The sequence below is a fragment of the Arachis hypogaea genome, chromosome 3 (assembly GCF_003086295.3).
Source record: "Arachis hypogaea cultivar Tifrunner chromosome 3, arahy.Tifrunner.gnm2.J5K5, whole genome shotgun sequence".
NCBI lineage: Eukaryota > Viridiplantae > Streptophyta > Magnoliopsida > Fabales > Fabaceae > Arachis > Arachis hypogaea.
Genome location: NC_092038.1, coordinates 136,907,337 through 136,972,559, shown reverse-complemented (window position 1 = coordinate 136,972,559; position 65,223 = coordinate 136,907,337). Strand labels below are relative to the sequence as shown.

Sequence of the window (65,223 nt, the reverse complement as noted above, 5' to 3'; positions counted from 1 at the left end):
TCAACCTAAATCCATTAAATAGGAATCAATTTTCACAAATTTTTAGCAATAAAGTTAATCATAAGTATTGATACTTAAAAACAATAACCAGCATTCAAACCTAAATCAATTAAACTAGAAACAATTCAGGCACTTTCAACGATAACCATAAACAAGAAATACATGAGCATTGAACGTAATACTTATCCCGTGCCACCATCAGGCCAAATGCGCAACCATACGATGGGAGGTGGTGGAGGGGAATTAGCTACTACCTCACTTCAGTTGCTGGAAGCGGCGTCTCCGTGGATGCGAGCTGCTGAGCGGTAGGAGGTAGCGGCGTCAGCATATACGGAGGCACGTAGTTGGGGTTAGGGACCATGATGAAGGGCTGGTCTGCTAAACCCGCAACTTATGGCGTGATTGGGGTGGTTGGGGTAGAGGGAGAGGATCAAGATGTCCTAGGAGTACTAGAAGAAACCCTCCCTCTACATCGACTATTACGACCACGACCAGCAACCTGATCCGCAGCACCTGTTTCTGTCATCATGTCTGCATATATCAAATTATCAAATAATTTCAACAACAATTTCTCAGCAAAATAGTCATCAACGCAGCAATTAACACAATTAGACAGTTTCAAACACTTCAACAATTCAAAATATAATATATTGAATCAAACATAACTTAATCAACCCAAATCCACTAAGATTAGAAAACCAAACTAAACTAACTTTGAAACTGATTCAAAATTAAAATTCTAATTATACTCAAACCTAAACTAAATTAAACAATTATCAAACAATCTCATCAAAATAGTCATCAACGCGCAAATTAACACAATTAGATAATTTCAAACTCTTCAACAATTCAAAACCTAATAATATATTGAATCTGACCTAACTTAATTAACCTAAGTCCACTAAGATTAGAAAACTAAACTGAACTAACTTTGACATTGATTCAAAATTAAAATTGAAATTCTACTCAAACCTAAACTATATTAAACTAAAATTAAACAATTATCAAACAATTTTAGCAACAATTTCACAGCAAAACAATCATCAACGCAGCAACTAATATAATTAGACAATTCCAAACACTTCAACAATTCAAAATCTAATGTATTGAATCAAACATAAATTAATCAATCTAAATTCACTAAGATTAGAAAACTAAACTGAACTAACTTTGAAAGTGATTCAAAATTAAAATTCTAATTCTACTTAAATCTAAACTAAATTGAACCAAAATTAAACAATTATCAAACAATCTCAGCAAAATAGTCATCAACGCAGCAATTAACACAATTAGATAATTCCAAACCCTTCAACAATTCAAAACCTAATGTATTGAATCTAACCTAACTTAATCAACCTAAATCCACTAAGATTAGAAAACTAAACTGAACAAACTTTGAAACTGATTCAAAATTAAAATTGAAATTCTACTAAAACCTAAACTAAATTAAACTAAAATGAAAGGAATTGGAAAAAAGTTGTTCAAGAACCTGTAATGAAAAACAGAGCAAGAAATAAGAGAAGACGTGGATGTTGCAGTGGTGGTCGCCAAAGTTGTTGTGATAGCAGATGGTAGTGACAGTGAAGGAGAGAGACAGAGGGAGGGAAAGAATGAGAAGAAAGAGGGGTCGCCGTAAAGGGTTGACGGGACGGAGAAGGGGTGGCGACGGCGGTGCTCTTGGCAACGACGGGAGGGGCAGAGAACAGAGGTGGAGGCGGTGATGAGAGAGAGAGGGTGGTGATGAAGATAGAGAAGGAGAAATTCGAAATAGGAGAGACGACGTTCTCGCTTTCATTTAGGGCACTATTACCGTCGGATTAATCCGATGGTAACGTTTTTCATATGCCCAAAACGCAGCGTTTTATTAAACAAGGTTACCGTCGGATCTACCCGCTGATACATCTGAGCGGTAGTGGGCGTGCAAAAATTTCTTTTTTCCCTCCAAATATTACGGTTGACGTTACCATTGGAAATGGAGTTCTGATGGTAATACTTTAGGGTTACGAATTTATTGTCTAATCTGACAGTAAATTCGACAGAAATCTCGCTGCTAATGTTCAATGCTAAAATTGACAGTAAATCTAACGGTACTCTACGTTTTCTTGTAGTGAAAGATAATATTTATAACCAATTAATTTTATTTATAATTAAAATTCAGAAAAATAATTTTTGTACCATTTTTTTATATATTTTTTTATGATATCAAAAATTTTTAATGCCGAAAATAAAAAATATACGTATAATATTTTTTAAATAATAAACTAGTTGTTGTTTAATTATACGTACAAATATAGCTAATAGGTTTTATTTCATCTATGGGTATGCTCGCGATCGGTGTAATAAGACATTTATTTAGAATGGAGTTTCTTATGCTATTCGGTTTACATACAAAATTGTTTTAAATGTTACATTCAGTGAAATTGTGTCTTTACTCTTATCTTGCGACAGAATAACTTATTTTAGGTTTTCAATATCCATCGCAATTACTGATGAATTAACTTGCAACATCAAGCATAATAGTTTGAAGGCTAAACTGGTCATCCAAAATACCTTAATAATTTGGGATGAAAATCGCTTAACAAAATGTGCTTTGAAGCACTTGATCCAACGCTCAAAGATCTTATGTTAATTATCGTTCAACATAAGACACATTAGCCATTTGGTGATAAGTAAGACCGTCAAAACAGACCAAATTTGTTGGGCCAACTCGTTTAAATAGGTGGACTTTTACCTCTAAAAATTAGACCCATTTAAATTTATGAGTAAACAGACCCAACCCGAGTAACCAGAAAAAATGGCGAGTTGAATGGGCCAGTTTGCGAACAAAATAGGTGACATGTTTAAAATTCTATTGTATTCTATAAAAAAAAAGTACCTTTTTGCCAATATTTTCAATCCAAAAATCCGACTCATCATTTATTTAAGTGTTTTTAATCCAAAAGTAGGATTCTTTTGACAAAAATATTTTTCAAAAAATCAAAAATAAAAAATAAACAGGTTGGCCCCGTTTAACTCGTCAGGATGACCATAAATAGTTATGGCTAAAAAATTATGGCATGTGAAAAAAATAGGCTTAAATGGGCTAACCATTATAATTCGGGAATTTAGGCAGACCGAACCTAAATGGATCAAAACTGACTTGTTTGACATCCCTAGTGGCATCTTTGTGGTTCTTAAAGGTGATTTCTGATAGATACCGCCAGTGATTCCGAAAGCTGAGTACACATGATATATTATCGTTAGTTATTAACCGATTCCATCTCTGGTCATGCTGTAAGGTTCTGAAGGTGAATATGAACATAAGACTTCTAAATCTTCAAATCAACATGTTGGTAATAAGAAGAAATTTGCTATTGGATACTTGATATTCGAAACGGATATTAGTTTAACTGTTGGTGACGAGTTAAAAGTTAAAATTCTAGATAAACTATTGATTATAATTATTGATGACTCTCTCTTTCTCATTTGGTAGACTTTGTATATCTAAAATAGTTGCAAAACATGTCACTTGTATCCACACTTCAGTGTCAAGAAGTTAAATGATTTTGTATTGACAATCTTTTTAAGTATGGAAGTAGTATCTAAGTTCTGACACATGTCAAATCGATGAGAATGAAGATGTACAATAAGAGTGATTCACATCCGAGTTTCTAAATGACATCAAATATTTGAGATTACCAAATCACAAGTTAGCTTTGAAGTCAAAAGTCACTGTAATGCTATTGTAAAACATAAACCAAACTTGATTTATACAGTGGGACAAGGTTAATAGTCAATAAACTTGACAAAAACATAATTGGAGCAACAATAGTGACTAGTAGAAATATTGGTAACCAAATATACATTCCAAGAATCGACTTGATACCTTCAGATTTAGGATTCTCATTTAAGTTCCAACAGGGACAATTTTCACTAGCAATATGCTTTGCAAATGACCATCAACAAAAGTTAGGGTCAATCACTATCGCATGTAGGACTTTACTTATAAAAATCACTGTTCACCCGTAGACAACTTTACACTGCTTTGTCAAGAATTAAGAATCACAACGGCTTGAAGGTTCTAATTTTAGACAAAGACGACAATCCAAAATCATCAATAATAATGTCATGTTCAAAGAAGATTTTGAAAATAGAATTAATTACCGATTTGGTACTTGAAAGACTCAAACACTAACAAAATAGTGTTTTGAAGATGTTATTAACAAAATAATCCTTAAAAAATTATTAAGTTTGACAAAAGTGACTAAGCGTCAACTAAATTGGATGACATTTACGCTAAACATTGAGATGGTAGTCAACAATTATTATAATTATAAAAATTATTCCTACAATTATTTATTAAAAAGTACAATTAAATATAATTTTTACAAAATAAAAAATATCTTCTTCTTCCTCTTTGCTTAATACATAGTAGCACAACAACAACAAATCCAAATTCAAAGCACAACAACAAATTCAAATAAAAATCATGGCAACAACAAATCTAAATTTAAATCTCAACATTAAATCACTATATCCATTTAAAAAATCAAAGAAAAAAAGAGAGAGGGAAGTAAGATGAACAAGGAGGGCGATAGCAAAAAAGGATCGTGTCGTCACCGCTACTACTAGGTTTTATCCTTTGTCTCAGATCTGCGTCTCAAATGTACTGTTGCTTCTGCTGTCGACTCCTGCCCAATCTATAGATATGCCATTGTCGCCACTTTTGCTGTCAGAGAGAGAGAGAGAGAGAGAGAGAGAGAGAGATGACAAGACATAATAGAAAGAGATGACGAGAAAGAGAAATAGAGAACGGAAAAGAAAAGAAAGAAGGTGACAGTGCCACTAACGATGGAAGAAGCAATTGCTAATGTAACCGGGTACAAGATGAATGGAGAAGGATGCCACGTTGAGAGGTTGAGAAAGAATCAGAGAAGAGGAGGTGACGGAGCTGATGAGGAATTGTTGTCCATGCAACCGTTTTTGCCTTTGTCCTGTCTTTTTTCGTTGTAGCTTCTTCGAATGAGTGATTAAGTTGGAAGAAGAGATGAGAGTTATGACTAAGGGGATTGGTAGTGAGGAAATTGAGGAAGAAGAATAAGAGACTAGGGGTGACGAAGAAGAAGTAGAGATGAGAGTTTTGGTAAGGAAAAAAAGAAAGTTGGATGACAAAGAAGAAGGAGATATTGGAATTTTTTTTAAAATTATAAAAATAAAAAAATATGGTTAATTTTTGTAATTATAGTAATTATTGACTATCAATTCAAAATTTTAACGTTACGGTCCCGCTACGTTACCAACAACATATCTGCCAACTTCTGCCAACTCTTATTTATAATTGTGTTTTATGGAAGTGTCTTCGTGGATGTGTCTAATAAAAATATCTTTTTTATGGTTGTGTTTAATAGAAGTGTCTTTATAGATATATTTTCTGGATGTGTCTCTTTATATATGTATTTAAAATATAATAATTAATTATTGTTGGCAATAAGTTGGCAGATAATATGTTGGTACCCTATACTTTTCCTTAACGTTAACGTCATCCAACATAGTTAAAGGTTGCCTAGGTTGGTCACTTTTGTCAAACTTAATAATTTTGTAGAGACCAATTTGTCAATAACATTGGTCAGATACCATTTTATTAATGCATGCATCTTTTGGGTGCCGAATTGATAATTAACTATGGATAATCTTAACCAAGTTGGGTTGGTCTAGTGGTTAGCTCACTAGTCCGCTTAAGCAAGTGTCGGGGGTTCGAATTCCGCCTTGTGCATGCAGCAACTCATTGGCCAGCGGCAAACCCTTAAATGGAGCTCAGTACCGCGACGGATTAGTCCTTGGCCTGTCGGGCTGTCGGGCTGGAGGATACCGTGGGAAAAAAAAAAAAACTATGGATAATCTTTAAGTATGAGAAATAATTTTTTCATTTTAATAACATGTTACCATTATTAATTGTAGATATAATTATTTATTATCTATAACTCTAATTTCATACTTGAAATAAAATGTGTAACAAAAAACACAACAACATATGGTAATTGCTTCTCTATTGAAGTTAGTAAAATACTAAGTGTGTGTTTGGATTACAGTTTGCAAACGTCAGTTTGCATAAAATTGATTTCGCAAAATTGATTTTGATGAAAAGTAAGTTTGAATTAACGTGATTTATGTTTGACAATCTTTATATCAAAATTGATTATAGTAAAATAAATGTTGTTTGGATTGTACTACTTAAAATTACTTTTAGATGAAAAATTATTAAAAGAGACATCAATGATAATAATTTTTTTATATACATGCAAAATCAGAACACTAAAAAACATAATATAAAAAATATTTATCATATAAATAAAAGAAATACAATAAAAAATAAAAATATAGAAAAGATTACTATAAGTTTTATAATGTCAAACAAAAAGAAAATAAAGTACAAAATAAAAAATAAATGTAGTATATAATAATCACAATTACAAATTTTACAAAGTCAAAATAAAAAATAAAAAATAAATAAAAATAAAAATAGAGTACATCAAAGAATAGAACAAAATCATACAGATAAAAAATAATAAAAATTTTATAAAACCAACAACATATATTATATGAACAAAAAAATACAATAAAAAAATAAAAAAACTTCATATACAACATAAATACAATGCAGTAAAGGATAGAAAAAAATTTATATGAACAAAAAATAATAAAAATATCATAAAAATTATTAAAATACATGAAAAATCAGAGCATCATACAAAATAAAAAAATCAACAATATTTGTCATGTAAATAAAAAATACAATAAAATAAATAAAAAATCATATGAACAAAGCCAAACAAAAATAAAAATATTTCATACAAAAATATACATATAAAAAATAGTATAGTAAATGATAAAAAAACTCATTCAAAGACATAACATGAGAATACAATACAAATAATATAAAAATATTTATATTATAAATAAAAAAATACAATAAAAAACATAAAAATTAAAATATGAAAATGAGTACTGAAAATAATAAAAAAATAAAATATTCAATTTGCTGGTGATTGAAACAAATACGGATGATTTTGATGAAAAAAATTGGAACAAAGAACTGTGAAGAGGTAATAAGAACTACAAAGAATTATGAAAGTAATAGTTACTAGTATTCTTTTTATGGGAGAAATAAAGGGTAGAATTGGTAAAAAAGAAATAAAATTTTCATCTAATTTTTCAAAGAAAATCAACCATCATGAACGTGAAACGCAGAAGCTACAAATTTTAGCTTCTCCTAAACGTGCATTTTCAGAAAAATGAAATTTGCCAAATATAAAAGTGAAATTTTCAAGAAGCTCAAACGTGCTTCTCTCTTTCCTAAGGCGTTTGCCAAACACACCTTAAATTGTTAATACACTTTCATTAACTTTTGATATAAAAATTTAGTGTAAAATTAATATGCTAATAATACATTTATATATGTTATTTTTTTTTAGATTTTTTCAATTATGATACAACGATATTATAAATGTCAATCTATTCAATTTATATTTTATATTGAATAAATGTAAAATAACACATTCACTACATTTATTACCGAATGATAATAATAATGTTATTTTAAATTTAGGGATAAGTACGATTTTGGTCCCTCACGTTGAGGGTCAGAATCGAAATCGTCCCTCGTGTATATTTTGATTTAAAATCATCCTTAACGTGTTTTTTTGTATTAAAATCGTCCTTTTTAAAAAAAATTTTAATTTTATTCCTAAAATATCCCTACTTTAATAATAAAAAAATTAAAAATTTTATTAAAAAAAGAGAGAAAAGAACACGTTTTGGGGGAGGGGGAGAGGAAACGCATTTTTGGGGGTAGGGGGCCGAAAGAAAATGCGAAGGGGAAGGGGGGAGGGGACGGCGCCGGCGAAACTTGGAACTGCCGTCACCGTCACCGGAAGAAAGAAGAAAGGAGAGGGCTTGTGATGGGGAGCAGAGAAGAGGGGAAAGAGAGAGGGAGTGCCGGTGGAAGGGAGGACCGTTCATGCATGCTTCTGCCGCCGTGGAGTGCGTCGCCAGGAAGAGGAGCACGACGCGAGGAGGGCGGCGCGCGAAGGAGATAGAGAGGGATCCGAGGCTGAGCTGGTCCGCGCATGCTCCGTCGCAGGTCCGCGGGTGATGGGTGGCCGAGGAGAGAGAGGGATCCGACGGTGGAGTGCGTCACTGGTGGTCGGACGCTCCGTCGCCGCCGCTGGGATGGGTGGCCAAGCGCCGGTGGTTTTGCATCTGCTTTTTCTATTTTTTCTTCTGCTGCTTCTGCTTCTTTTTCTGTTGCATCTGCTTCTGCAACTTTGACTTCTGCATTAACATCTTCTTCTTCTGCATCTGCTTCTGCTTGAGTTTCTGTTTCTGATTCTATGACTGCCTCTACTTCTGCATTTGTGACTGTTTCAGCTTCTGATTTTGATTTGTTGTTTTTTGATTTGGTTGTTGAATTTGTTGAATTTGGGGAATTTGTGTTAATTTGTTGAATTTCTGATTTTTAGATTTTTGGATTTGTTGAATTTGTGTTGATTTTATTGATGTTATTTTTCTTGGTGGTGGAGGTAAAGGTGGTGGTGGGAGTAAAGGTGCTGGTGGTGATGGAGGTAAAGGTGCTGATGGTAGTGGAGGACATTTTTGTCCAAAAAAATTTAAAAGAATGATTTTAATACAAAAAAATACGTTAAGTATGATTTTAAATCAAAATATATACGAGGGACGATTTCGATTCTGACCCTCAACGTGAGGGACCAAAATCGTACTTATCCCTTAAATTTAAAAAAACTTATTTTCACAAAATATTATGCCTAATTTATTATATCAAATTAGTACAAATTGATACATTACGAGTTTAACATAAGTGATTATACATACATGTCTTTCCATAATCGTCCATGAGAACCAACTCCTAAGGATTTAAACATTTTAAAATGTTTTACTAGGTGGACCTTTATTATTTTTATTATTATTATAGAATTAAGTGAAAATAAAAATTAGGTGGTCTTTTATTATTTTTAGAAGTAAATATCAAATCAGTGTTCGAAAAATTGTGGTATTGACAAAATAATATTCGATATTTGTTGTTGACAAAATAACCCAAACATAAAAGCATGACATTACATTAAACAAAAAACGTTGATATGACAATTGGAAGAACTTCAGTAATGACAGCAGAGAGCTCTGATGGCATTTACGACAAGAAAGGGATCTTGCAACTGCCACAATGGCGTTTCCGCATCTTGTTCTCTCTCAATCTCGCATCCCACCTCTCGTTCGTCTTTCTCGCTTCCTCTCTAGCTTAAAGAAGAAAAGAAGACCGAGAGAGAAACAGATGGGAGAAGAAGAGAACATCGAGCTCACTCTCTCTCCTCATGTTCTATTTGTTGCGTTGAAGGCGGCATCTCCAATTGACTCCAGGGGCGGTGACAGTGCACAACGACAACGACGGGATAGCTCCCTCCTTCCTCTTCTCCGTCGTGCCCGTGCCCTTTCAGCATCTCTCTCTTAAGTTGTGTCTCTCTCTACTCTTTGGGCTTTCTCCCCTTGCAACCGCGACAACGACGGTGACGGTAAGCAGTAGTCCTCCTTCTGCCGGCGCCCTCGTCTTCTGCTTTTCTCTTTTTTCTTCTTTTTTCCTCTGTTTCTCTCTCGATTTTTCTCTTCTTCAAACTAGAGAGAAAGACAAACGAGAGGTGGGCTGCGATACTAAGAGAGAATGAGATGTGAAAATGCCATTGTCGCAGCTGCAAGCTCCCCTTCTTGCTGGAAACACCATTGGAGTTTTCTGTCGCTATCACTAAAGCTCTTCTTATTGTTAGATCAACGTTTTTCATTTAATGTGATGTCATGCTTTTATATTTAGGTAATTTTGTCAACTTTTAAATTTTTTCGAGAGTCATTTTGTTAATAATAAAGGTCAAATACCATTTTGTCAACCAGAATTTTTTGGATATAGATTTAATATTGAGAGCCACTCAGATAAAGAAGTCTAAAATATTTTTTTGTAAAGATGTTTTTTAGTAATTAAAATTTAACACATATAATCGATTAGATAGTGTTTTTTTTTTTTTATCAAAATTAGGCCTGACAAATTAGTTTGATCAAAAGATGTTGAATCAAATCTTGAACTGGTCTAAATCAATATTATTTTTTATGAAAAATGACTACAATACCCTTATTATAGAAAATGACTAAAATACTCCTATTATATATATATATATATATATATATATATATATATATATATATATATATATAATTTTGAAAATTCTAAATTATAGTTCTTTACTTCTTTGCTGTCATAGGGTTAAGATTTAGAGTTTTCAAAAAAAGAAAAAATATATATATAATAAGAGTATTTTAGTTATTATAATTTTTATAATTTGAATATTGTAGTCATTTTTATAAAAAAAATTACTTTAGACCGATTCAAAATTTAATTTATTGATTTTTTGGCTAAACTAATTTATCCGGTCTAATTTTAATAAAAATAATACAATTTAATCAATTATATGTATTGAATTTTAATTATTAAAAGATATCTTAAAAAAATATTTTTGACATTTTTATGGGAATAGCTCTCTTTGACGAGGAATGCTAGGGGCCAACAATTTTGGTATTTTGTAACCATCAATTGGCCATCAATAATATTTTTAATAGTGTAAGATTACATCTAATTATGAAAAATTACTCACTTTTATTTTGATGATTAAGGGCTTGTTTGGGTGAGCTTTTAAAAAAAGATCTTTTTTCGAGTTATCTTTTTTTAAAAGATCTTATAGAGAAGTAAAAGTAATTTTATGTTTGGACATCTCATGTAAAAAGGTCTTTTTATCTATCAATTATGTTTGGGTATAACAGTATAAAAGTACTTTTTTGTTCATTTATTACATGAAAAACATCTTTTTTTAAAGAAAAAAAGATCTTTTAAAAAAAGATGTAAATTACAGCTTCTCAAAAAAGATCTTTTTTTTATTTTACTAATATTTTTACTTTTACTACTAGAAATTTGCCAAACACGTTAAAAAATAAAAAAAGATCTTTTTTTAATAAAATAATAACGCCCAAACATGCACTAAGTGCTGACTAAAAAACATGAAAATTTCTGACCCTAAACTTTTCCCTCATTCACATTTACTTCTTATTTATAGTAGGCAGAGCATGTTTGACGGGCTTTAATGATAACATGAAGATTTATTTTGCAGGTTTTAGGAGAGTGATTGAAAATGTAAGGTTCTGGATGTGGGCCTCCGTTTTTTAAAAAGAGAAAGAAGTGCTGTCAACCACTCACATGCGCATCTTTTTTTTAGTGCTTCTTTTCCCAAACCCAAATTAAATTAAGGGCAAAACACTACAATAAGCCAACATCAATCCAAATTTACCTATATGAGCCAAACTGAAAATCGATACAGCAATGAGCCAGATCATATTTTTATGTAATTCGAACCAAGGTAGTTCGAACTTCATCCTCAAATAATTCGAACCAGACCAGTTCGAATTTTGAAAAAAAAATTGAATGTAAATCGAACCAGACTGGTTCGAACTACCTATGCAAGTAATTCGAACCACTCCAGTTCGAATTAGGGGGAAATGTGTTCTTCATGTAATTCGAACCACCCTGGTTCGAATTACGCTTAAGCAACGTTGGTAGTAATTCGAACCACCCTGGTTCGAATTACTAGGGAATTGGCTATATAAGGAGTTCGAATCAGGCTCATTCGAACCATTCTCACCTTCCCCTGCCCCACCAAATCTCAGAGAAAACGACCCAGATTCTGTCCGCGAAAGACCTGAACGCAATATTCTGCTCATGGAAGACGATCCAGCGCGGTTATATCGCTTGGACGGAGTCGCCCATATAGCTGGGGTCATCAACGAAGAGGTTAGTACGAAAATAACTTTGTTTTACCGGTACATGTGAGTTTGTGGTTTGGCATGCGAGTAAGATATTGGTTTAGTTGGTGGTTTATTTTAGTGGTTTATGTTAGTGATTTCTGTAAATGGTTTATGTTAGTGGTTTTTGTAAGTGATTTATGTTGGTGGTTTATCTTAGTGGTTTATGTTAGTGGTTTATCTTAGTGGTTTAGGTATGTGGTTTATGTTAGCGGTTTACGTTAACGGTTTACGTTTGTGGTTTTTGTTAGCGGTTTATGTTGGTGGTTTATGTTAGCGGTTTATCTTAGTGGTTTATGTTAGTGGTTTATGTTAGTGGTTTATGTTAGTGGTTTATGTTAGTGGTTTATGTATGTGGTTTATGTAAGCGGTTTACGTTAACGGTTTACGTTAGTGGTTTTTGTTAGTGGTTTATGTTGGTGGTTTATCTTAGTGGTTTATGTTAGTGGTTTATGTTAGTGGATTATGTTACTGGTTTATGTATGTGGTTTATGTAAGCGGTTTACGTTAACGGTTTACGTTAGTGGTTTCTAGTAGTGGTTTATGTAGGCGGTTTAGTTGTGGTTTTATAATGTTAGATCTTTCATGTCAGTAGCCTATGGGGGTTTCTAATTTAAGTTTCTTATGCAAATTGTTCTCGTTCTTGGTATTTTTAAGCGTCTATACATAGTAAGATTTTTTGGTTTATCAATTATCGTGTTGGTTATGTTTGTCACCGGTAATTAAGCTGGTTCTAAGAATGCGGCTCATTTCTTCTGCAGCCTCAGCGATGCATCAGGAGCATGCGGCGGCAGCAGGGCATGGTCCTGGATGACAGATACGTTCCGTACCTGCAGATGGCTGGTCTTTACCATCTTGCAAGGTTGAACGATAGATGGTTCCGGTTGGACGAGGCCCTTGTGAGTGCGTTTGTTGAGCGATGGCGTCCGGAGACTCACACGTTTCACATGCCGTTCGGAGAGTGCACTATCACACTGCAGGACGTGGCATACCAGCTGGGTTTGCCAGTGGACGGGCATTACGTCAGCGGCTGCCTATCAGAGTTCCATATATACATCGAGGGTGGCCGTCCAGCCTGGGTTTGGTTCGAGGAGTTGTTTGGAGTGGTACATCCTCCTAGCCAGGTTCAGAAGTACGCGGTCAACTGCAGCTGGTTTCAGGAGACGTTTGGTGAGTGCCCGGAGGGAGCTGATGAGGATACTGTGCGTCGTTTTGCCCGTGCGTACATCATGATGTTGTTGGGCACGCAGCTTTTTGCGGACAAGTCGGGTAACCGCGTTCACATCAGATGGCTTCCGTTTGTAGCTAGGCTGGAGGAGATGGGGACCTACAGCTGGGGTTCTGCAGCACTGGCATGGTTGTACCGGTGCATGTGCCGTGTGGCGAACAGAAATGTTATCAAGCTAGCGGGCCCACTTCAGCTACTTCAGTCATGGATTTTCTGGCGATTTCCTCGGTTTAGGCCTGCAGGATTTGAGACGTTTAGCTGGCCACTGGCCTCGAGGTACTTCCCTAATCTTTGTCTATTTCAATTTACTATTGGATACCCTAAGCACACATATAAGTAGCGGTAACACATGTGCATGTTGCAGGTGGTCAGGTTACATCCCTTCCAGTAGCGAGAAGGGCCCTAGAGTTCAGACTTGGAGGCTATGGATAGACCGGTTACAGGATAGAGAGGTCAGTATGTAACTTAATAAGTTTTTTTATTTAACCACAATTTACGAGTTGGCATCACGAGTTGCCCTGACATTGTATCGTTCTGCGTGCAGTTTATCTGGATGCCGTATAGTAGCCCTGACGTACTTCAGGTCGTGCATCCCGAGGTTTTGGAGCCTCGACATATGGTGCTGTGGCGGTCTGTTACATCGCTTATCTACTTTGCCGTCATAGAGTGGCATCAGGTAGACAGAGTTCTTCCGCAGTTTGGAGGGGTGCAGCCCCGTCCACAGGCCGCCCTGAACATCGACTTTCTGATGTCGAAGGACGGCAGAGGCGGCGATCGATGGTTCCCGTCCCATTTGCAGAAGTGGCATCAGTATTGGGAGGACCGTACGGAGAGCGTGCTGAGATTCGATGTTGTCGCTGACCCTGGTCCGTCGCATCTGTTCTTGGATTGGTGGAGGCAGCACGGGAAGAGGTTTTTGTCTCCGGATCCGCAGTTGGGCGATCCGAGAGCCGCTGCTATTCCTGTTGAGGCCTCACAGCGGGGAGCTGGGCAAGTACCTGAGATGGATCGGCCTGACGACGTGCCGGATAGGAGGCGGGTTGATAGGAGAGCTCGCGTGGGCACACGTCGTAGCCAGCGTGACTGGGGTTGGCTTGAGCGTGCTATGGAGGCTGGCGAGGAGGCCGGCCCCGCTAGGGGTCGACGACGACATCATCCTGGCAGAGGTAGAGGGCGTGCTGCGGTTCATGCCGCTGCACCTGACCCTCAGGACGATGACGATGATCAGCATGGGCCTGAGGGCCGGGATGGTGCAGGGGCGGCCTCAGTTGCTGGTGGTAGTACCCAGGATGGGGTTCACGGAGGTGAGTGGTATGGCTCCGGGATGGGTGACGGGGCTGAGCCTAGTGACGCTGGACTTGGGTCCGGTCCTTTTGGACATTACTTTGTTGGAGTACCCACCGACGACCAGCCTCAGCAGGACGGTACTCCATGGGTTATTCCCGGATCACAGTGGCAGGACTTCCTTGGGGCAGATACGCTCGATCCGGACTTCGGTAGTCCACGGTTTCTGGCGGAGATTTCGGCTATCATGCAGGAGGACGAGCCGGGCAGGAGGCGTCCTCAGACCCCTGCCACGCAGGCACCCTTAGATGTTGATCTGAACGAGCCTGCTACGACTCCTGTTGGTGACCAGTTTGCTTTGGGAGGTACCCCACATTCCGCTTACACCGCTGCATCACAGTCTGTCGCCGGGCCGTCTGTCGCACCACTCCATTTTACGCCACCTGCACAGCCTACCCCTCATGAGGATGCAGATGAGATAGAGGATGAGGAGCCGTTCATCCGCAGAGGTCAGAGGCCACGGGTTCCCCGTCGTTGTGGGACAGGCTCCCACTTGTTTAGATGATTTACATTTCATGTATTTTGGACGTTAGGATTCACTCATGTATTTTAGATGATTTACTTTAGTTATATTTTTCCTTGTTGTATGCTCATTTTATTGTACTTAAAAATCTGTTATTTACCTAGTGGATTAGTGACTATGTATTATCATTGAATCATATGACACTGTAGTTATCAACTTTTGCAATCATGGGATTTCTAACCAAATTCAAATTCAGATGCAACTTTTTCATTACTAGAAGGTAAAAGGATAAACAGATAACACAAATCATCTTAAATAACAAGTAACATGAAAAATAAAATCAATAAACACTAACAATAACAAGATCGCTGCTTCAGTGGTGGCATTCCGGTTCGAACTCCCTGAGCTGGATACCACATTAACCAACTTTGCCAACAACTCTGGTGTCCTAACCTCGGGAAACTGCCTCCGACATAGAAACATGACTTGCAGGTCCTCATCACTACCAATCGTGAAGCAATCATACTTCACCGTATCCTGCAAGACAGTGATTGGAATGCGATAGAAAAACTTCTTCACTCGCTTCGCACCTTCCAGACCGAGTTTCATCAGCACGGATCTAACAAGATCATCATAGCTCGTCGTTGGTTTCACCACGATACAGAGAGGATCCTTATCTGTGAACTTCACACCGGAGCGAGTTTTTCTCTTAATGGATCCTCTATGGTGAACCAAAACCCCAAAACTCTCCTCACTAGCCATATTACACCCTCTATGAGAGCAACTCACGTTTAGAACCATATATATACTGCACTGTCTACCACTAATTCGAACCGGACTGGTTCGAATTCAAATTGTGTAATTCGAACCAGCCTGGTTCGAATTACTTGATGCAGCTTCTCCCTATATAATTCGAACCAGTGTGGTTCGAATTATGTGATATGTTTTCTTCCCAAGTAATTCGAACCACCCTGGTTCGATTTACTTGAACAAATTTCCCTCTTCATAATTCGAACCACTCTGGTTCGAATTACTAATGAATTGAGTTCGAATCACACTGGTTCGAATTATATAAATATAGGGTTTGGCTCATTGCAGAAACGAATTTCAGTTTGGCTTATTTAAATAATTTTCAACTTCCCATGGTTTATTCTGGTTTTTTGCCCTTAAATTAATGAACATTTTATTTTTCTTCATTGTTCATTTGCATTTGGTCAGCCCCAACTCAGCTTTAACTTGATCAATAATAATTGAAATTCCGCCAAATAAATTAATTGAATCTTAATATCATGGCTTTGGTTTCATTTCATACTATCACCAAAAAAAAAAAATCAAGGAACAAGATTAGTAACTAATTGTTGGAGTAAATCAGAGAAATGACATCAGGCAAAATGAAGGCAATTCATCACTTTTGTTTTTGGTATTAGGGCAATTGATCATTATGTTATTGTCATTGTCATTGACAAACACACACTTGTAGAGATAGGAGTGTGGGCAAACAAATAAAAGAAGGCCTTTGTTTCTTTAGGGCTTTAAGAAACTTTTGTCACACCCTTCCAAGGATAGTTTTTCAATAATACTTAAAAAAAATACAGTAAACTTTCCAGTAGAGAGGAGGGAGGGAGGGGGGAAGAAAGAAAGAAAGAAAGAAAGAAAGAAAGAAAGAAAGAAAGAAAGAAAGAAGGCTTCAACCTTAAATCAGCCTACAACTCGCTTCGGGAGGATCAAAGCACGCCGGATCGAGTCTTCAAACTGATTTGGAAGTGGAGAAGTCCGGAGCGAATTCGCTCCTTCCTTTGGTTAGTTGCCAATGATGCTATTTTAACAAATGTCAATCAGTATGTAGAACAGTAGAAGAAGACATTTATGATTTATCTGCCTCTGCTAGCTGCCCACGCTGCAACTACCTCATAGAGGACGTCCTTCATGTGTTACGTGATTGTCCTTATGCCAAAATAGTATGGAATCTACTTCATCCGCATCAGTTTGTTCAAAACTTTTACAACCTCAATGCTAGAGATTGGCTCATTAGTAATCTCTCAGCGAAGAGTGATTGGAATTGCCGGTTTGGTGTTGCAGCTTTTTCTTTGTGGTACTATAGAAATCTCCTCATCTTTGAAGAAAAGAGTTTTCTCCCTGCTGCAACTGTTAGTACTATTCAAGCTCGGTTTGAAGACATTCAAACTGCATTGAAGAATAACTTCAAACAAAATTTTGCTACAAGAAGCTCCGGGAAGCTCATATGTTAGGTCTCTCCACCAGGATTTTGTGTGAAGCTTAATGTGGATGGTTCTTTCCTCTCCTCCAATAATAGTGCGGCCTGTGGGGGGTGTTCTGAAATCACTCGGGCAGATATATTATTGGATTTTTGTGTAATTTGGGAAGTTGTTCCATCACTCATGCCGAGCTTTGGGAGATTGTTAAAGGCCTTCAGATTGCTAATACACATAATTTCCAACACCTTATTGTTGAATCTGATTCTTGGTCTTCTATTAAGTTCCAGCCTCTCATCCGTGCAAACCGCTGTTGGAAGAGATAGCAATCTTGGAGAGACGTCTTCAGAAGGTGGAGTGGATCCATATTCTTAGAGAAGCTAATGTTGTAGCCGACACCTTGGCTAAAAAAGGTCAGGAGCTCCCCATAGGTCTTCATTTGTTTGAGAGGCCACCTTCTGATGTTACACAATTACACATGCTCTACTTTCTGATTCTCGTGGAACGGCTTTTTTATTGAAATAAATAAACAAAAAACATTATTTCCCTAAATATGCACTCCTGAAAATGGTTACTTAAATACGCAGCACCATATCTTGGCCACCACCCACGAAATGGATCTAAAGCTGACAGTAGAAGCGTTGACTACCATTTCAATCTTGCCACCCGCGAAATGGCCACATCAAGGACGGCGCATGCGAATTGGAAGTGAGATCTTATTCCTTTGGTGTGAGATCGTAGATCTTTGGTGTCGGCGACCAATCGGCGAAGATGTCGCCATCGAACAGGTTGCAGAACGGCGGCGGTGGAAGTGGGTTGAATTATATTGAGCACCAAGTCTCTAAGCTCCACACACTCGCTGGTGTGGCTATTAAGTATGGCGTTGAGGTATATAGCTACTTCAATTTTTCTTTTTTCATGTTCTTATTGTGTATTATTTTCTTATGATTCTTAACTTGGGGTGCCTTAAATGTGGTAAAGACGTAAAGTTTTACCCTTTTCTTCTGGGTTTTATTCTGAGGTCTTATTTTCATTTTGTTTACACCCTTTTCTTCAATATTTTTTGGTGTCCTGTGTTGTGCTTTTTTAAACTTATTTAACTATTTAAGTCTCTTTTATTTTGGGAATGATGGAAGGTTGTGTATGTTTGATTTGTTTTTGTTTTGTTATTCCAACAAACCGATCTGAAGAAACCATTTCCATTTGAGTTAAGTGGCTCGATTTCTGATTACTTATTTAATCAAAGTTTTCTCCTATAAGTTAATATTCTCCACTTTTGGGATTTGGGATTAGTGGAATGGCTATGCAGATGAGAATAACGATAGGTAGAAATTGTTTTGAAGTTGGGGCAGAACTTGAATTCATTTGATTTTCAACTGATTTGACTTTTCATTTTCCAAATATTATTTATTTTTATTCATTTCCAGTAACATACAAATTACTATTAGAGATACTGCACTATCATGAAGATATGGTAATATACAAAGTAGATGATTGTATAATGTGCAGACATGCCTATAAGGCTATAACAATGAAAGCGTCAGAAATTTTTTACTTCTGGCCAGCAATGCATGGATGATTGCTTTTTGGGCTGTGATATCATGATACTGAACTCTCCTTATTCAGGTAGCTGATATCAAAAGGATGAACGGGTTAGCCACGGATCTTCAAATCTTTGCACTGAAGACATTGAAGATTCCGTTACCGGGACGACATCCGCCATCCCCCTCTCCGACTACGAGTGTACCTAATGGACATGCAAAGTTGGGGTACTACCATATACTCATGTATTGTGTTTTCTAATTCTTCCCATGTATCCGCCATTTACAGTTTGATGAAAATTCTTGCTGCTACTCTACTTGGTTTTGCTTGTATCTTTTTTCTTTGGGGATGAGTTTTGTTTGATGTTCTAGGCTGTTGCTTCAATTCAAAATCTGTTGGTTTCACAAACTAATCTTTTTAGGATAAAATCATTGCAGGGATAATAGCTCGGAAAGAAGACCCCCACGTGCAGGTCAATACGGCATGAAGGAACCTCTGCAATCCTTAAACCACCCAAGAGAAGGTTTCTCCAGCCATGACCATTTTGCAGAAATACTATGGATTGAGTTCTTCTATAGCTAGAGATACATCTGAGACAGAATTGGCACTTTATGCATCTGATAATTCAGATCATTCTGGAGATGATTGGTTTCCCAAAACTTCACCAATTTCTGACCTTCGATCAAACCATTACCCCAAGTCAACAAAGTATGATTTATTGACTGGGAATGATGAAATGCACGAGTATGTGCCTCTTGCGGACATTGGAGATGTGGCCCAACTCGTGGATGCCAGAAGCTGGATGTTCCATTTGGCATGCGCTATTCTTGATGTGGCCATTTCGCTGCTGGCTCCAATGATGTGCAGTCCTCCATTTCGCAGGTGGCAGGATTGAAATGGTAGTCAACGCTTCTGCTGTCAGCTTTGGATCTATTTAGTGGGGGGCATCTATGACATGGTTTGTAAACCCATTTCGTGGGTGATGGCCAAGAAATGGTACTGCATATTTAAGTAACCATTTTTAGGGATGCGTATTTAGGTAAATAATGTTTGTTTATTTATTTCAATAAAAAGGCCCTTGTGGAACTCTTAGAATAAGGTTTGGTAGAGTTTTTATTTTTTAAGAGTAGCTTATAAAAGTTAATTTTTAAAAAATAATTTTTTAAAAAATATAGTATTTATATTTAGTAAATTAAATTAAAAATAATTTTTAATAAATATAAATAAAATAATAATTATATTTGATAAAATAATTTTTAAAATTTAAAAATATTATAATAAACATAAATATAAGTATTAAATTTGAAAATTAGTTAACATATGAAGTTATATTAAATTTTTAAATTTTAAAAAGTACAAATCAATTTTAAAAAGTTCTATATTAGGTGCTTTCAAAATACCCTAATCTTTTAAAAGTTGCAAGTACAAACACATATTTTTTTTTTATTTATCAAATACAAAATAAAAAATTTAAATTTTTAAAAAGCATAAACATCTCTTCGAAAAACTTTATCAAACCAAATTTAAGAGGAGCTGTTTAGCCTTGTTTTGTTTGTTCTCTTTGGGGTATTTGTATTAACCCCCTTTTCTAAAAAAAACAAATAATATGATTAAGTAGGTCAAATAATATATATTTTGAGTATTTGTAACTAAAAAATTGTTATTATTATAGTTTTATGTAAAAGTTAATTATATATAATCGTTATTTTTTAATTCAATTGAGTAATAATAGATATTAAATTTAATTGATTGACATGATTAAAATTTTTGTTTAATTTTATGTGAATTTCATTATTTTTATACTGCATTCAAGTTGTATTGATCTAGTAGTTAGATCACTAATTTACTTAAACAAATATCCAGAGTTTGAATTTTGCCTTGTATAAATTTAAAAAAATAATAATATGCTATAAAATCAATTTTTATATAAATAGATAAATAAATGTATGTTCAAAATGATCACTTACACAAAATTACTTACATGAAAAAAAGTTAAAAAAAAAAAAGTAACATGCTATAAAATCAAATTTTTAGATAAATGAATTATTAACTCTTTCAATACTTGCCTGTCCTGAATTATTAACTCTTTCCATAGTTACCATTGCCTACAAAAAGAAACAAATTTAACTATTTCAGTAATTAACAGGCAAAACTAAAATTTCAAAGAAAAACCAAAAAGAAAAAAAAAAGTAGACACCTCTTTCTTCCAATCAATCCGAACAGTTATGATCATCAGACCAAGTACTTGAACAACAAGGGCACATATAATTCCAAGCCAAAGTCCCTTCAGAGTATCCATTTTTATTATATAAAAATTGATATTTAAATTTTTTATATTATATTTAAATTATATTTTTTTAATGATTTTATATTAGTAATTAAGACTCTCCACAAATAAAAACAATAGATTTCAGTTTGGTATTTTACATACCTTTACTTCAAGATGCAAGACGAAAGCTAACACAATAGCTGAGGGAACTCCAACTACATAATATGACCCTAAGTTAATAAAAGCACCCATTTTTTGCCAACCGCATCCTCTAACAATTCCTGAGACAACACCCTGCAGCCCATCCAAGAAATTGGATGCTGCAAGAATTGGCAGCATAAATCCCACTTGTCGAACCACTTGTATGTTGTTACTATAAACATGGCCCCAAACGTTGCGTATCATTATCATCAGTGCTGCAACCAGGGTACCCTCAATAATGGCTGCTACTACCACTACACGCACTGCTAAACGTGCAGACCAAGGATTGCCAGCTCCAAGTTCGTTAGATACACGAGTACTGCAACACAAACAAACAATTATGCAGTTACAATCGTTTACTTATCTCGACATTTGTTGTCACAGAATTCTAAATGTTCGTAAGCACGTAGCAGTAATTAAGTTACCTTATAGCTCCACTTAATCCAAACGGAATCATCCAAATAGTTGATGCTGTATTCACACTGTAATTTCCAACATTAATTAATATCGGTGCGAATAATAATATCCACAATAACATGTGGAACTAAGAATTGTGAGAACTAAATCAAATGTGGAACTAACCAAATAGAAAGCACAGATGTTTGCAACTTTGGATTTGGAAGACGACCAGATAGGAGAACCATCAATTCAAACGACCACAGTTCCAAGCTGTTCAGCACAATGGGAACCAAACAAAAACTCATTATAGTAGAGGATCTTGAACAGTATAACGGTGAGAAAAGTAACAATTAGTAGAAACTTACCAAACCATAACAGCAGAAGGAATAGCAAGTTTCAAAAAAGAAGGAATGTCATGGAATGCCTCCACTGAAAACCCCGTCCAAGTTTGTGAACATTTTGGAGAAAACTTAATGTATAACGCAAGTATCAACACATTCACCCAATACGATATACAATTTGATATGGCAGCTCCTCTACTCCCTAAGTCATATTTTAACACTAACGCCCAACACAAAGCAGCATGCAGTGCAGTAGCTACTCCAGAGCTGAGCATCATTGGAACTCCAATGTTCTGTGTCTGTAGAAATCTAGTCTGACACTGAAGAATACTAGAGGCAAAAAGGTATGGAATGATTAACTGAGCATATTTTCCTGCTTCTGTGGAGATTTCGTGATCTTGGCCAAATAAAATCAATATGAATTTTGTGTTTGCCCAAATAATAGAGATGGGTACGCATAAGATGATAAGAACAAGCATGGCTTTCTGAACGTGTACACCTAACATGCCATGCAGTCCTGCTCCATATGATTGGCCACAAAAGGTATCCAAGGCACTTGCCATTCCCATCTGTCATTATGTGAAACCAACAAGGAGTTGAACACAAGGTTAGTCGATTCAATAGAAACAGTTGGCAATGAATTAGTAATCGCTTCTAGTTTCCATGCCATGGAGGGGAGTAATCGGGTTTGGTGTTGAAATATTTTCAAAATATTGGGATGGTTCAGTTCGGATTATATTTATTTAATATTTTTTAATAAATTCAAATTATACAGGAAAAGAAGAGGAGAAAAATCCGATTACTGAAACCGTAAAAAGTGTTAAGAGATATAAAGGAACTTACCACTAAACCAATGCCAGTGACAGAAGAAAAGGAGGTGGCCATGGAAACACTGGAGAGAGCCAACTCGCTCACATGACCCACAAACATTATGGAAATAAGCTCAATGGCGAAATTAAGAAGATTCACCATAATTAAAGGTCCTGCCAGACATGTTTGCTTTCTCACTTCCTTAAACACTGATCTTAACTTATTTTGCTTGGATACATTAGGCTCAACAGAAACATTGGTATTATTCTTGTATTCTACCTCCATGGACTAATTTATATATTCTTACATAAGTTGTGGAGTTAAGAAGTTTATAAGGAAGAACAAGTCAGTCTCACAGATGATAGAACTTATGAAGAGGGTGTTGTAACATAATAGATTAGGTTTATATTTAGGTGAGTTTTATGGAGGCATAAAAAATGGTGGCTAAGGATGACATTAGGTTAATCCTCTGTTTGAAATAATTTTTTTTAAAATTTTTTTTTAATCAAAGATAGGATTGAGATTTAAACCTATGACTTCTAAATGAGTATGGAGAGACTGTGCGGTTTAAGTTATAGCTCATTGACTTTAAAATCTACTCATTGACATAATTAAAAATAATCATTAAAATTTAATAAAATTTTCAAATATTATCAAATTAAATCAAAATTATATATACATATTGTGTTTTAAAATTTGAATTTCACTTGGATATTTTTTTATTATTGTTAACTAAGAAATTTTCTGTAATTATTGAATTTTATAATATTTAAAATTTTTTATTCTTTTGACCCAATTATATTTGTAGATATATTTTTATTTAGTATTTTTTTGAATTTTTTGTGCGGAATTTAAAGTTCGAGAGTTTTATGTGTTTTAGTGCTTATAAAAGTATAAATATCAATAATAGTCTATTTTAAATATAATATTGAATTGAAATCACAATATTTAGATTGAAATTGCATAATAAAAAAGAAAATTAGTTTTTAAGAATACTAATAAAGTGAAAGAGTTGTGACAAATGAAATAAAAAAATAGAAAAAATAAAAGGCAATTTACGAAAATAAAATATTTAGCTTCCAAAATTACGAAAATACAACTTTTGTAATTTGGATACGAAAATACAAATTTTTTCTAAATTTATGTAAATCGTGGAAGGGTTCCACATATTTGAAATACGCGTAAACTGTTGGAGGGGTTCCACGGTTTACGTTGATGAAGCATTTGGGAAGAAACTATGGTAGGGTTCCACAGTTTTTGTGAGGATGCAAAACATGCATAAACCGTAAAAAGGGTCCAATGGTTTATACACGAGTTTTACTGTATATACCAATCTAGAGTGAGTGGAATATATTTACATCTATCATTTGTATTGTCAACGAAATAACACTGTATTTTATAGTACATTTTGAATTTATTCAAATTATAAAAATGATATAATTTTAAATGATTTGGATAATATTGATTTAATTTATATTTTTCAATCTAATTTAATTTTATGCAAATAATTGATTTGTAATTGTACAGTGCTAATTTAAATTTATTTTTCAAACTATTTTGATTTGATCTAATATAATTTGAATTAAATAGAAATATATTCTATTTAAATTTTAAATTTTTAATTTAAGTAACTCATTCAAATTTAATTTATCATTGGGTCAAAAGAATAAAACTTTAAATTTGATAAAATTTATTAATTAAAGAAAATTTATTTTTTTTGGTGACTAAAGAAAATTTATTTTAACCACCATAAAAAGAATTATACAAGTAAAATTAATTCTATATTATCATTAGTAAAAAAAAATTAAATAAATAAAAAATAACACTAACAATACAAAATCCTAATTACATCTCATTGTCTGATTTGTCTCATATATTAGTGTCAAATTTATTTATTTATTTAATTAGCAAAAGTTTAGCAACCGGTTTTGATGAGTTACGTACTCACAAAAGTTAAGCACATTTCGCATCTTCTCACAGTGCGAAATATTTTTACAATTTGCACCTATAAAGTCAAAATAATTTGTATTTTTATGTGCATGTTTTAGTGTTTGTAAGATCATATCATGCAATATTTTTTAACACATTCTCATTTCTCAACTACCCATATCATGCAACATGAGGAAATAAATGAAAAAAAAAATCCAATACCCTGTCACCCTCCCTCATGCGAAATTACTCATAGTTGATAATAAAAAGGGTCTAGGACATAATAGTTTGAATGCTAGATATATTATATTTTAGTTAGAGTTTATTTAATATGTATTCTTAGAACATATTAAAGTTATTAACTAATAAAATTTTAGATAAACTACTAAAATTATTTTTAATTTTTAAACATACTCTTTTAATAATATTAAATATATATTATAAAAAATACTTAATTTTAATATATTTTTTATAAATATGATTCAAAAAATCACATCTTATCCTTAAAATTGAGTGATTACACCAAATAATTTTTTTTACAATTTTTGTGTTAATAAAAAAATACTTTAAAGAGATGAAAAATTATTGAGATCGAATTTTGGTTTAAATTTTTAATGTATTTTTTAAATAATTATCTCATTATTTTTGTTGAGCTCTTTACAAATTAAGGACAATTTTAATAGTTTATTTTAATATTTTTAATTAGAAAAAAAAAAAAAGCTATGTACCCAATAAAAATCATCTACCAAATTAATTATTATATGTTTGCGAAACTCATTTTCAATTTATATACTGTATGTCAAGAGGATGGGATTGCGCATCCATGAAGTGAAAGGGTGAAATTTGCATATCCGATTTCTAATTCAATTTCAACTGAAGGCGTAGAAGAGGCCATCATAGAATATAAATAAGAGTTTGAAACAGCGAGGCAGCGGGGAAGGGATAAATTAGTGAGTGTAGTCATAGGGTTAAATGTGATTAGATTAGATATTTAGATGAGATGGCATTTGAGAAAAGAGGCTAGGTAGCCCTGTTTTGTCTAGTGTATTTATTTTTCAAAAAAAAAATGTGAATGAATGGAAAAAAAAGATGACGGTAAAATTTTTGTTATACTAAAATTGTCGCTAGAAGCACAATCAGCGATCCTAAGTAATAAATTGGGCAGTTGATAAGCAAAAAATAAAACAATTTCAAATTTTTAATACAATCTATAACATTATATAAACTGGCATCTTAAATCATCTGAAGACATGTTTTATAGCCATACAAAAAAAAGTGAATCCAAGCACTTAATTAACATTTGTTTGATCTCAGCCAAATAAATACTTAGTTGGGAAGATGATAAACCAAGTACAGAAGATTGTCAACAACGCAAAAAGATCATTTATAAATAAAAAAATTACACAATACTACATACAAGTGATACAACAACAAAAAAAGTAAAAGGAGGTGAAGAGTTAATCGATTGAAGGCAATGGGCTTGACGGTTCGAGTGAGAGAGCGAAAAATTCCAATGGGCAAATAATGGTTGCTTTCTTTTACTCTTCAAAGAAAAAAAAAAAAGGGAACTTTTTCTAAATGTTTTCTCTTTCCGCTTTATGAAAAACCTATATAATAATAATTATATTATTTCTATTAAGTAATTGTTCTTGAAAAAAAAAAAAAAAGAAAGTGCCATGAAATGGATATAATGTAAGTACTAAAATCATATTGCAAAGTATTTTTTTAGTAAAAAATAAAGATTATTGTTTATAATGGGTTTAGGCGTTTAGCTAATGATAAAGACTTATATGTAATTATCCTGACATAAAATGGATAGTTTAATTAACTATTTATATTCTGGTCCAATAAATAAAAGTCAAGTTTAACAAGACAAAAAATTCATTATATCTGAAAGAAAAATCTTAATAGATTTTTAAGATAAAAAAAAAATAGAACTACTCCAACAAATGTAGTTAGTAGCTCTATTATAAATACATTGGAATCAAGTATAACTCACGTTCTACTCTACTAAAATTCTACTTAAAATTCTTACTAACTTAAGCATCTGAATATCGTCAACGTTTCAGGTCTAAGTTAAGGGATCTGAACCTCACGTTCAAACCCAAATTAAGGATTCAGATAACCCTCGAAACACTAACATATATCTTAAATATTTTAATTTAATTTAATAATTATTAGTAAAAGAATTTAAATACGTTAATTTAATGATTATAAAATAAATACATTAAAAATTTAAATTTTGTATATTTTTAATAAAAAATTTTAATTTATAAATTGAACATGTATTTTAAAAATATATGTTAATTAAACTCTATAATAAAAAATAAATAAAAACATGATATGTAATAGAAAAAAATAAAAAATTGTTATTTTTGTCATTTTTTTATCATTATCTTTTTTTAAATTACATCATTAATTCTTATCTCATATCTTTAATAGTATAAAAAAATAATCTATAAAAAAATATAGATAAATAATTTCTAATCAATTAAGTCAATTATAAATAATTGTAATTAATAATTAATAATTTATATTTTTAAAAAATAAAATATAAATAATTATTATTTAATAATAATGTAAAAAATTAAAATTACTAATTAATAATAAATTGAATAATTAAATGTTGGTTACCCAAAAGAGTTCTCCACGAAAATCGTATTTTACATGTATTATGGGGAACCTTTGCGAGGCTAAAATTTTTATATATGAATAATTTTAATGTGAAATACAAAAATATTTGATGATTTTGGTGTTCTACAGGGTTGTGGTAGTAGCACAAAACGTCACTGACGTTTTGCAATAAATTTTTTTTTTAATCATCAAAGAACAAAACTTCACTGACGTTTTGTAATAAAAAATATTATTTTAATTATTAAAACAGAAAACGTCACTGACGTTTTGTTAGAAAAATATTATTTTAATTGAAGAAACACAAAACGTCATTAACGTTTTGTAAATGGCCATAGTTGTGTTTAACACACAATTTGGTTCATGACGAAGGATTTCACCTCTAGTGATACAATATTAAAAAGAAAAAGTTCCCTTTGCGAAGTCTAACTATTATGATTGCCACGTGTTCATTACGAGAACACTCTACATACCTTCCCCAGGTGACAGGTGTAGAGAAAACTGATTATCTACATCATAGCATTGCTCTTTATTTTTTTCCGTCAGAGCGACAGATTCGGGATTCTGACATCATAGATGGATAGCAATTTCAGTATCAAGAGTGGGATTCAAGAACCTTAACTCTCAAAGCATTGCCCTTTAATAATATAGTACCTGTACTAATTATTTTAACTTTGATTTTAATTAATATATATTATATATTTTTTATAATTTAAATTAACAATTAAAATAAAAAAAATAGACAAAAGTACATTTGGATTTTTACACGGTAGACAGATGTATTTATGAATTTTTTAATGAATCATTTATACACATGAATATAAAATTTCGTTATCAATTCTATCTTTTCATGCCCTGAGTAAATTTTCTGGCGGTGATGAAGGCCAGATGGCACGATGGCCAATTTGAGGTGACAATATAAAAAATAGAAATATTCATTATGAAATTTGTTGAAATAAATACAAGAAAAGGGAATAATAAAATCATTGTTCATCTTCTTCCTTCTCTAATTTCTTTGAACCATATGAACCCTAACACAAGGTGTAGACCTTTCATTGGCCTTGATGGCAGATTCTTAAAGGGCTTCTATAGAAGACTTCTACTAACTGCAATAGGTCAAGATGCCAACAACCAAATTTTTCCAATTGCTTATGCCATGGTAGATTCAGAAACTAAACTAGAGATAACTGGAAATGGTTCTTGGAGCATTTATACAATGACTTGGACAACTACAAGTTTCATGGTTGAAACTTTATTAGTGACCAACAAAAGGTATGCATTTACACATATTAATTGAACAGCGTCTAACTCCGGCTATGCAACAAGTAGTTATGCCTGGAGTTCATCATCGCTTCTGTGATATGCATATTTGGAATAATTTCACAAAGAGATGGAAGGATAAACAACTTAAAAGGGCAGTGTGGGAGTGTTGTCGAGCCACCACAACTCAAAAATTTGATGCTGCAATGTTGAGGCTGCAACGGATCAATACTGGAAACAAGCTTGATTGGAAGTGGAAGAAAATCAAGTAGAACTAGAACAATGGCTGCAACTCAAAATTAGTTGCTTTGGACAAAAGAGTTTTTTGGTTTTGGTGTTCCCATTTGGACCAGATTTTTTATTGAAGTTTAAAAAATTGTTGCTATCATTTCTTGTGTTAAGGTTCATATGTTAGAGAAGGAAGAGGATGAACAGTGATTTTATTATTCATTTTTCTTATATTTATTTCAACAAATTTCATAATGAATATTTCTATTTTTCACAGTGTCACCTCAAATTGGCCACATCATACAATACCGTGCCACCTGGCTTCTACCACTGCCGGAAAATTTATTCAGGTCACGGAAGGGTAGAATTGACAACGAAAAATATTTATGTGTGCAAATGACTCGTTAAAAAATTTAGGAGTACATCTATCCACCGTGTGAAAATCTAGGTGTATTTTTGTCTATTTTTCCGTTAAAATAACTGGAGCACCGATACTCTCAGTGTACTTGCAATGTTTCCAATAATATAAAAATATTCTTTGTGGTTTACTATTAAAAAAAAAAGGGAAAAAGACAGATAGGTCCCTGACTTTTTAAGTTTTTGACAAATACATCCCTAACAAAATTTAAATACAAAAAAGTCCCTGACTTTAACAAACGGAGGACAATTTAGTCTTTCCGTCTATTTGTCTCTCATACACCAAACGGAACTGGCTGACGTGGCTGAAACGCTGTCCAGGTGTCCGTTACGGTGCCACACTGGAAGGAGAATAAAGTTTGAAGGACAAATAGGTCCTTGAAAATTTAGTTCATTATGCTTCTATATGTATCATATATTACTATCTAATTAAAATATACCTAGATTATGTATCATATATTACTATCTAATTTAATAATCAAATGTGTGACATGACACTCTTATTAAAATTGAGAGAAAATATTTTTTTTTTCAAAATTAATAAACTCTTTTCCTAAATTCTCTCATCTACCTCTCTCCATTTTTCTATTTCTCTCTACTATTTTTACCCTATATATAATTATATTTTATATTAGTAATTTGACAAATCAAAATATATCATTCGATATTTTTTTACAATTAAAATATTTTAAATGTAAAAGTATACACATTAAATTATTTTAAATTTTAGATAACGAATGTTAAAATTAATTATTAATAAAAAATTAGACTTTTTCATATAAAAATAATAACTAAAAATCTTATTATTTAATTTTTTATCTGCAGATATCTTGGTCTTCTTAGCCAGAGACTTTTGTCAACTTACGACATTTTTGTAAAAATAATTTGATTTTGTAAATCTTTTGTGCCATGCATAGTTCATACTGTTAGAACAAAGTGAACTATAATTTAAAAAAAAAAAACAATTATTCTCGTAATGTTATTATGGATAAAAATACTAGTTCTAATATAATACACAAATGCACTAATGCTAACTTAATACATGAATGATGCACAAATGAACTAATGCTAACATGATGCATAAATGAACTCATGCTAACTAATGCCACTAGTATGATGAAAACTGAACTAATGCAATTTAACAAATTCTAATATAATACACAAATGCACTAAAACTGAACTAATGCAATTTAAGAAAAAAAGTAGAAACATAACAAGCCCAATTTCTGCAATTTTAATACAAATAATTTAAATTGCAGAATACAACAAGTTAACTAGATTTCAAAATACAAGCATAATTTTATAAACTAAATTCTTATAATAGAAGTATAATAGAAGTATAATGAACTAAATTCTCAAGGACCTATTTGTCCTTCGAACTTTATTTGTAAAATGACGTCAATGACTTATTTGTCCTTCGAACTTTATTCCCCTTCCAGCGTGGGGCGTGGCACCGTAACGGACACCTGGACACCGTTTCAGCCACGTCAGCCAGTTCCGTTTAGTGTATGAGAGGCAAATAGACGAAAGGACTAAATTGTCCTCCGTTTATTAAAGTCAGAGACTTTTTTGTATTTAAATTTTGTCAGTGATGTATTTGTCAAAAATTTAAAAAGTTAGGGACCTATCTGTTTTTTTCCCAAAAAAATAAGAATGAGAGAGAAAAATATTCATGCACTGGGCCTGCCGCAGGGTCTTGCTTTCGGCCTGTGGGCCTGCAACTTTTGCATCCGAACCGTTTAAAAGGTATGTTTGTTTAGAAGTTAAGATAAAAAAGGTTTGGTTAGAACTTAAGAGTTCAAAAAAATAAAAATAAAAATAAAAGAAACGAAACTTTGTTTAGCATTGATTGAGAGATTGTTACGGGTTCTGAAAGAAGAAAGAAAACTAAATGTGGATTAGCTAAATTTCTGATGAATGCAAGGCAACTATATTGTTGTTCGAAGGTTAGAGTTACTTAAAATATAAAAATATTTAACGCAGAGATAGTAGATAGCATAAGAAATTTGTCCCCTTTGGATATCGTGCGAGCATGTTGAGTATTGGAACAATAATAGCAATAAGCTTAGGCTTTGGGGTATGTTGGTGTTGTGATAATGATGTGCAGAGGTTTGCACATCCTTCGAAACATGAAGATGGGTCTGTAAGGTTCTTGGTGGTGGGTGACTGGGGAAGAGGAGGTGCTTACAACCAATCTCAAGTTGCTTTCCAGATGGGAAAGGCCGCAGACAAGCTTGAGATTGACTTTGTTGTGTCCACCGGCGACAATTTCTACGACGATGGACTCACCAGCCACCACGACCCTGCCTTCCAACAATCTTTCACTAATATCTACACAGCAAAGAGTCTCCAAACGCAATGGTATACCGGTAAAAACCTCTTCTTCGTTCTTGCACCTCCTCCTCCCATCTCTTCTTCTTCTTCTTCTTCTTCACCTTTATTAATAATACCCATGCATCGTAGTGCTGGGAAACCATGACTATAGGGGCGATGCAATGGCCCAGTTGAGCCCATTCCTGAGGGAGGTCGATAGTAGATGGCTTTGTTTAAGGTCTTTTATCGTACATTCAGGTACTCTTCTTTCTCTTCCGTCTTCTTTTACTTCTAGGCATTCAAATTCATAAACGTTACTACATCTTCTCCTGCAGAGTTAGTTGAGATTTTCTTTGTAGACACCACTCCATTCGTTCAAGAGTACTTCACTGAACCCGAGGGACACACCTATGATTGGCGGGGCATTAATCCACCAAAATCTTATATTTCCAACTTGCTCAAGGTATGAATTATGATTAGATTATAATTACAGGGGGCTTCTAGGGTAGCCAAGCAATTTAATGAATTGATGCCTAAATTATCTATGTGGTGGTGCACTGGTGAGTGGATGAATATTTGACTTGGTATAATCAAAGGTTAATTTTAGTTTAATAATTATTAATGCAGTAATAACCTTTCCTCCACGGTAAATCTACTCTAGAATTTAATATTTTAATGTTTTGTTATTATGATATCTAGATAATCACTTGCTAAGAATAACGCCAACCATTTGCACGAATTAGAGTAGGTGAACATTGTGAGAGTGAGAGTAATATACTGAAATTCAGTTTACCATGTTCCAGGATCTGGAACAGGCATTAAGCATATCAACAGCAAAATGGAAAATTGTTGTTGGTCATCACGCAATCAGTAGTGTTGGACATCACGGTGATACTCCAGAACTTAGAAAGCAGCTTCTCCCACTTCTTCAGGTAAGCATAAAGCTGAAAATGCATATCATCCTCACTTCTCCCTGCCTCCATGAAGAATAATTCCTAGTTACTCTGTCTAAAACTCTGTTGATTTTAACATCAATTTTCAGGCAAATGACGTTGACTTTTACATGAATGGACATGATCATTGTCTAGAACACATAAGTGATACAGAAAGGTAAAACTATGATATGCAACTAGTTATACAGAAAACAACCATTTAAAACGGCGCTTATTTGTCTAATGAATGAACTTCTTTGCAGCCCTATCCAATTCCTAACTAGCGGGGCAGGATCAAAGGCTTGGAGAGGAGACGTCAAAGAAACACACAAAAGAGGCGTAAATTTCTTCTATGACGGACAAGGCTTCATGTCTGTCAAATTGACTCAGACAGATGCTGACATTGAGTTCTATGATGTTTATGGCAAGATTTTGCACAGATTTACTTCGTCAAAGGATTTATATTCTTCCATGTAACGTTTAGATCTCCATGATAGCCATTTAGAATTTTAGATGGGCAAACACCCCGGCAAATTAGTAGGTGATATTTTAGAATTCAGTTCTTCATGTCATATCTGATAAACGTTTAGTGTGTTTAATCTTGGGATTGAAAAGATTTGCTACTGTAAAGGCTTTGAAGCTAGCGTCTTTTATACGTCTAAATTTTTGTTTCTTTTCACTGATAGTCAAGAATGCAAGATATTTCATCACGGAACAACCAACGTTATATGTTGCTTCAAAGTCTTGGAAATCGAGTTGCTCTTTCCAACATCCAAGAGTAAGAGAATTTTTTTTTGTACAAGAGAATAAAACATTTATTTTATCGTATTAGGATTGGAGAGTCAATTATTCAATATTTTCTGGATATGTGATGTATACAAGCTATTGGGTTTTTACATTTTTAAAAAATAGATAAAAATTAGTTATCCCAAAGCTGGCTTAATGAGTTTTGAGCAAACCACAAACACACTTGCGATTTGTATTTAATTTAAATCAAAAGTAAAACACGTGTCTCTGCTTTGATTTATGTTTTAAAAACCAAAACATACTGCTGCAACAGGGCAGATGTAAATATTTTTGAATTGGAACTCTCAGATAATTTTTATCTTAGAAAGGTGAAAAACCCTAAGCTTTACTACTACTAATTAAGAATCCGTTGACGGTGTCCAATATTTCTAACACAACTACTACCTTAGTATAAGGGATTCTATGCCCAAGTTTTGAGAGCAATCGATTTGTAGGCAAAAAGCCATATCCAAATCAAGGGGTTCCAATATCCAACTAATATCCAAACAAGTTCGGGAAAACAGCAATCCAAATTAGTGAAATTACCATTTTGTGAAAGGATTTGCTATAGGAAACAAATGACGACAACATTTCCTTAGTTAGGGAAGGGAAATGTAGAGCAAAAATCACTGTATAGTATGTACAGATTAATTAGTAAACACTAAACAACAATATTTCGACTTCATGTACAGATTAATTAGTAAACACTAAACAACAATATTTGGACTTCTTGTCACTAAGGTTATACATACTTTGCCTATGGAAATATAGAAGCAAGCAGAACTTAATTTAAGACAAAATGGTACCTCGAGTCCACATAGCTTTCAACATCCCAGAGAAAAGAACCAAAAGTCACAGCCTCTAGAACAAGTCTCTTTAAACCACCGAAGCTAATTTTGATGTTTTCATCCTTTGAAGAATCAATTGCCCCATCGGGTGTTATAACAATTTCAGGTCTTCCAAACAATGCCTCTGTATGTTTCTCGATGATGCTCACAACCTCTTTTGATCTTATTGCCGCATATCTCTGTAGTGTATCATTGTCAAAGGACATCACATAGCTACGCAACCTGGTTGGCTTTATCCCATATCCAAATCCACCAGGACTGACATCACCACCAGGCCAAGCAGAGACTTCAGGATGAGACATAACTTGAGGAGTGTCCTCACCACCAGCATGTCTTGTATCGCCCATGACAATTTGATCAACATTATTATCCTCTGCGGCACTTGGAAGAAATTTCACTGTCTTCTCCAGCTGGAACCTTTGGTCAACTCGCCTAAGAAAGTAACCATACATCACTGATGCAGCATAGAGCTGCCCTACCCTTAGTTTACTGATCTCAGCCACAGTCATTGAATCTCCTACTCTGTTACCCAGAATGAGACTCAAGTGGTTTTGGATCATCTCATATGCTTCAACAGAGTGAAGCTGCTCAAGTCTTCCATTTTCACTTGGCCATGAATCAACTCTTCCAGATGGATCAGGGGTGATGGAGGGAATCAGAGAAATATTGGCATCCATGAATTTCTGCACCACCAACGCATACAAGATCTCTTCCAGAACCTTCCTCCTTTCATTAGCCTTTACCTCCGCTATTCTCCTGGAAAATTTTTGAAGCCACCACATTGGTCATTGGTCAACAACTCCAAGGCTTAAAATTACAAAAAGCTTTCAAATTTAGAGAACAGCAAGGGAAAGTAGACAACTCCATGTTTCCATCCTATCCATGGAATCCCTATCTCCTTTAAAGGTGATATTCATGAATACATAAATTGCTTTTACAAATGTAGTCCATGATATTGAGTTTCCTTTTTTAAAAACTAATCTTTTTAGGGATCATAACTAAACACACACACACACACACACACACACACACAAATTCAACAACTAAATATTTTAATGAGGCAATATTTTACTGCTTTAATTTTTATTCCATAATTTTTGTCCAATGAAATTTTCTTCCCCTAAAATCTTTAAGTGTCTGCCAAACATAGCCTTATGAGGAACATAGTAAAAGCTTCTCTCTACCTACAATAAACAAATAAGGGCGGTATAAAAATTGAATATGTGCTGTAAAAAGGTTTTATAATACTTTATAATTATACTACATAATATAAAGCATATACAGTGCATAAGAGTTTTTTCCTTTCATCTAAATTACGCCCATAAGCAAGAATTCAACTAGCGATAATTATTAGCAACAAAGCAATAACGATAAAACAACATTTGTGCATAAGAACCTAAAATAAGATAGCATAACATCACATCAGCCATCAAGTATGCAACAAACCTGTACAAAACTAGATCAGTGCCTGAAGCAGCAGGAGCTTCCTTCTGATCATCAGCATCGCGGTCGGTCTGGAGCTGCTCAAGCTGCTTGTCTACTGCAGCAGGGACAAGATGCGGGTGATTAATCAAAATCTCAGAGAGAAACTGGCCAACCGGGGACTCCAGCTTAAGAGGAGCAATCTTGGTACCGGACTCTGATGATTCCGGAGACGATGCAGCTCTAACTACTAAGCCTCTTCTATTTCCAACACACACTCTCCGTTGCCCTTGCTTGGGAATAGCAACAGAAGTGCATAGCTGCAAAATATCGACACAACAATCAAATAATGGAATGCTAATTTGGACTGACAACTATTTAACAATGCAATTCATTTACGGAGCATTAATTAATCGTGTGTCATAAGATATGATATGATTTGAGATGAAGTGGTTTCATTTCCATGGCTACTTCAGCTAGGATTTGACTTGATACCTTAGCGGAAGAAGAGAAGCGAAAATTGGAATCAAAGCGGGCGAAGCTGCAGCCGTTGGGCGCCAATATGCTGGGTCTTCCGATGAGGATCGACGCTTTGCAGGGCGATCGCACCACGGTGGTCGTCGCGTCCATTTGCAAGAACCCTAGTTGATGATAACAGAGGTATACAATTCTGACTATTAATCCTTTCGTGTTTTAGTTGTATTGTGATTCTTATGATGGCTGTTTACTGTTTGTTAATCGGAACATTTAGGGAGGCGTCTCTAGTCTTTATATGGCGTCTCCTCCACTTGTGTACCCATTAACACGCAAAATGACTGTCATGCCCCTATTCTTTTAAAATTTTGATTTTGCTTGGTCGAAGTATTATAAATTCCTAAAAAATTATTGTTGTTTAACACATTGAGTCGTTGACCGAGTTAACAACTAAAGGTTGGTCAAAACTCCAATTAATCATTAAAAAATCTAATGAAATCCATGAAATAACTATTAGATCACATTTCCATAGTAAATTTTCTTAATTTTTTTGGTGACTAGTAAATTTTCTTAATTGAAAAATTTACCTCTATTCCCTCAATTTTTGTGTTATATTAAGCTATTATATTTAATAGTTGACAGTTTTTTTCTTCCAATATTAAAGGATAACTTTTTTCATTTTTTATTATATACTTTTTTCTTCTCATTAATTTTTTATGTATTAAAATTTAATTTATTTTTGTTAAATATATAAAATTTTTAAAATTTAAATTTAAAAAAGTGAAAGAGATAATTAATTTAAAAAAATATCATATACATTTTTTTCGCTTATTATGAAATTTTAAAAGGATGGTGCAGAGTGGTACACGAGGAGAAAAGACTAGAGGTGCAAAACGTGCAAAAAAATAAATAACGAAGGTGGAAACACGTAAAACAGAGATGAGGAGAAAGATCTTTTGGGTTTAAAATTGAGAAAACGATAGAACGGAGAAGAGAGTTCGCGAAACGGATTTGATGGGGATCCTTTACCTCGAGTGACCCAGTGGCCCTCACTCGTGAATCATGAGGCTGAGAAAAGAAGTAAGAACAGGCAACCGGAGATGTTACTTGTTCAGTTGTTGCAAACAATTTATTTGTGGTGCACAAATGGCCATTCATGCTGCCATAATTTATTATTGCCTTCATGTAACCTCAGGGATTTTAACATGAAATTAAAATATGAAAAAAGATCTCTCAAATAAAAGAATTATAAAATGATAAAATAAAAAATTAATTATTACTAAATTTATAATTTTTTATTATGTCTAAATTTTACTATTTTGACCAAAGGGTGATTATTTTTTTATTTTTTTATTTTACTAATTTTTTTATTTTAAAATAGTTTATTTCTGAAATAATATGTCTAATACTTTTTTTTCTAAGGGTAATGATATCTGTACGGAGAATTTTTTTTTTAAATAAACAAAAATCATCAACTACCAATTACCAGTCACCATGTTATAATAATAATAATAATAAAAGACGTATATTCGTTTTCACACAAATTATTTTAGATATGAAAACAAAAATAATGTTTTGCTTAAATATTAGTTGTTTTATAGAGTTGTGGAGGTGTCAGAAATACAGTTCAACACGCAGGTTATGTGTTACTCAACACGCAGGTAATGTGTTGTCTACTGTCTCCATGCAAGAGGCAACCTTACTCCGAAAACAAGTAACATTTATGGCTTTAGATCCACTCCTGGGATATAAAAATAGAGAAACAGTGGGACTGGGCTGCATATTATTTTCGTTCTCCTTCACTATTACCATAAACCATACATTCTCAACTTATCAAGCCAAGGTGCATTGATCAGTAGCTCTAAATACGTAAACGCCACGTGTTTTCATCCAAGCAGCACGTTATCTGCGTGTTAACGCCGCTGCGCCACATGTCCTGCATGCAGCAGCACGTAACATGCGTCTTGCCCCGTGTCTCCATGCAACCGGCAGGTCTGGCTCCGGAAAAAACAGTCATTTATGGTGAGAGTTGAGGATTGGTGCCGCGGGTGTATAAAATAGTGGTGGGGCTGGGTTTCGTTTCATTCTATTATTGAGAGTGGTGGGGTAATGGAGTGTTAGGGGTTTGGGGTTTCTTTCATTGGGTTGTATGTTTTGGATTAGTTTTAAGATTGAGAGTGAGATTAGAACATTTAAAATGGTATGTAATTATACGTCTCGTGAAAATCATGTTATCAATTATTTGGGACATCCTAATTATGTAAGTTTATTATTTTTTATTAATTTATTAGTTGTTACTTAACATAAGTTTAATAGTTTGTTATTATTTATTTGGATAATATTATTCTAAATGTACTGTTAAAAGCTCTTATGTATGGATTGAAATTGCAGAATACCCAATGAAATATCCTAACACCATCCACCTCTTGACTCCCGTTATACAGGGGTCGTGTTTCTATTTGGACTTGTGAATCAGACATCTTCTGAACCATTGCCAAGAACCACAATGACAAAGATTGGTAAGATTCTTCCCATCCACCGAAAACTTTGGCTATCGACTTCTGCTTTGCCAGCCAAGCCTTCCGGTAATTAATAGTGTAGTTGAATCTTGCCTAAACTTTCGCAATTATAGATTTGACCTTTTATGGATGGGTTGGATTCAATCAATGGCTTCATAGCCTCAGCAATCGTGTCCGAGTCTAACTTGGAGTGATCTTGTGAGATCGTTCCCATGGAACACGTGTGCCTCCCGTTGTATCTCCGAATCTCCCAACAAGCTTTCTTTTATATCAAGCTGGCTCGGATAAGCCAGTTGCACCCACGCCCATAATTCTTACACTTTGCATAGAACGTCTGTAGCTCGAATTCATAAACAATGTAATTGACTCCTCTGGAGATAGTGTAACTCCGAATTGCCGCAATGACTGATTTGCTTGAACTGTATTCCATTCCGATTCTAAACTCCCCATCCTCAGGATCAGCAACACCTATAAGAAAACAAATTTGTCATTCATCGATCCGCTAAAACAAAATCAAGTAAATATACTACCCACTGCTCACGTACATATGTTTGCATATTCGGAAAACTCTGGTGCTTGCATGACGTCAAGATCCAAGATATGCATAAAAGGTGAAACATCCATCGGTTGACTAACTGCGGCTAGAACTACTAAAGTTTCTGCCACTACCTCACCTCCCCCATTGCCGTCCTCGTCCTCATCACCGGCTTCGTACGTAGCTTCGAACTCCTCATTGCTATCATCGTTCATTCCCAAGTACGCCTCAACTCTGTCATCTTGCACATCTGTATCATCGTTCAATCCTTGGGTGTTGCACCTGAGTTTGTTGGTGAATATAAAACATCCGCTGAATACTAGTTTCGTCGGCGATTGGCATAACCTCAAACTGTATCAGGCCGTCAAATACGACAATCGGACTCCTGTAGAGAATGTTGGTCACCCTCTTTAAAATATCAATCTCTATGCTTTGAAAGAGCCCGTACTGTAGTTCCGCAAACGTTATAGTGCACAAAACCACAAACGACAACATATTCTCACACACTCATACGTATTTCGTACGACTTCATCGTTGTGGTAAACCACTATATTTGCAGTGCCCTCCATCGTACCGACCCTGGAGAAAAATACTTCTCTCACAATGAAGCAAAATGGTTACGAGCTTTAATTTTTATAGACAGAAGACTCACCTTGCAGGCTACGTGTTGCAACGCCATCCAACCAACGTCTGTCACGTGTGCAACACACAGGATGCATGTTGTCTGCCATGTGTGAATCACATTACCTGTGTGTTGAAGGGATGAGCACCACGTGGCAACACGGTACCTGCGTGTTGCGTGCGATTGTGCCACGTGTCTAACACGTGAGTTGCGTGTTGAGTCAGCACGTTACTTGTGTGTTGTGCCTGCATGTCTGTAACGTCCACCCACTTGTATATACACTAAAAACCTCCATTTCCAAGTAAAGCACACCTAAAATCCATATTAAAATTCTTTAGCCTCGTTTTAATAACTAGATAGATAGAAAGATGCAAGGGATTTTTTTCTAATATAAATTATAAAAAATATTTATTTTCCCAAAATCCATTTCTGAGCTTTATTTATCGAAATGCACTTTTTTTTTTAAATATTTGGGCAAGTTCGCCGTACCCTACGGCGAACTCTGTAAAAATAGCAAGTTTGCCGTATATGGCTTCGTTTGGTTACTGTCTTCAAAACATATAGACACAGACACAACTATACCAAAAGACATAAGCACAGATAGACACAAATTTTTTAACGTGTTTGGCATTAGTGTACAAGACACAACAATTTAATTCAAATGTCCATTTTATCCTTATTAACTCTCTACCATCATCTTCCATCAGCATTAACGTTGCCGCCACCATAGCTTTCTACCACCACCACTGCCACCTGCAATTTTTTAACTTCATCGCAAAATATTATCTTTAACTTTTATTTATTCATCAGCTCAACAATTCAATTTTCTCATTAAAAAAAAAAACTGAAACATGTTGAAATAAAAAAAAAAAAAGAAAATGAGAAGACAGATCTGAAGAATGGTCGACTACTATTTTGGGCTTTCCTGATTTTTTTCACCTTTCTTAATGAAATTGATTCGAGTAATAGTGGAGACGAATAAATCTGACCGAAGAAGATCACCCATGGTAATGATACGTTCGACTGTGTGAAGAGAGAAAGAGAGAAGAGGAGGAAGAAGAAAGAAGGGACGTCAATGGTGGCGGCCCGTGGTAGCAGTATGGAGGGACAAAACAATGGAAGGAGAAGCAGAGTGATGGGAAGAGAGAAAGAGAGAAGGAAATGAGAAAGAGAGGAGAGGCAATGACTATGGGGTGGTGTGGAGGAGGGACACAGCCATGGAAGAGAGAGGGTGGAGGGACTTGGAGGTTGGAAGGATTTTGGGGTTAGAAACACAGAATAAAGAAGATAATAAGAGAGAAAAAAAAGGGAATTAGGGTTAGATTAATTAGGGTCATAGTTGGAATTTAAAAAGAAAAAGGGATAAAAATATAAAATTTTGTGTCTTATAAATTGTGTCTCAATGTCTCAGCTTAATGAGGAGACACTAAAAACATGTATTTTGTGTATACTTGTGTACCACCGTATCCATCATAAATTTGTGTCTCAACAAACAAACGGTCCATGTTTTTAGTGTCCAAAGAGGCAAAGACACCAACCAAACGCACGCTAAACACACAAAAATACACAAACAATAAACATGTCTTCTTCAAGAATTTTTTTTAATTATAAATTAAGAAAACAAGCCATATTTAACAATGGCAACCATTATTATCGTCTCAAAAAATACACGGTACACCAGAATAAGTCATATTTAATAATAATTTTTTTAATTATAAATTAAAAAAACTAATTATTTCCCAAAATAAAATACGACTTATTCCCATATTTATTGTTTGTATATTTTTGTGTGCTTTTATGATCTATATACTCTTTTGGAGACGATGACATAGATAAAAAACATGTATTTTAAAAATTTTAAATTTTTTTTATAGAGTTCACCTGAGATACGGCGAACTTGCTAGTTTTTATAAAGTTCGCTATAGAGTGCATGAACTTGTCTAAATACCCAAAAAAACGTGCATTTCAATAAATAAAGTTCAGAAATGAGTTTTGAAAAAATAAATATTTTTTATAATTTATATTAGAAAAAAAACCTAGATGCAAGATAACAATCAAATTACTTCAATTTAGTTTTTAAGTCGAATAAATTTTCCCTTAATATTTTTTGAGAAATTATAAGAGTTAATGAAGAGAAGTTTTTACATTTTACTGCAAAAGATAAATCCTAATGTCGGATTGTGCAAATTTTAAAATTCCAAATAAATAAATGGAAAAAAATTGAGTCCACTCTTCTCTTCTCTCTCTTTTTCTTTTTCATTTTTTTGAAATGAAAATTCTTAGAAAAATTTAGATATAAAAAAAAATTACTTAAAATTTCAAAAACAGGTGCACCTATGATATCACTACAAAACATAAATCCAATACATAATGCATTCACTTGAATTTATACATTATTTTTTAATTTAGGTCGTTGAAGGAAGCTCGACTTGCTCCAGAGTCCAGAGAAGGCACAAGAAGGAGAAACTTGAAATATACCTGAGCATCATTGCAAATTTGCAATGCAATGTGAAAAGACAAGAAATATAACGAACTGATCCCTAATTTTGTGCCTGATCCTTTTATGTACCTCACTCTGCACTCTGCACTTGGCTCGCCAGAAATAGCTTCTCATCATTGCTAATTATGTCTACATTTAGAACTCTGCCTCCTTGTTCTGTTAAAATACAATTTCCATTTGAAATGTTCAAATGTTTCATTGCCGTTATTATAAGCTCGTCAATGCTTTCCGGGACCCATAGAACAACTCCATCTGTTCTCCTTTCTTTATGATCATATTCCCATGGGTGGAAAGGAAATACTATACATCTCTTCTTCGGAATTTCATTTCTTGATGGCAATATTTCTGCTTGCAAACTCAATCAAAGCATACGTCAGAAAAACAAATTAAACCAACTGAGTTTAATTTAAAATGACAATCATACCTTTAGTTTCTTGAATACCACAGGATAACTCAGCCAACTGAGAAATTTTGGCAACTTGAAGCATTTTGAGAGCATTTATATCTCCGCTAATACGAGCTTCATCAAGTGGTGTATTCCCCCATCTGTCCTTACATAATACACTTGCTCCTGCTCCCAGAAGTAGTTCAGCTACTGCACACAAACCTTCAGAAGCAGCAATGTGAAGAGGTGTGCGCTGGTCATAATTTTTGGCATTTGGATTAATTCCACAAGCCAGAACCTTTTTTAAGAGGTCAAATTCCTTCTTTGCAACCATCACACACAGAAAATTGCCGGCATCATCAATAGTGAGAGTAGCCCCTGCATTAACTAGTAAAGCAGCTACGTCTTCATGTCCATTCTTGATGGCTTCTAGCAAGGGAGTAGTCCCAAATTTATCTGATGCAGATGGTTGTTTAAGGTTTAAACCAAACTCAATATTTTGACTTCAATACAGCACATTCAAAATAAAAGGATTGTCCGCAATCACCTTAAAACGGAAAAAAGTTCAAAAACTAACCTGGTAAATTGATATTTACTCCTTGCTCAACTAGAAAGGAAGAAATATCTACATATCCTTTTGAGGCAGAGATATGCTGTGATAGTAAACATAAAACACGTAATTAAAAATGTTAGCTTGTCACCACTGTATTATGTCTCAAAAATCTTCTTTCTCAACAAATTAATCAAGACTCACTCACTCACATGCGAAGAACAAGATTCAACCAATCCTACTCATAGAGTGCGAGTCAGATTAGATTTGAGGGAATGCTACAAAGATTAATATATAGTATAGACAAGACTTGAACAAAAAAATATCTTAGTTAAGAGCAACTTGTCATCTCAACTAATTTCACTTTTTTTTACTGTTACACACATTTAACAAAAAAATGAATCAATAGATAGGTTAGTGCCTATTCAAATAAAAATAATAATAATATAGGCTGGATGAAGAGAGTTGATACCAAGGGCGATCTACCATCATAATCAGTGTTATTGGGATCTGCCCCGGATGTGATCAAACGTTTCAACAGGTATAAGTCAGCCTCATATGCAGCACAATTCATCCTCACAGTCAACTCTGTTTCCTGGTTTCCAATAGTCAAGCTCAAGTCTGATTCCAACAACTTGCGTTTTAGACCGGAGTCTTTTCCCTGTCAGCCACGCATAACCATGAGTCCGAAACCAGCATGGATGATCTAAAATTCTAAATCCATATGTTTCCATCAGTAAAATGATTATTTATTTTTTATATCCAAGGCAAACATATACCTCAAGGAGATTGTTTAAGGTAACACGGCCATCTACATAGTATATCTTCACTATGTCCTTCAAGGATTGCTTATCAAGTCGCAAAACCTTGGAAAGCTCATGAGCTATGACTGTGGAATGATGAGGCATATTGCAAAGGAAAGAAACCTCACCGAAGGAATCGTAGGTTTTTAATTGGACTACTTCGTCTGTACCACTGTCATTTTCACTGCTTATCTCACGCTGTAGACAAAAGGATGAACAGTCAGGTATGGTTTAAAAATACTATTTCACTTGTGAAAACATTTCACATTTATGGAACGACAGCAATTTGAAATAGAAGAATCCATCACTAACAAATACCATTCCCTGGTTCATGTTTCATTATCCACTCTAAAGTAAACATCATCTTTTATGATAATTTGTTTAGAGTCTGGAGCAGTTAGTTTAGAAAATAGTGAAAGTTAACTGATGAGGAATTGAAGTGAGAGGGAAAGTAATGCTGAAAGACATAGGAAGTTAAATAAATAAATAAAATAAAAAATCAATGCTACCATAACCCGTACCAGCTCTCCATGACATACAAAGTAAATTTGATCAGCTACATCTCCTTGCTCCAAAACCAGTTCTCCAGGAAGGAAAAACTCTTCATGAACTTTGGTTGTCTGTCAAACAAGAATCTGAATCAGGTGTTTTTTATTGAAGAAAAAAGGACAAGTTTCAGATACTGGTGGCGCTTTCAAGAAAGTGCATGAAGTACAAGGATAACGCATGCATCAAGTTTTTCCGGTCGTCACAGACAATGATTAGGACAAATATTTGGCAATTGAAGCAGTGTATCTTCAAATATACTAGAATGATAATGAAGCATGAAGCTAGCATGTACAATTAAGAACAATACCAAGAGAAAGAATAAGTGAAGTGTTACAGTAAGTCTTACAATCTGCTTAACAAACTCTGAGGAGCAACCCTTGAAAAGAGGAACGTTCTCAATGAACTCCTCATACAAATTAATTGAAATCTGCAAAAACCAATAAAAAAATATGTCGGTGTCACAAGTGAAGTTGGACCAGGAATGAAAAGATGATGAATATATACCTTGGATCGAATAGAGGGTGGGATGTCCTGAAGTACAGCAGGTTGTGTGTAGCTGCGATGATACTGCAAGCGTAAATGGCCCTTGATGGCCTTACTTGTGCCCTTGTCAAGATTGTTTTTGTTCATGTATTTGATAACTTCAGTCATGGTGTCCCTAAACCTCTCGGTTTTGGATCCCTTGACAATCAAGGCGGTCATGTTGCCAAGAAGGTAAGCGCCAAGAATCATGTCAAAGGAGACATAAACCATGATGAATATCATCTCTCTGACATTGACGGCATGAATATCGCCGTAGCCAACAGTAGCCATGGTGACAATAGCAAAATAGAGGGAGGTGATGTAGCGCTTCCAGAGGTCGATGTGGCGGAAGTCCGAGTAGGCAAAGTCGCCCATCTTGAGGGAGCCAATCCAAGTGTAGGACTCGCGGGAGGGGGGGATGGTGGTGGCCAGATAGTAGAAGATGCAGGCGGCTGTGTGGGTGCAGTAGAGCTCCACCACGAGAAGCTTCACGATTCTCGTGAAGAGGTAGTTGATCCGGATGTCCTTCTCCAGAGTCTCGAAGAACTCCGTGACGCGGGCGGCCCGGGTCAGCCTGATCCAGAGGAGATAGCGGAGCGGCTCCTTCCTGCCGGCTGCCTTGTAGATGTAGTCCCAGGGGAGACAGCCGAGGAGGTCGAGGGTGAATTGCGGAGACTTGAGGCAGCGCATGGCGATGCGGGAGGGGCTGGAGACCACGCAGTAGGAGTGGGTGTCGCGGTAGGCCACGAAGAAGCGGAGCACGATGTCTAGGAGGAAGGCCAACTGGCCCGCGATGTCTAGCAGGAATATTTTCTCCGGGAGGCCTCTGAAGAATCCGAACTCCATTGGGGTGAAGAAGGAGGAGTAGACCGCCCATATCAGTATGAAATGCTTCCACCCAATGTTGTACAACCTGCATCCATGTAATGTACATTCTTTCTTTAGTTTTCTATCTCATTTCCCCATCTCTCTCTTACAATTATATATACTGCACTGCGCCCACGCTACTTTAGTTTCTGTATCCTTCTGCTCCTCAATTTCTCTCGCGCTAGAATCCCGTTTCTTTAGCTATTTCTAGTTTCAACCATGGCTTAAATTATACCATGTACGTGCTACTAATATCCACTTAGGCAACGTTTGGTTTCAAACAACACGTTAATACATATTTGTTGTTTGTTTGTTGGGTCACAAATCTTTGATGGATACGTCATGTATTTAATAGAGGAAATATAGAGAGTTAATAGAGTATCGATACAATGTGTACAATGGAGGTATAGGGATGTTCGATTCAGTAGGATATTAGATGCTTATTATCTTGGTATTCGGATGGTTATTATGAATAATATGAATGTATTGTGTTTGAGAAATTAGTAATATTTTACCCTAGATGTTCATTTTTAAACTCATATTAGACCAAATAAATAGCCCATTATACACATTGTACAAATACTCTATTCGCTCCCTAGCGAGATTCATATTTAATATTCTTCTAAAATATTGAAATAGAGAGATACAATCAATTAAACACAATTTTTTATATTTTTATTTCTTATTAATTTTTACACTTTTATTCTTTATCAATTTTTTAAATTTTTATACCTTATTAATTTTTTTATATTTTTATCTTTTATTAATTTTTACAAAATATAAACTTTTTTAATTATATTGTGTCTTATTCAATATTTTACCAAATAAAATATATATACATTAATAATTTGTATCCATATCTTTAATGTTTATGTTCCTGTGTCTGTCTTTCAAAAAAGACATACGTGTTACTAAGATGAAGAAACAGTTATTCATCATCAGAAACAGAATTACTCTATCGGATACCACCCTCCACTCCTTCAAGTACGCAACTCGAATGGCGGCTCCCAAAACGTAGTACCAGTCAGTGACCACCTTCTATTTAAATTTGTATATCATCTTAAACTCATTAACTTTTAATAAAAATTTAAAATATTTAGATTAGGTAACTTAAAAGTAACAATAACATAATATGTGACTACTTAAATTGTTTTAAGAAATTCTATATTTTTTCTAAACGTTTGTTATAAGAAATTGTTCCTAAAATTTAAAAAATATAAAATAAAAGTATTTTAATAAAAAAATAAAAAACACAAAAATTATAAAATAGTTACATAAATAAAATAAAAAACATAAATGTGTATATATATAACTTTTTTTTTGTCTAAATATATGTATTGTAGGGGTGTACATGGGCTGGGTCACACCGGGTTTGGCTTGATCCAGACCCGACCCGAAATATAGACCAGGTCTAATTTTTAGACCATAACCCGATTCTAGACCCGATGAAACCTATGCACCTTCGAACCGGATAAAAATCAGGTGAAAACCGGGTCTTTAGCATGTAAAAACCACCTAATCTCCAACCATTATTTCACAATTCACATAGTAAAATTCACTTAAAAAAAATATAACAAGAACCAACTCTTCTCTAAAATTAAAGCATAACCATAATCAATACTAATATTGTCTAATAACACCAAATATTTAAATCAATACAAATAATACAATATTATGCATTAGTCTAAAGTCTTATGCATTTTAAACATAAAACACTAACTTATAATCTTATAATGACTAATAACACAAAATATTAAGGTTTACAATATTTAAATTCCACATAAGAATAGCCATCATCCATCACTAATAACACAAAATATTAATTGTGTATGATGACCGGGCCGAGTTCGGGTGACCCTAGTTATGACCCGGACCCGACCCGAAATACTGACCGAGTCTATTTTTGAGACCCTAAACCCGATGAAATCACACTAAATTAGCTCCTAACGTGTTCGGGACCGGACCGGGTCTTCAGACCGGGCCGGACCATGTACACCCCTAATGTATTGGATTCTCTAAATTTTTTTTTTAATTATTTGGTAAAATGTGATTATTTATTATTCAATATTTTTTAAATTTTTTTAATTCTATTTAAAAAATGTAAAACGAGATATTACACTTTATCAAATAATTAAAAAAAAAAATTAAGAACATCTATTGTCGTTCTAGAAGACTAGAACTGCTACTCATCACGAGAGGCTGGGCCGATTTGCCTTCAAATCGGGTCTGGCCCATTCAATCTATGTACAACTTGCAAACAAAAAAATGGATTTGAGTAATTGAAGGTTTTTTTCCTTTGTTTTTGAGAAATAAAAAGTGATTTTAATTCGTTTTGGAAAATCTTCCTTCTATGAACACTAAATAAAAAATCTAATGTTTCATGGAGAGTCTTCTATATTTTGGAATGTAAAAAATTGTGAAGCAACCTTAAATAAATGTTAAGACTTACAAATTTTAAATCCTCGTTCATACAAAATTTATAAATCATTACAGAGAACGTGCATCATTTATAGTGTGGTTATGCCTGTAGCAAATTTGTGTATTTGAATGTTTGAGTATATCTTATATTGGCGAAACCTATTTATTTTATCTTTTTTGTTAATTTTTTTATTTATCACGATATTTTATATAATTTTTTAATTTTACATATAAAATTTTTCAAGCTTTGATTATATAAAAATATTTTTAACTAATTATTAATTGATTTTCTTATTTTTCTGACATAACAGACACTGAAAAATGCTATATAGTCTTTAATTAGTCTTTAAATATAAAAGTTTAATTATATTAGTTTTTTATACATTCACTTTCTAATATTTTTAGAGAACTAATCTCTAATTCAAATTAAATTTGCTTTTCATCTTTTAACATTTCTCTCAATTATCAAACCTCGTAAAATTAATGATAAGTTTAGAGATTAATAAACTCGTGTACAGATCAAATGACTAATTATAGTCATAATTTATTTTTTGATTGTCATATATTTTTTAATTTATTTTTTTATATTTTTCTTCATCTTTATATTAATTCTATCGGCATTTTATTTTTAAGAATGGTTGTCTTTTAATTTATTTTTCTTTGTGTTTTAAGCCCATTATTAATAAAAAATTAGAGGTTATATTTTAACGTTTAAAATTTAAGATTTAAGTTTTGAATTTTGAATTTAAATTTATGATTTAAGGTCTTGGATTTAGAATTTATTATTTTATTTAGGTTGTATTTTATTTTAAATCTAGATATATTAATTTTTAAGGAGATTAATTTTATATTTTAAATATAAGAAAAAAATATAAAAGATTAAATCTAATAATATTATTTTTTGTATTTATTTAGATTAATTTTAATAGTCATTAATAGAATATAGACTGAGTTTTATTGATTATTTAATCATATTAATAGTATATGCAATGTATGTCGCTAAATTTAATCGAGTGATATATATATGCAATGTATTCACAAGAAATTAATCGCTAAATTTAATTATATGTATAGATATATGTCGAAAAAAATATATATTAAAAATAAATTAGATATTATATATATTCATTTATAAATATATGATGGTTGATTTAGCTATTAATTTTTTATTAATTCTTTACGTTTAAACAATTTTACATCTAAATTTATCTAAGTGATTTGAGTTCCACATTTTTTTTTTCGTTTTTTCTTCTTGTACTTCTAGGGATGTCAATGGGGCTCCACGGGGTGGCGGGGGATGCCTCCCTACTTCCCGTCCTCGTCCCCAGAATTAATCTCCGTCTCCGTCTTGTTCTCTGCCATGGGAGAATAATTGTCCCCATCCCCATTCCCCGCGTTCTCCGCATTTTTCGCGGGGCCCTATTCCCCAACTCCCTATGTTTAACATTCATATGGAAATTATAATAAAAAATATCAAAAAAACCAAAAAATAAACTACAAAATATTATTACAAACACACAAACATATCTTATCCAACATTATAAGTCTAGAAATATAACATAGCAAATCATAGTCTATAAAATAAATTCTTGAATAACAGGGTTATGATTTTTCAATGAGTGAAATTATTAAAAAAACCTCTATATTAGAAATAAAATAAGAGTTATTAAGTAAGTTAAAAAATTTGGAAAATTATTGGAGATGGGGCGGGGATCTCCGCTCGGATCCCCGCGCTTGTCTCAGTGGAATTTCGCTCCCCATCCCCACGGGAAAAATTCCCCACCACTGGGGCCTATTCAAGGCGGTCCTTGCGGGGATCCCCACCTCTTGGGGATTTTTGACACCCATAAGCACTTCTTCTTCTTATTCTTTTTCTTTACTTTGGATGTTACGTGTTCTTTTTTTTTTCCTCTTCTTTTTTATTATTTTTCAATTCCATTACCGTCATTACCAACATCTCTTCCTCTTCCTCCTCCTCCTAATCTTATTGAAATTTTGTCTCCTTCTCCTTTTTTATCCTTCTCCTCCGTCATCATCATCATCGTCGTCGTTATCGTCATTGTCTTCTTCTAATATGTATTGTCGTTATCGTTATCATCGAATTCGAATTTGTATAATTTGTATAATAGACAATTTTCGGTTCATTTGATATTATACAATGGTTTCGTTTTGAGATCATTTTTTGTTCACTCGAGACGCAAGTGTTTCTAAATTCGAATTTATATAATGGACAATTTTTGGTTCATTTGGTATTACACAATATTTTCGTTTTGATAATATTTTTTGTTCATTTGAGATGGAGGTGTTTCTGAATTCGAATTTATATAATGAACAATTTTCGGTTCATTTAGTATTATACAATCGTTTTGTTTTGATAATATTTTCGGTTTATTTGATCATCACAAAGAATCATAATCAATAAAGATGTTAGCAAAATGTTGATGTTGTTGGTGATGAAAATAATGATAATAGAAGAGAAAGAAGAAAAAGAAGGAGGAGATCAAAGAAATTCAAATAAAAAAAAACATGAGGAGGAGGAGATGGATGTAGTGGTAAGAACGTATGGACAGGTAGTGGTGACGATGACAATAATGAAAAAATGATGAAGAGAAGGAAGAAGGAGAAGGGGAAAAAGAAGAAGTAGGAGGAGGAGGAAAAAGAAGACAAAATTTTCACAATGTAAAATAAAAGACTTGAATGAACTTAAATATAAAATTGCTTGAATGTATAGTGGAACTTTTAATCTTTTAGGTATAAATAATATTCTTATGACATATAAAATCAAGTGAGTTAAGAAAAAAAAAACTCAAAAATGGTGAGTCAAACAAGATTCAGTGAACATTGGGAAGCCGAAGTTCATGCGGAGGATAGGTGTGGTGTGTCCTACCCGTGTTGTGTTGTGTCAATTCATGTAAATATGCAATAATGTAATACCATATCTTGAATAATTCCTAATTAATCTGTGTGTGTGTGTGACGGTGTGAAAGAGAGAGATGTACCGATTGTCAGGGTGAATAATATATTGCCGCCGTACATCTCCGCCGCGAGCGGTGGAATTATCTTCAGCCTCACCGCAAAACATCGCCAGCCGATTCCCCAACCTTTTCCACCGCTCCTTCTGTTTGCTCAGTCCTCTCTTCTTCCTTGTCCAGTTTCCTCCCTCACCCTCCTCGCCATGCATAGTGGTGCTTTTCTCCCAGTTCCCACCACTACCACTACTTCAAACACCCGATATGATCAGCGGACCAACCAACAGGCTTTCTTCTATCTTACTAACTAATTAGGAGAATAACAAAAAGACAATGCTATTACTATATCACCAATTCGAACAACTCACTTATATATATATTGGAACCCTTCAACAGTGTGAAGTTAGTGGTGACATACAGAATCTCTTTTACAAGAATCTGGAATAATAGATTAGATTAGTAACACGTTAATATCGATCAACTTTATGTGACGGCTTTAAGTTTTTCGGTTCCTTGGCAAAAGGGGTATCTTATTCTTAAACAGTTAAACTAATAACTGTGAGTGTTTATGGAAAGTTTTTTAATGTCGGAAAATAATTTTATTTTATTCAAAAAGAATTTATTTTTATTTAAAATTTAATTTTATAATTGAAATATAATCATAAATTAAATTAGTCTTTTTATCGATTAAATATTAATATATCACTTTAAATGTCATGTAGTATAAAAACATGATAAATTAATTATACGTGTCAATTGAGAAAAAAAATCAAAATAATCTTGTAATATTAAGTCATAATGGTAGTGATAAAGGTGTGAAGCGACTGTTTCGTCATGTAACGCACTGAAAAATTATAAAAGGAGGATAATATGAATTAGGATAGGAAAAGTATAGGTAACAGACATATACACTTAAAATCAAAAGATATTTATTGGTGTAAGTATTAAATGTCTTTGCAAATTATCTTCTCGACCTAATTTTTTATGTTTTTTATTGTTGATAGTATTCTCTAATTTGATCGATTAAAGATTAATTCGTTGCGAATCTGAATTTTATTTAAAGATATATTGTTAGTCAATAAATTATCTCTTATTGGTCTGAACAAACTCTCCATATAGGACAGAATTCTTGATGTTATTTAAAAGAAAACTCTCCATCAGTCAAATATATACGTGCATAACCTTTAGCCGGGTCGTGACATTAACAAAAAGTTATGTATAAAAACGACTGTTTCTATAAAGATATCTTGGCGGAAGCAAGTAACCATCCCTTTCATGCATATTACAGTTGCAGAGGAGAAGAGTGTTAGGGAGCTAATAGATTTTGTGATTTGCAACCATTAATTAATTATTAATAATATTTTTAATAGTGTAAGATTTTATCTAATAGTAGAAAATTACTCATTTTTTTTTTGTTGGTCCTTAGACTTTCTCGTTGCAGGGATAAGAGGTCCTTGTTTGCTGCGTATATATAACATATATCTATCCTCTCCTCCGTAAAGGCAGCTGCTCGCGCGCTCCTCCTAGCTAGAATAACTAATAAATTAAAATAGCGAAAACCAGTGTAAGGTTGATCTGTGTGCTATATCGTACATACCATACCAACTTCTACAAGAGCAGCATGAGGGATTTTGAGAGCTACGGGAGGCTCTCGACAGTTTTTCTCACTAAAACGATAGACCATGATTAAGAATCTCTTGAGAAAGTTTGAGCCGTCACGCACCACTAGGTGCGATTGGCCCAAGAAATAGGCACTACCGCTCTCCCTGGCATCAATTAGGTCCAAAAGTTCCTTCCTCACACATGGCTGCATTATTTTAGGACTATTAACAGGCAGCATGAACCGAACCTTCTTTCGCTTCTTCTTGCTTGTACCCTCCGTGTCAGGAACTGGACTGATCTGAGATTCATTGTTCACCGCTGGACCCTCATATGCATCCAGAGGAACTAGAGCATTGTTATGTCCATGCGTTGTTGAAGAATTCCCTACAACAATCATTCTTTCATTTGTGGCGGTGGCAGCATCCACGGATTCAATATCTCTCTCCTCAATGGAAATGAATTCCCCTATGGAACGAATGATGTGCTCCTCAAAGTCGCCAGTATCCCTGATGTGATCGCAGTATCCATATCTGACGATGCAGCGGTAAATCTTGTAATCTTTTGGGCCAATCCGACCTATGAGATACCTTTCGCCTTCGGAGACATAAGGCACCGGCATAGACTTGAAGGATACCATGATCAGGACTTGATGGAAGGCGGGAAGATTAGTAATGAAGTGTGAGAAGAAAGCCGGGATTCCTGCTACAATGTCGGTGTAGATAAAGCCAATCCCAGGCACCCTGGCGATCCCGAGGCCCGGACTCACATCTACGAGCCATTCTGTTGAGACCTTGTTTTGCATATCAAACTCATACTTCTTGACAGTTCCATAGTGCCACGAGAGCATGATTGTCATTGTCATTGTCAAAAGAACAAGCAGATACCAGGCTCCCTTGTGAATCTGTAGCAGACAAGCAGAGAGATACACCGCCTCAACAAAACCAAAGCATAGCAGAAAGCACGCGGATACGCTCAAGTTCTTCTCCCAACACAATGAGATGATAAGTGACATGAGACTAGTTGTTACAAGCATTCCGCAAATTATAGCCAAACCTGCTGCATAGCCAATCTTCACCATGTCTCTGAAACTAATTGTGACCGTGAGACTGAGAATCATCAGTAGCCAGTTGACATCAGGAATGTAAATCTGGCCGTGTATTGTTTTTGATGTGTGAATCACTTTCACTCTGGGAAAGCAGTTTAATGCCAAGCACTGTTTGATGATGGAGAAACTCGCTGTTATGGTTGCCTGGCTTCCTACTGCTGAAGCAAGTGGGGATAATATTATGAACACATGTTTGCAATAATGACCTGCCAAGGGATCACCACACCAAACTATATATATCACTTCACCCAAGTACTGAAGTTTCAAAAACAGATCAAAATACATATAGTGAAAAGTCAGGTGCAATTAACACAAGTTGATAGTTTGTTAGATGACAATAAATCATTTAACCACTTTTACTATCAACTTCGTATAAAGTTAACTGCACCTGAATTTCTACCATACATTCCATCCAACTTACGTGGTATTGATTGACTAAAATGGTTGAAATCTCTAGCACCTAAATTCCGGGAGATATATGCAGCCTGACCGGCATAGCATAAAACAAGAATCGGGTAGATCAAGCATATAAATGTAATCTACAACAGAGTAGACGCATAATTAATGCACAATTTGATAAGAATTAACTTTAAATTACAATGCACAAATTAGAATTATGTAGTATACTTTAATTGATTTCTTGGAGAAATGGCCTAGGTCTGCAAACATTGCCTCTGATCCTGCAAAACAGTAAAACATCGTGCGTATCATATTAAACGATATCCGAAACAAACCCTAATTGATGAGAATAAACAAATAACATACCTCCCACGCATAAAATGATGCTTCCTAACAATTTCCATCTGTGATAATTGAAATTTCTGATAAATTTGAAGACGTATACCGGGGATATTTTATAAATGATTTTGACATCCCAATGGAAAATATCATAAATTCCCACCACTCCAATAAACAAGAGCCAAGCAGAAATAATTGGAGCAAACATGAAGCCAATTTTACGCGTCCCACAGTTCTGCAACATGAACAAGCCAACCAATATAACACACGCAGCGGGAACAGTTACATCTGCAATATGTAATGTTCATTAGATAAACAACACATTAATTGACATTCATTGATCAAGTTAGTTGTAAACTCAAACTGGTGCTGTAACTTCTTTCTCAAGCAAGGTACAAACTGTACTTACATCTGCGTAAGGCATTAGACACTGTGTCTGACTCGCGAGCACGGCGTGACGATGGATCTGCTTATTATTTATTTACAATTAACTGATAAGCCAATCAAAAAGCACAGAGAAAATTAAAATTCTGCTAGCATCATTGAGTAAATTAAATGGCCTTACACATGTCTGCTATTATATCAGATAAGGATCTCTGAACGCCAGTTGAAGCTGAAAACACTGGTGGTAAACAGCCAGAAAAATACATAATAATGTAAGTTGAAGAAGAAGAACGTAACTAATCACACAAGAAAGAAATAAATGTTAGAAGATTGTATATACCTGAAAGAGCTGGAGTGAGCACTGCATCCCCAATGGCCATACAGGAACCAAAGAGGGCTAAGAACAACAGTAAATAGTGACAGATCTTGCTTTTCTCAATGACCCTTCTTGCTCTGATCTTTGAAGGAGTTCTCCCCTCACAATTCATAATCTGATTGGCACTTCTATCACTAGGGAGCAGGCAAACTTTTGCATTTCTACACAACAGCGAGTACAACGCAAACGTACCACCTTGGCATAATCACATAACATCCAAGTCAGTCCTTCAAAATCTGATGAATTGAATTGAGGGAAGAGGAATGCTAGGGGGCCAGCAATTTTGGTATTTTGTAACCATCAATTGGCCATCAATAATGTTTTTAATAGTGTGAGATTACATCTAAATATCTAATGATGGAAAATCACTCACTTTTGATTTGATGGTTAAGTGCTGGCCAGAAAATACAAAAGTTGCTGCCCCTAGACTTTTCCTTGAAGGGATTAATTAATGGCGGTTATAAATTTAAAGATACTTATTACTTACCCTCTCCTTTATCATCAGCCTTGAGCACTATAGAGGCATACTTAAGCAAAGAAATGATTGTCAAAGTCCAGAAAATGAAGGAGAAGAGTTCATAAACGACCTCCTCCGATGCAAGAGCTCCCGCATCCATTGTACCGAACACATATAACGGTGCAGTGCTAAGTTGACCATAAACTACTCCAACAATTTGAAACGACAGGAGGATCTCTTGCTTCCATGTTTTCTTCTTCTGAAAAATCAATTGAAAACTGTGAAAGGACTCAATAGACACAGCAATACATGATGAAGATCAGATCTTAGCCAGGTTTAATTTCATATAAACTCAATCATGAATCAAGAAATATACCTGAACCTTCTCACGGAAGATTTCATCATCAGGACACAGTGGAGGAGGAAGATCCATCATAAGTGCAGGATAAGCAGAAGATAAGCTTGGAAGGAAATTGGAAGTGGGTGTTTGTGTGGAAGTAAAGGTGAGTAATGAGAAGAAAGTTAATATGAATTGGCAACTAATAATAATAATAATGATAATAATGGCGATAAAGACAATGGCTCATTCATAGTATCAGACGGAACACACTAAGAGGATCCCCTCTCTAGAGTCTAGACCTTGTCACCCGGAGAAAACAACATATAGTGATTGATTGCAAATTGAAAGGTTCATTGATAGTGATACAAATGGTGAGATTGACTTCCAGAGCGTTTGTCACTGTGTCAGTCCTATTTTCATTCTTTCTGTCTGTCCATCATTCATTCATGAAATTGGAAAATGACACTTTGTTGACATTCTATAAACTGACTTGGTTTTCATTTTTCAGTCACGGATATATAGATATGGCGAACAAAATCAATAACAAGTGCACATGCATGTTGAAGGGCTGCACAGCGTGATCTATGAACCATGCATCTGGATTCTCAGACAATCACAGCACCTTGTAACAGCTCCTTCAATTTATTCTAGTTTGATTCGATCTTTTCAAGTGAGAGAAAAGTATTTTAAAATATTAAAATGGCCAGTAATAGATTTGAGAATAAAAATAAGTTTAAATAAACTATGTGTAAATAAAACCAGGTATTTTATTCTATACAAAGTTATTAGAAGTAGCAGATTGGGTGATTTTCTGCTGCTCTATATATATAGTTCAACCATGTGGAGGCGACAGAAAATATAGATAGACAATTAATGGGAACATGCAATGTGCTGGTTTCTGCCTAAAAGGATATCGAACGGCACAAGCCAATAGATACTAAAAATAAAGTCACATGATCTGATATTTGTAAGGAGAATAAATTGGTCTTGTATATATGTGGTCATGCATGTTCAAATCGGATTTGAAAAGATTAACTACTATAAATCTATAATCATACAAGACGAAAATTGATAATTGATAATTGATAATAGGACAGTAGGTGTTGTGGATGAATGATAATTGATATCATGACAGTGCAGAGAAGATAAATAACGAAGGTTCTCCTATGGGGGAAAGTGCAACTTATATCCAATAATCGCTCTGTATTTGTCTGAAGTCTGAACTCTGAAGTGTATGTATGTGCCTATAGATCAATGAAATTGAAAAGCAAGCTTTCCAAATTCCAACCAGGTACACCATTGCATTCAGTAAGAACAGCTAATAAGTATTTGCCGAAACCGTGAGCTTCTGTCTATTGTGGTTGAGCAAGAAGAAACCTCTCTTGCTGTAACTTTTTTTTTTTCCATGGTTCCTGTTGGATAAAGATTCGAATTTAAATTTTATTTAAAAATGTGTTATTGATCAATCAATTATTAAATACATAAAATGAGATTTAAATTCTGAATAATTACTTAATAGACTAGTTATTTTATTATTAAACCAATTCAAATTAGTTCCTTTTTATTTAGTACAAAATATAATTACTGGAATTTTTTTTAATAATTTCACTTTGTTACTACTAAAAGATTTTGTGCCTTTAATGGGCTGAAAATTTATATATGAAAAGTTTTAGGTGTAATAACCAAAAATAGAATTTTTGGATAAAACACAAAAATATAGAGAGAAATTTTTCGTATTTTGTGAAAGCTTTTTTTTAATCTTTTTCAATCTATGAGAAAAGATTTTTTTTTTTTTTATCGCAGTCAGTCAGCAAGAAGTTTTTTATATTACTGTTTTAGCTTTTTACATTCTACAAGAAATATTGAAATAGTTTCAATTTTTCAGTATTGAAATGTCAAATACGTGGCTACCATTTAACCTTTCTGCAATCCGCGAAAAACAGGATTTTTAGGTTGCAGCAAGTTTTACCAGACCCGTATCTTTCGTGCAACCTTTTTGCAATTCGCAACGAGTAAAGATTCAATGTTGTCATTGTTCATTTTCATAAAGTACAAGGTGTTTTTTGTTTTAAAAAATTACACTTCCATCGTCAATTTTTTTATTTTAAAATAATACAATTTTTTTATTAAAAAATTTATTAAATAATAACCAAAATTAATTTAGTAAAATTTTATTTGTAATTTATAAAAATTTTAAATTTTTATAAAATTTTTTTTATAATATAATATAATTACCAATTATAATTATTATTGTCATTCTCTTTTTTATTCTCATTATTATCACTTTTATCTCTATTATTTTTATTGTGTAATTATATTTTATTATTATCGTTATCTCATCTACTGATCTACTTTCATCATCACCAATACAAATATCATCAGTAATAATATTATATATTTTTATTTTTAATATTGGATTAACAATAGTGTTTGTCTGAATTGTGAATTGCTGTAGTATTTTTTTAAAATGTGGGATGATTTAATTTAGGGAATAGAAATCGGACCGTTCAATTTTTAAAAGGTTCAAAAATTGGACCGTCCGATTTTTGTCTAAAAATCGAATCCTTCGATTTGTGTTTAAAAATTAAAAAAATTTGAAGTACACAAATCGGACGAGTACACAAATCGGATGTACCTCCCATAATTTTAAAAAATACCATTTAAATTGGTGATCTAACATTTAAGTAGGGGTAAAAATAGATTGAGCAGAGTTGACATTCAATTTAGATAAATTTAGCTCAGGTTGTAAATATATGCTCAAAGCCTAAGTATTTTGTTTTTTATAGGTATTTTTTTAGGTTCAAATTTGGCCTATTTATAAGTCCAACAAACTCATGAACTTATCTGAAAAGCTTGTTTTATGAAGTTGAAAATTAGGAAAGGGCTTAACTAACATGTGCCTTAATAGTTACTAATTCCGAAAGTTATTATATAAAAATAGGGAATGGATCCTCTCAAGTGGAGAAAAAATTGGACGGTGTCAATTGTTTAATCTCATCCTTTATTGATCTCTCTCTTTTATTTATTTTTTGTCTCATTTATAAAATTAATAGTGAGAGATCACACTTAATTCCCTCGAGTGTTAAAAAAATTGAGAGGATCCATTTCCTATAAAAATGTGTAAATTTTAATATCAATGTGCATTTATTAAAATAAAACATTTAAAATTTTCTACTGGTAGTAAACCTTGTGCCCTTAGACTGTATTTAGAAGAGAGAATGAGACTGAAAAAAAATTGAGACTAAATTAAGTCTTTATATTATATTTAGTATAAAGCATATATGTCTGAGTTATGTCTCAATATTTTATTTGATTCAAAATAAATATAAAGACTAAAATAAAAATAATTACGAAAATTTCCTTAATTACTAAAAAAAAAACCTCTTCAAACTCTAAATTTTCAAAATCTCTCTTCGTCTTCTTCCACGCAAGCTCAACTGCCATTTTCCATCACAACCCATCATCACCTTACAGTCACTCTCATTTCTGTCGTTCAGCTATCTCCGGTGCAACCAATCTCTCCTTTTTTTTCTTCTCTTTCTCTTTTTTTCACCCTTTCGTACCCTTCTATCTCCCTTTCTTTTAGCCACTCCATTTTCACCGAACTCACCACCCTATATTACTGTAAATGTCACCATTTTCACCATGAATGTTGCCATGGTCATGGTTGCCACCACTCTAACCATTAGTGCTATCAGAAGCACCCTTGAATCACTCTGCCGCTCTCGCCATTCTCCTTACAATTTTAAACTTAATAATGAGCTTAAAAGCTCGCGCTACAGAGGAGTTGGTCGAAAAAAAAATTTCGTCTTCGGGCCTTCAAAAACAAAAGCTGAGCCAACCACTGATACGGAAAAAAGTTTTAATTCCGCATAACTATCAGTAAGTATATCGGGTCGTATCAAGTAATAAAACTCACAAGAGTGAGGTCGATCCTACGAGGATTAAAGGATTAAGCAATCAATAGTTAGTTGATTATTCTAGTTAGACGGTTCATATTGTGATGATGAGCAAACAGGAAATGTAAATGGTATAAAAGTAAAAGAAAGCAATAAAGTGCAAGGAAAGTAATTGGCATGAATGTAAAGTACAATAAAGTAAAGTGCTGGAAAGTAAATTGCAAGGAATGGAAAGTACAAGAAAGTAAAGTGCAAGAAAGTAAATGACGGAAAGGTAAAATACTAGAAGAAAAAACAAAAAGAAAGCATTGGGATCAACAGATATTGCATTCTCAGGATCAACAATTCTCATCTCCTCTTCAATCATGTAATAATTGATCTCTTGGCAAATCATAAGTAATCAAACCCCAATCTCTTGGTGATTTGTTTTTTCTTAACTTGATCAATTGCCAATCTATTGATCTAATTGGTCATGAGAAGAGATGAAGCTCAATTTCTGATTTAAACACCACACAACCCTCAAGACCTCAATTCAAAGTGGTTACATGTCACATACCGGACTAAGAATGTATTTATCAAGAGGATTATGAGAGAAGAGCCACAAACTGAATTCCATGACTCATTTCTCAAGTTCATCATGGAATTCTAATAGATCTAATCCCCCTCTCGATAGTAATTAGATCTTTGAAGCACAAAAACTCTCTCTAAAGAAGTAATGAAAGAAGAATTGAAAATGAAGAATGAAAAGAAATCAATCCATTAAATTGCAATATATCTCTCTTTTTCAATAGAAAGAGTTAGTGACTCATAACTAAATACTTACAAAGTGATAAGAAGGAAAATGGAGGAGAAGAAGAGTGTGTGGGTGAGAGTCCGAAGACCCCTCCCAGTAGTCGGCCTCCTATGTGAAAACTAAAGCCTGTTTATAAGCTATCCTAGATTACAAATTCAAATGAAATTAAAAATAAATTACAATAAAATGAAAGTTAACTATTCTAGATGATTCTTGTGGCCTTGATTCAGTAGTATTTGTGGGCTTTGCATGCTTGAAGTTTGAGTGGACCTTGAGTAACTTTAATTGAATTAACACCAAGCTCCAGGCTGGCGCTCTTGATGGTGAGCATGAGTAAGAGCGTTGAGGGAGAGCGCCGAGCCTAGCTCCAGGGGTCCTTGGCATGTATTGGGCGCTCTTCTGGGCGCTGGTTTGGCGCTTGCTAAATGAGCGCCCAAGTAAGCGCTGATGGTTGCTCTCCAGGTGCTTTTTTGCAAGGAATGCTCTGTCTTGTGCTTTTTACTTCCTTTTCTTCCACAATTTTCTACAACATAAATCAAATCAAAGAGATGAAAGTAATCTATGACTTAAGCACAAAAATACTCAATAATTAAGCATTATGAATTAGTTTTTGTCATGAAAAAGTATAGATCAACATAACATGATGCCCATGCATCACAACACCAAACTTAAACTTTGCTTGTCCTCAAGCAAATAAAGAATCCTGCAATAAATTTTGGCAATCCAAGGTGAGAAGAATAGCAATTTAATATTCATAATTGGCTAATTTCTTATACATGCAACAATCACAAAAGAAATTCAAATGATTGATGTTTCTATCTAGCTCACTTTATGAAATCTTTTCTTTATATCCCTTCCTTGAAACAAGCTTTTTCATTTTCTTCTTAGCTTAGCTTCTCGGGTGCTTTGCACCATTAGTTAAAAGCTTCGACTCTAAATGCTTTGTTTTCAAGTATTACCACTTGATACATAAGCACCACAAGCATTTAATTAGAGGACTCTTTAAGCTCATTTGTTTCTTTTCTTTACTTTCTAATCATTGATGCTCAGAGCCTTGAGCTTTGAGGGAGTGCTTTGCACTTGAGCCTAGCCTTGACTCTAAGTGTTTTGTTTTCAAGCTTTTTGCTCGATACATAAACACCACAAGTACTTGACAAATGAATTGTCATTGGTACTCAGAGCTTTCAGCTTTCTCATTTTTTCCTTTTGCTTTTACTTGATTTAATTGATTTGCTTTTCCAAAGTTTTCAAGATTTTCAAAAATTTCATAAAATATCCTAGATGAAAACTTCAATTAAACAAATTCAAATACAATTAAGCAACAAATTAATCATGCTAGCCTCCAAATACTTATAAGCTCATGCTAGCTTCTTCTTTAATTGTCTTGTTTGTTTATGGTCATGATACTTAATTACTTTGACTCACAAAATCCAAGTTGGTATTTATGATATCACAGCAATATGTTACAATTCAAAAATCAAACTATACTTATTCAAGAGGAATAACACACATGCATATAAAAAATGGAAGACAATCAAGCAATTGAATGTACAGGAAACAAATAAGAGAAAAATGAACTTTACCACCTTGTAGTTCATCTTCATTGTTGTTGTCACTTTTCTCATATTCTTCCCTTTTCCACATCAAACTTAGAATGATTGCTTGTTCTCAAGCAACAAATAAAACAGTGGTGATGAGATTTATGATGGGTCATGAATGTCTTAAGCAATGAAATGTGAGTAATGCATGTGCTTAAGCAAGCAAAATTAAGGATACAATAAAAGCACAATAAAGAAAACTGAGACAATGTGATTGCATTAATAAGTGGTGTATGCATGGTACTTTGCATGAAAGGTAAGTGGCAACACCAAACTTAGTGTGAACACTTTCATTTTAGAATGATGCAAGTGCCAAGTGAAGATTGAAAATCAAATTGTTGCATGGTAACACCAAACTTAGAATGCAATCATATGCCAAATTATTGAAAGTAAACTAAAAGAAAGAAAATGATACTAACAGTTGGGTTGCCTCCCAACAAGTGCTCTTTTAATGTCATTAGCTTGACATTTTTTTTCATGAATTTTCTTTCTCTTCTTCCAGTTGGTTAAGAGAAATGACCTCAAGGGGAAAGAGGAGCAAGTTGATGTCCCCTGTTTTGGCCTCTTCTCAGCAAGCTCTCTTTCATTGTTGGCTTGATTTGCTTTGCTTGTTGCGGTAGGGGTGGGATTGCTTTTGGTTGACCTTTTCTTCTTCATGGGTATCATCCTTCGTATCTTGGTCACAATCCTCTTTTTAGCGCTTTTGTTTATTGCCTTCACTTCTTTAATATCAAGACTTGGGTGTTGTGTGATGGTTGGAGTGTCCTCTTCATCAAGAGCTTCTTGAATTGGTGGTTCAATGAACTCACCCTCTATGCAACTTTCTGCTTCATTACAACTCCCTTGGTTGATTTTCTCCTGGAGTTGTTTTACAATTTGTCCCAATTGTACCTCAAACTTTCTCATGGATGCTTCATGGCTCATGGCAAATGCTTATTGTCTTTCTTGATTTTTGGCAAGAATTTGTGTGGTTTGAGCAAAAGTTTGTGTGAGCTGAGAAAGAGATTGTAATGCTGCCTCAATGGTGGTAAGCCTAGCTTCTTGGTGGGATCATGTGATGTATGGTTGTGCTTGCTAAGGATTATGAAATGAGTTTTGTGGGTAATGACATGAAGGATATGAATTTTGTGGTGAGGTAAAGTCAAGTGCTGAAGACTTTTGATATGGAGAACCATGAGGTGAGGTTGGGCAATCTTGCATGAATGTGCTCAAGGCACGATCAAGTGATGATGGTTTTTGATGGATAGAATGTGGAGCATTAAAATCTCTTTGGTTTTGATCTTCCCAAACACAATTTGAGTAGTTATTAAATTCATCAAAATATGGATCATTTTGTGGCTCTGGGAGATATCCCATTTGGTTTGATTGCTCATACTCTATCATTCCTTGTTGATATTTCCAGCCACCATTAGGATAATGACTTAGATCATTTTGTGGTGGTGGGCAATATCCCATGAAATTTACTTGATAAAAAGATGAAGTAAATCCCATTCTTACTTGAAAATGCTTTTTATTAAACACAATCACCGAGAAAAATTGAAATTCCTTATGTCATAAATAAGGAATTCTTAGTGAGGCAATAACACAAACACTTAAGTCGCAAGATAAAATAAAGAACGAAAGCAATTAAATGAACAAAACAAAAAGAAAAAAATGTCTAATCTAGGTAATCAACCAACCGGTAGTTTGTTAATCATAATTAATCCCCAGCAACAGCGCCAAAAACTTGATACGGAAAAAAAAAATTAAATTTCGCATAACTACCGACAAGTATATTGGGTCGTATCAAGTAATAAAACTCATAAGAGTGAGGTCGATCCCACGAGGATTAAAGGATTAAGCAATCAATAGTTAGTTGATTATTCTAGTTAGACGGTTTATATTGTGATGATGAGCAAACAGGAAATGTAAATGGCATAAAAGTAAAAGAAAGCAATAAAGTGCAAGGAAAGTAAATGACATGAATGTAAACTGCAATAAAGTAAAGTGCTTGAAAGAAAATTGCAAGGAATGGAAAGTACAAGAAAGTAAAGTGCAAGAAAGTAAATAACAAAAAGGTAAAATACTAGAAGAAAAAAAAAGAAAGCATTGGGATCAAGAGATATTGCATTCTCAGGATCAACAATTCTCATCTCCTTTTCAATCATGCAATCATTGATATTGGCAAATCATAAGTAATCAAACCCCAACTTCTTGATGATTTGATTTCTCTTAACTTGATCAATTGCCAATCTCTTGATCTAATTGGTCATGAGAAGAGATGAAGCTTAATTTATGATTTAAACACCACACAACTCTTAAGACCTCAATTCAAAGTGGTTACATGTCACATACCGGACTAAGAATGTATTGATCAAGAGAAGTATGAGAGAAGAGCCTCAAATTGAATTCCATGACTCCTTTCTCAAGTTCATCATGGAATTCTAATAGATCTAATCCCTCTCTCGATAGTAATTAGATCTTTGAAGTACAAAGACTCTCTCTAAAGAAGCAATGAAAGAAGAATGAAGATGAAGAATGAAAAGAAATCAATCCATTAAATTGCAATAGAGCTATCTTTTTCAATAGAAAGAGTTAGTGACTCATAACTAAATATTTACAAGGTGAGAAGGAAAATGAAGGAGAAGAAGAGTGTGTGGGTGAGAGTCCAAAGACCCCTCCCAGTAGTCGTCCTCCTATGTGAAAACTAGAGCCTATTTATAAGCTATCCTATATTACAAATTCAAATGAAATTCAAAACAAATTACAGTCAAATG

General features: G+C 34.1%; 5 protein-coding genes and 1 pseudogene across 6 annotated transcripts; 2 read left to right on the top strand and 4 right to left on the bottom strand.

Moving 5' to 3' along the window:
- Positions 1-16,559: 16,559 nt before the first annotated feature.
- LOC112734280 (uncharacterized) lies at positions 16,560-19,774 on the top strand (annotated as a pseudogene).
- Positions 19,775-20,433: 659 nt separating this feature from the next.
- LOC112736084 (protein DETOXIFICATION 16-like) lies at positions 20,434-22,873 on the bottom strand. The gene is made up of 6 exons (XM_025785436.2): positions 22,730-22,873; positions 21,911-22,455; positions 21,729-21,815; positions 21,572-21,628; positions 21,108-21,465; positions 20,434-20,960 (listed from the first exon to the last, which is right to left on the bottom strand). Exons 1-6 carry the CDS (start codon positions 22,856-22,858, stop codon positions 20,829-20,831), a joined length of 1,308 nt encoding a protein of 435 aa, XP_025641221.1. The 5' UTR covers positions 22,859-22,873; the 3' UTR covers positions 20,434-20,828.
- Positions 22,874-30,981: 8,108 nt separating this feature from the next.
- LOC112734279 (purple acid phosphatase 17) lies at positions 30,982-33,069 on the top strand. The gene is made up of 6 exons (XM_025783534.3): positions 30,982-31,530; positions 31,625-31,732; positions 31,810-31,937; positions 32,278-32,406; positions 32,517-32,584; positions 32,670-33,069. The coding sequence occupies exons 1-6, from the start codon at positions 31,194-31,196 to the stop codon at positions 32,881-32,883; spliced, it is 984 nt and encodes a 327-aa protein (XP_025639319.1). The 5' UTR covers positions 30,982-31,193; the 3' UTR covers positions 32,884-33,069.
- A 738-nt stretch (positions 33,070-33,807) lies between these two features.
- LOC112734277 (UV-B-induced protein At3g17800, chloroplastic) lies at positions 33,808-36,361 on the bottom strand. Its single transcript, XM_025783532.3, has 3 exons — positions 35,958-36,361; positions 35,487-35,782; positions 33,808-34,796 (listed from the first exon to the last, which is right to left on the bottom strand). Exons 1-3 carry the CDS (start codon positions 36,090-36,092, stop codon positions 33,977-33,979), a joined length of 1,251 nt encoding a protein of 416 aa, XP_025639317.1. The 5' UTR covers positions 36,093-36,361; the 3' UTR covers positions 33,808-33,976.
- A 5,567-nt stretch (positions 36,362-41,928) lies between these two features.
- Positions 41,929-51,524, bottom strand: LOC112734276 (potassium channel SKOR). Its single transcript, XM_025783531.3, has 9 exons — positions 51,206-51,524; positions 44,904-45,834; positions 44,746-44,826; positions 44,372-44,470; positions 43,827-44,048; positions 43,520-43,708; positions 43,075-43,150; positions 42,537-42,953; positions 41,929-42,457 (listed from the first exon to the last, which is right to left on the bottom strand). The coding sequence occupies exons 1-9, from the start codon at positions 51,385-51,387 to the stop codon at positions 42,183-42,185; spliced, it is 2,472 nt and encodes an 823-aa protein (XP_025639316.1). The 5' UTR covers positions 51,388-51,524; the 3' UTR covers positions 41,929-42,182.
- A 973-nt stretch (positions 51,525-52,497) lies between these two features.
- LOC112734275 (potassium transporter 25-like) lies at positions 52,498-56,422 on the bottom strand. Of its 2 annotated transcripts, none has more exons than XM_072233625.1 (9): positions 56,214-56,422; positions 55,868-56,096; positions 55,345-55,575; positions 55,186-55,242; positions 55,030-55,086; positions 54,648-54,908; positions 54,510-54,562; positions 54,304-54,421; positions 52,498-54,112 (listed from the first exon to the last, which is right to left on the bottom strand). In XM_072233625.1, the coding sequence occupies exons 1-9, from the start codon at positions 56,271-56,273 to the stop codon at positions 52,758-52,760; spliced, it is 2,421 nt and encodes an 806-aa protein (XP_072089726.1). In that variant the 5' UTR covers positions 56,274-56,422; the 3' UTR covers positions 52,498-52,757. The 2 variants fall into 2 exon arrangements, with proteins under 2 accessions (XP_072089726.1, XP_025639315.1); XM_025783530.3 differs by having other exon boundaries at positions 52,498-54,088.
- Between the last annotated feature and the right edge of the window lie 8,801 nt (positions 56,423-65,223).

Bases quoted from the DNA above. Each gene is read 5' to 3' on its own strand.
- LOC112736084 (XM_025785436.2), bottom strand. From the start codon at position 22,858: ATGGTGAATCTTCTTAATTTCGCCATTGAGCTTATTTCCATAATGTTT. The intron at 22,456-22,729 runs GTAAGTTCCTTT...ACATAATGACAG, and splicing joins TCACTGGCATTGGTTTAGTG to ATGGGAATGGCAAGTGCCTT. The intron at 20,961-21,107 runs GTATGTAAAATA...GATACTCTGAAG, and splicing joins TCTTGCATCTTGAAGTAAAG to GGACTTTGGCTTGGAATTAT.
- LOC112734279 (XM_025783534.3), top strand. From the start codon at position 31,194: ATGTTGAGTATTGGAACAATAATAGCAATAAGCTTAGGCTTTGGGGTA. The intron at 31,733-31,809 runs GTACTCTTCTTT...CTTCTCCTGCAG, and splicing joins GTCTTTTATCGTACATTCAG to AGTTAGTTGAGATTTTCTTT. The intron at 32,585-32,669 runs GTAAAACTATGA...ACTTCTTTGCAG, and splicing joins CACATAAGTGATACAGAAAG to CCCTATCCAATTCCTAACTA.
- LOC112734277 (XM_025783532.3), bottom strand. From the start codon at position 36,092: ATGGACGCGACGACCACCGTGGTGCGATCGCCCTGCAAAGCGTCGATC. The intron at 35,783-35,957 runs GTATCAAGTCAA...GATATTTTGCAG, and splicing joins GCTTCTCTTCTTCCGCTAAG to CTATGCACTTCTGTTGCTAT. The intron at 34,797-35,486 runs GTTTGTTGCATA...AAAATTTTCCAG, and splicing joins ACTGATCTAGTTTTGTACAG to GAGAATAGCGGAGGTAAAGG.
- LOC112734276 (XM_025783531.3), bottom strand. From the start codon at position 51,387: ATGCATGGCGAGGAGGGTGAGGGAGGAAACTGGACAAGGAAGAAGAGA. The intron at 44,471-44,745 runs GTAAGACTTACT...CTTGTTTGACAG, and splicing joins CAGAGTTTGTTAAGCAGATT to ACAACCAAAGTTCATGAAGA. The intron at 44,049-44,371 runs GTACGGGTTATG...TTTTGTCTACAG, and splicing joins TTGTATGTCATGGAGAGCTG to CGTGAGATAAGCAGTGAAAA.
- LOC112734275 (XM_072233625.1), bottom strand. From the start codon at position 56,273: ATGATGGATCTTCCTCCTCCACTGTGTCCTGATGATGAAATCTTCCGT. The intron at 55,576-55,867 runs GTAAGTAATAAG...GATTATGCCAAG, and splicing joins GGCTGATGATAAAGGAGAGG to GTGGTACGTTTGCGTTGTAC. The intron at 55,087-55,185 runs GTAAGGCCATTT...AATAATAAGCAG, and splicing joins TGATATAATAGCAGACATGT to ATCCATCGTCACGCCGTGCT.